Source organism: Athene noctua, chromosome 1 (genome assembly GCF_965140245.1).
Source record: "Athene noctua chromosome 1, bAthNoc1.hap1.1, whole genome shotgun sequence".
Lineage (NCBI taxonomy): Eukaryota > Metazoa > Chordata > Aves > Strigiformes > Strigidae > Athene > Athene noctua.
In genome coordinates this window covers 159,931,718-159,996,559 of record NC_134037.1, presented here as the reverse complement: position 1 = coordinate 159,996,559, position 64,842 = coordinate 159,931,718, and the positions used below count along the sequence as shown (strand labels likewise).

Here is a 64,842-nt window from a genome sequence, read left to right as displayed (position 1 = left end):
ACCAATAAAACACGGTGGATTTGAGAGGCAGCAAAGTGTTACCAATAGATTTCTGGGGGATAAAGATTTGAACAGCCTCCTGTTGCAGGCAAGCTTGATCTTGCTGATATGCATATTAAAAATGTCCCATAAAGTTAACAGAGGCTTTCAATTCTCAGGAGGGACAAAGCTGTCCCATGTTAAGAAGAGTGTTGCTACAGGTAGATTCTTGGATAGAAACTCACCCAAACCTGGGTCCAGTTCCCAGCTATAGGCCTGTGTTGATCACGAGTCTATCAAATGTTGTTTGCTTGATATTACTTTAGAACACGTTGGGCAGGCAATTTTCTTGGATTTGACTGGCTCTTCCTAAAATTTTACAGAAAACACTAGTATCTCCCATAGTAATTGCTATCACCCCTGTGCAATTACATAGAAATGTCAGACACTCCTAACGCCAGAACAATAAAAGCTGAACAGATTTTTTTTTTAATTTCCAAGAGGGAAGAATTAAGTTAATGGTGAAAGACAGGTGGTGTTGGGTAGGACATCTCTGCTAGGCCTTGACTACTACCAGGAGGCTGTAGACAGACATAGGACTGATTTGTTGACACCTTGGGTTCATGGCTTTCTACCCCTAGTAATGTGACGGAGAATTGAAGAAGAGGTGATATAAAACAGGGCCCTTATGTAAGACAGTTTGAAGGACATGTGGATAAAATGATCAGCAGCTTTGCCAGCATGTCCATGTCTCTCAAGCTATTCCTTCATATGCGTGCTTATAATGCTTAGAGCAATATTCCTTATGTGGCTAAAAGACTATATAATCAGGAATCCCCAGCTAATGAGGCTGTTACTGGAAGGATCATGAATGGTTTCATAGACAAACCCAGGGGGTGAAACACAACCTTAATGAAAGCAGTTTGCAGACTCAGGAGGACAGCGTCTTTTTACATCAGGGTGGAATTTGGTCCAAAGTGTACAAAACTTGTGTTGTGTCTTAAAAGTTAATTGGGGATTTGTGGTGCTTTATCTCTCAGTTGGGAAAGGTCAGCTTTGAGATTTCCAGGTCAGACTGTTTGACAAGGATTTAGTGTCATCCACAACTTGGGACATGCTAATAGGCTCTCTTGTTTAAAGGCAGTGCTGTAACAGTAGAGAGAGGCTAAGAGGGCAAAACCAGGAGCAAAAAGAAGATGATTCGTTTAAGTGATTTATCCTTACACTTCAGGACTCCCAGACTACAAGAGGGTTCCTCTTGTTGCATGAGGAATGACTGACCTGTCTTTCCATTATTGCACTGCTGAGTTATTACAGTTCTAAAATGTAAATAGGAAAGATTTCATAATCTGTGGGGTAATCTGCACAGGCTAATTTGTACCTTCCTGGAAAGCCTAGATCCTTGCTCAGTGAGACAGGGCATTGTGCAAGCTTAACCAACTTTTCCTGTCATTTGGGAAATCAAAGACAACAAGAGATAAGCAGTGAGACGCACCATTTAATTACCACTAGCCCTTCTAAGCATTCCTGTTTTTCCTAGACAATATGGCTGGACAGTTGGAATTATGCTGTAGCATGGGAGAACATTACACCGGCCTCTTGTGCACCATATGCCTTTTCATTGACAAACTAAAACTTTTTTAATGAGAGTTTCTGAGGTTGTTATCCAAACTACATTCCTTATCCCAGATCTCATCTTTAGCACCTCTCCCAGAGGTATCTGGGAGTTTGGACCCAGACTTATATGTGAATCCAGGGTTTGATCAGATCCCAGCGAAGTCAACAAAATATTGTCAGTGCTGAACAGTTATCTATTAGTCTCAAATGAAAAGTAAACGCCATCCAAGAAAAAGTGGGAGAAAAATTACAGGTTCTTTTTTTAATCGAGATATGCCACCGCCTTCTCTCTCCCTCCCTTTAAGATGTTTTCAACAGTCTTAACTTTATAACTAAAGTAACTGAGAAAATGTTTAAATTTTAAAATGTTGAATAATCCTGGACCAATGCCCAAAAAATGTCATGTGACCTTCCTGATACATAACTCTTAATTTTGGAACTTACTGACTCCAGTCAAGAATTTTTGGTGATGATAAAATACTGAAATGTAGAAAAAGAAATACCAGGAGGTTGAGAAATGAACTTTTGGTCACTGCTATCACCATTTCCAGAAAAATAGAAAAAGAAGAAAGAACACCTGCAAAACTTTGATGCATTAAATATTTCATAAACATAACCTCAGGGTTATGTTAATGTCGTAATTTACGTGGGAATACTAATTTTCAAAGTGTTTGTTGCAGTAGGTAACCTGTTCTTTACAGAAGTGTGAGACTCGAAGCAGCCTCTGGAAGCTACCGATCGGGTGCTGGTCTGCCATCCTCCAGGCATCCCACCACAACAGTCCCACTGCTGCTGCTGCTAAGCACCAGTGACACGCAGCCCATTCCTCACAGACAGCGCGGTTGGGCAAGAAACTGTTTGCGAGCTAGTACCAGACTGGAGAGCTGCATCCCTCTTGGAGACCCACAGCCAGGGAGCACCTGCTCCTGGCACCCTCTTGGGACCTGGAGAGGCAAGAGGACATAATAAGGACTCTCGTCTCCCACACGTTCGTGTGTGCCTCGGGGCAGAACGAGGCACCGAGTGATGCTGGGTCACGCACCTCGGCAGAAGGGCGGCCAGTGGGATCGGGCTCCTCTGGGGTCCCACTCCTCTCGCTTTCCTGGGGACCAGGCCGCCTTCCAGCCCTGGCTCTCTGCAGCGAGTGAGCCATTTGCCAACCTCCTCTCACTCTCCCGGCGGTGTTAAGGCAGGAAGGGCAGATGAAAAAGTAAATGCAGACATCTGTCCTTTGCGGTGTCCCCGTCGGAGCACCACGCGGGGGAAGGAAGACGAGGGGATCGGGTGAGTGGATGCGTGTGTCAGTCAGCGGGGGGATGATCTAAGTATCTGAAGTCATCCAAAAGGTCAAAGCAAGCATTAACTCTTCCCCACCCTCCCTCCTCCTCGGGGGCGCGGGGGAAATCACAGTCCGCCCAAACTAGATGACAGCTTGCCGGGACTTAATGACAGGCTGGGTGCAGACGAGCCGCGGCCGCCCAGACAAAGGGAGGAAGTTTGGTACTGCCGCCGACCCCAGAGAGGGGTTAAGGGCAGGGGCAGGGGCCGAGCCGGGACACGGCGGGCAGCGGCGGGGACGAAACCCCCCGCCCGGTGCAGCCGCTCCGCTCCCCGCGGCCGCCCCACGGGCGCTCCTCGCATCACCGGCGCTCCCCGCAAAGCCCCGGCCACTTCCCTCCCCTCCGAGAGCCAGGCGCCAACCTGCCTCCACCCTGCACATCGCAAACTGGACGGCAGCGGCAGGCAGGAGAGAGGGGGAAGCGGGCAGAACGTGAGGTAAGCGCAGCTTCACCGTCCCCGGCCAGGGTGACATCGCAAACCCCGGGTGACTCTGCGGCTTTAAGCGATTCGAGGGAAATCTTGCGTTTTTCACACAAACATTTTTTTTTCTCCCGGTCTCTCTCCCCTCCCCGGCTTCCTCCCGCTCTTCCCCTCTCCTGCCTTCCTCTCTCCCGCTCCCTCTCCCTCCTTTTCTCCTCCCCCCGCAGTTCCCCCCCCCCTTTTCCCCCTCCCCTCAAGTTTCTCCCTCTGTCTGATTAAATGAGAAGGAAGTGTGGGAGTGGTGGTTTTGAAGCTCTCCCTTTAAGAGGCAGCCTGCAGTGACGAATTGTTGAAATTGCCATTGCAGGATGGCATTCCGCTATAAATTCATTGTTCCACCTCCTCTCATCTTCACATTTCTCTCCCTTCTCCTCTTGTTCACATCGGCAGACTGGGGATAACAACAACAACAACAGAAAAGATACAGGGAGGGGGCTTTTACAAAAAATCCGGGACGTTTTCCGCTTCTTGGGCGCTTTTTTTTTTTCCCTTTTTTTTTTTTTCCCCCCTTTTTAACCATCTCACCGGAGACGATCGAGGCGGTTTTTGGTGCCTGAATTTCTTCTCTCTCCCTCTCCTCCTTCTCTTCAAAACAAAAGGGGGCAAAAGAAGGAAAGGGAGCCCACCGGAGCCCGAGAAAGTGGTGCCGAGTCGCAGCAGACCTGCCCCATGCCCCTGCCGCTGCTTCTGCTGCTGCTGCTGCTGCTGCTGGTGATGATCCGGTGACTACAGCAGCGAAGTGGAAGAGGAGTGGGAAGTGCTCAAACTTCTCTACTTGCTGGGTCCGAGCCTCCTTTCCTCCTTTTCCTCTCTCCCCCTTTTTGCCTCCTCAGCAGCAGAGATTTGGGATTTTTTTGCCTCTCTCTCTCCTTCCATGTGCTCCCGGCTCTTCCCTGCAGAGAAACACAAAGTTCACACGCGAGCGGCTTTTGTTGACATTTTTTTCTCTCCCACTCACACTTGACTCGAGTTTGGGAGGGAGAACTTTCCTTTTTTTCTTTTTTTTCTTTTTTTCCTTTCCCCTTCCCCTCCTTCCCCCTTCTCTCCTTCCCTTAACTACGTTGCTGCACTCCGCTGGCCGGCTCTTTCCGCCCCCCTCCCCAACTCTCGTTATTATTATTATTACTACTACTACTACTACTACTATTAATTATCACCACCACCGTGGCCGCTCCTGACGGCGAGGCAAGCATGCTCCTCAAGCTGCTCTCCCTGCTGCTGGCCGCCGAGCTGCACCTCGCCCTGGCCCAGCCGCCGGCACCTGCCGACCGCGGGGCGCCGCCGCCCCCCAGCGCCGCCGCCGCCGCCCCGCCGCCGCCCCGGCCCCGGCCCCGGCCCGGCCCTCCCCCCGGGCCGCCCCGCCGCCCCCTGCCGCCCCGCGGGGCCAGCGGCGTCGTGCGGCGCCTCGACCCGACCTACGCGGGGGGCGGCAAGGCGGGCTACGTCCTCTACGCCGGGGGCCAGCGCTTCCTCCTCGACCTGGAGCGGGACGCGGCCGTGGGGCCGCGGGCGCCGCGGGCCGGCGGGCCGCCGCGCTGCTACTACCGCGGCACGGTGGACGGCAGCCCGCGCTCGCTGGCCGTCTTCAACCTCTGCGGCGGCCTCGACGGCTTCTTCGCCGTGGGCCGCTCCCGCTACACCGTCAGGCCGGCGCGGCGCGGCGGGGAGGCGGCCGGCCCGCGGATCTACGGGGAGGGCCCGGCCCGCGCCCCGCACCTCTTCCGCAGGGAGCGCTTCAGCTTCGAGACCGTGCCGGCCCGCACCAGCTGCGAGACCCGCGACCCGGCGGCGGCGGCGGCGGCGGCGGCGGGAGGGGACGTCCGGCGGCGGCGGCGGCGTCGCTCCGTCTCCCGGGCCCGGCAGGTGGAGCTGCTGCTGGTGGCCGACGCCTCCATGGTCCGCAAGTACGGGAAGGGGCTGCAGCACTACCTGCTCACCTTGGCATCCATCGCCTCCCGGCTCTACGCGCACGCCAGCCTGGAGAACCACGTCCGCCTGGCCGTGGTGAAGGTGGTGGCCCTGGGGGAGAAGGAGAAGGGGCTGGAGGTCAACAGGAACGCCGCCACCACCCTCAAGAACTTCTGCAAGTGGCAGCACCAGCACAACCGCCTCGACGACGACCACGACGAGCACTACGACGCCGCCATCCTCTTCACCCGCGAGGTAGGCATCGCCCCGACCGACGGCGACTTGGTGTCCCTCAAACGACGCGTCGTGGGGTGGCCGGGCTGCAGCGAGGCCAGGCTGGCGGCCCTCGGCCACGCTGCCACGCCTCGCCCGGCAGCTGCCTCCCTGCTCGCGGCTTCGGCCTTTCCTCTGGGCCGTGGTGCAGCTCAGGGACTGGCACCCACATGTGCAACTGCCAGGGATGGAAGAGGGGTTGACAGCCCGACAGAGTGTGTACGTGTTTGTGTGCCCCCTCCCCTGCAAGGTCATCCCCACCACGGGTACACAGCCACTGGTACCAACGCAGTGCTGGGACGCCTGCCAGGGTGCGAGGTGGTAACTTGCCTGACTGGGGGACTCAATGGAGGCCACCTCACGTATCTCTGCTGGAGAGATGACGTCGTGCCATCTTTCCCAGCGAGACATTTCACATGCAGCCCCTCTCTCTCCAGAGAGGAGGTTCAGGCAAAAAGGGCCGGTGGCGCTCCCTAGCCTGTATCAGTCCCCAGACAAACCTGCTAGTGAAAATGGTGGAGAACACCTTAAAAGTACATGCGACTTCCTTGTTGAGCGCGTTGAGATGCTATTTCCAGCAAGAATAGCTCCGCCGCACTGGAAGGCGGCAGCGCTTGTGGTTCAAGGGTAGGACGTAAATGCAAACCGCAGGTAAACAGAGCTGCAGAAATTGAGTGAGTTGGGCTAGTGGTAAGGGGATGCAGTCTCTTTCTCGTTCCCCAAGTGAAAAATAGATGTCGTCATCAACTGTGGGTCGGATCCGGCCGGCATCACCCATGCAGAGTTGTGCCTTGCTCCCTGCCCGCTTGTTAATTAATTGCATTGCCAGAGGTCGTTAAGGGACATTGCTCTAGTAGACATGTGGCCGAGTTTATGCAATGAACTTCTTCTGTAAGAATATCCCTTCAGCGGTTTGGGTTTGGTGTTTTCTTTTTCTCCCTTCCTCAAGTATGAAAAAAATAACTGCATGACTTTCCGTTCGTTTGAGTTCTCCTGCTTTTCTACATCATAGGAGCCTGCCAAAAAGGATGCTTTGGATGGTTTGTGGAAGGAGTTGCTCCAGAAGGGGGAAAAAAAGCGCCTGGCTCGCTTTTATAGCTGTAAATAGTTGAAACATTAGGTTGTGTGTCAGTCAGGCATCACTTGTACAGAACGAGCTTTTTTTAGCAGTTTAAAGCCCATCGGTCCACTTTGCAGGCTTTCATTTTTTTATCATTATAATGTGAATGAAAGCAGGCTACCTAGGCAGGGTCAGAATGCTCTTGCTTTTTTGCTATAAACATCCTTTCTAAATGGCTTATTAATTAAGCCAGAGCCAGAATCCATCACTTTTCACTGAAAAGTGTTTTTCTCTGCCAGCGTTCCCATTTATTTCCCTGGGATTTATTACAATTCAGACACTCCTAGGGTGGCAGACTGTGAATCTTAACATCGATTATTAAATTAATTTGGATTAAGAGAGCATGTGAATTTAAAGTGCACTTACTTTACAGAAGCTTATCTGGAATTCTGTGCGTGGATGCCCTCCTGCCAGAGTAAGAGTGTGCTGCTAATCAGTAATCCATTTTCAAAGACTCCTGAGCAATGCATCTTCCATGTGTAGAGTTAGTTCTTTTGGATGTAAGTAGTACCTAAACTAAACAAAATGTCACAGTTCCTGTGGTCTCCTTCCACTCTTAAGATGCAAATATGGCTTTCACTGCTACTTAGTGTTGTAAATGCCTTGCAAGAAAAAAGCACAGGCTTCTGTTTTCTTGGTTTACATTTTAACAAGTTTAACTATGGGATTAGCTCCTCAGTGCAATTCAGTATAACTTAATCTGCTTTAATGATTTGCTGTGTGCACACGCACATTGTTTGGCATTACATTTCAGTATTTGACTCAGTAAGAACAAGGCTGTAGTTTCTTGCTACATGTGTTCGTGATGTTCTCTGCAGGGAGTGTGTGTGAGTCCACACGATTTTTATATGCTTACACTGGAAATGTCAACATGAATCTATTTGCTCCTCTTGGAATGTAAACACAAAAAGGGTTAAAGGATGAAAAAGTAGTAGAGATGTTTGCTGGAGAAAACAGCCCCACTTTGAACTAAAGAGAGATTTTTTCCAGTTTAGCTTTTCAATGAGAGTGGCAGCAATTGGCAGGAGGATCCAAGTTTTACAACTGTGTTTTGAATGTATGAAGTACGTTGCTTAGCTACTAGACGCTAAGCCATGGCTGCGTGTTTTGATGGGCCCTGAATACCGTCATGCTAATTTTTGAACATCCAGATGTCTTCCTCTAAATGGCTTGGGTTTTAGGCATGGGGTAAATGTGTGAGGTACATTTTCCGTCTTTGTTTACTAACTGAGGCCACCTTCAACTTTGTGTCTCTGTGTCAACAGAATAATATTTGCAAATCATTTGTCAGCTGAACGCATGTCCTCAGCTGTACGTAACTGTTTATGTGTAGTTAGAATCTCAATTCTGCATGCTTGTTGCCATACAAGTCTCTAATGTAATAATTATCTTCGTTCTGAAGTGACATTTACTTGGATGTTATTTTTGACACTGAAAAAGACTCTGAAAAGATAGTAGCTTTACTTGTGTTCCTTATAAAGGAAGAATCCCATCAGAATTCACTATCGCTTCCTCCTCTTCTGTTGTCATTACTTGTTTAAAGATAAATTAATAACCATTGATAGACTAAGAGTGTGCTGGCAGCTCTCCCCTATTATAAAATTAGTACTGGCAGTTCAAATTACGATCATCGTTCATACTAGGAAGTACGTCCCATGCAAAAGACTTTTAGAAGGAAATTTACTGTTTCTCGATTAAAACATCCACTCACTTTTGGTCATAATCTGTATTTGATTTGATAAGCGTTTTAAAGCAATCATGCTGCAGAGCATAGTAAATACTAAATAAATATGAACACGAGCTTAGTTTTGGGCAATACAGACAACATGTTAAAGCTATTTTACAGCTCTGTATTGCTTATCAGTGGTGTCAAGGACCATGCAACTATCCATTAGCTGCAGTGAAACCTACATTTACTTTGTAACTGCAAGGAAAACTACAGTAACATATCTGGTCATTATCAGTCTAGGAGATTGTGAAAACCTTCAGTAGCCACAGAAATTTTCTATCACAAAATATTGAAGAAATTTAGTTGGGTTCCACAGTGATCATTTAAATTCCCAGGATCTAATAAGAAGTATATTTTCCCAGTGGTCTCAGTCTCTCATTTTGACTCACAGTGGCCAGTGTCATGCCTGACAGAGGTCTGACTTGTCAGTACCAAAAGGTGATAATTTTCCAGTAAACCCTGAGAGAGCTCTCTTTACAGCGGCTTGGCTTTAGCAACCTTAGAGAATACACATCCCTGCTGTTCAACTACTTTGTGGTTGAATCCTTGACAGCAGCTGTAAATTTCTGGTCTCATGCATCCTCAGAGCATCCTAAATGAAATATGATGATGCATGGATTCAATCATCTGGTGGCCAGGTGAGTCCTCCGCCCCGTGCAGCGGTGGAGAAGCAGCTGTTTGGTGGAAAGGAGGAAGAAATTTGTAAAGCCCTCTTCCCCTGGAGATTAGCTTGCCTCGTTCTCAGTGGTAGTGAAGTCAACACAAAATTTAGAATTTAGTCCGTTTCAGGCTTTTTTATTCTGAAGAGTTCTCAGAAGCTGGAAACAGGTTATCTTCAGCTTTTTCTGGGTACAACAAAATACTTGCCAGATTATTTGTAACAGTAGAGAAACATATTAGACATGACTTGCAACCTGCACTTGAACTCAGTCTGTTCTTTTTTGAGGTCTAGCCTGCTCTGTAATTATCCTCTTGTATTCATCCAATCTATTTCATTAGTGACCCTTAGTTAAATTTCAAGTGAACTATTGAATGCATTTGGACAAAATCCAGTTCTCTTCCTTTCCTTTCCCCCCAATTCTGAATCATGTGAAAATTAAAATAGGTATTTCTCACAGTAGATACAGGCAGCAAGAGAAAAAAAAAATACTTTCCTAAGTGCTTGTTAGCATCATCTGTGATAGTACCATCATGCCTGGCTCTAACACAAAAGTTCATATTAGAGCCAAAGGCCGCTGGCCTGCCTTTTTCCACACAGTGATTATATGGGTCTTGTGTGTGAGATTTAGTTTAACTGTCAGTCTGATAGTGCTGTTGAAATTTAACAGCAAGTTTTGGATTATCTCAGCTCTATGGATGATAGTTTTGTTGCATGGAGCACATGCTTTCTTTGGCTCTAATTCCTTCTTCTTTTTTTTCTTTTCTATATTATCATCTTCGCACAATTATTATCCCATATTAGTAAAACAAGTCACTGCGCCAATGGTCAATAGAATATATTTCACTAATGTTTATTATTATTACTCTGAAGAAACTACAGTGTGATGTGTTTACCAGTTTTGTAGTGTTTTCACCAATTTTGCTCGAAATCTAATACATTTAGATAATGTCCCTGGGGAAAATAAAGTGTGATATAATTTGAACAGGAGAGGTAGTGGGATTCGCACTAATCTACAGAGATGGCATGGAGTTTCCCAACAGAGAAACTGGAGGTTAGGCAAGTTAAATCACACATTCTTCCTTGTTCACTGATCACTAGTTTCATGACTGAAACTTTGTTTGCCTTCCCTTCCCCATGCAGAGTCCAAAAGCTTGATGTGCGTTTTGTCAATATTTTAAAATAATCTGTGGTTTGCTTAATGCTACTTTTTATTTATGTGCTTTAGGAAGGAAAGTTTTGTTAGTATGTACTTTCAGAGCATAAAAGCTTAATCCAGTTTAGGTTCTATTTCTAATTATTGCAGTGCCCTGATGTGATGAGTGCCCAGGGTCCTCGTACCATGTAAGGGGAGAGGGTAAGAACATGCCTAAATATCCAGTCTCATGAGGAGGTAGTTTCTGAAGCCAGCAAATGTAACATGCATGTACTAAATTTAATTTAGACCAACAGGACATCACCCATACATTGGGTTTTCTCAAATTTCACCTTACTTAGAATTCAGAAAGACAGCTCTGTACATTTTGAGATTCAAATGCCCAAAACTCAGCTCTGAATTTAGCTTCCTTCTGAAAAGAAGATTACCTCAATTTTTAGGTTAAACTACTGGAGGAAAGTATGTGACTTTAATTTTGGTCAGTATGGAAGGTACCACCACTCCTGTTTTACCAGAAAAGTAACTATGCTTCAATCTTTTCTCTCAAAATATGGCCATGGGAGGACAAAGCAGTAACACATTGATGGGGGTCCTTCCTCTCTTCAGAGCGATGGACAGGCCCTCTCCCTGGTGCCCTAACCTGGACATCCACATGAGCAAGACCCACCAGTGTCTCAGGAAGAGGACTTTTCACAGCAGTCTTCCTCCAAGGCATTTTAGCTTGTAAAGTCTCTCTTTTTAAGTGTCATAGTGTCAGTTGAAGGGTAAAATAGATGATTCCTTAATTGCTTTGTTCACCACTTAGCCCTTATTTTCAATTCCTTTTGTGGTCTTTTGTCTTAGGTCTTGTGTTGCTTTTGACTTCCAGACATCATGAGCTCCTTGGGTAATACCTATAATACTCACTGTTTGGGTGAACCCCACTTTCCTCCACTTGTGCTGTTTTGCATTGCTGTGACGTTAACAAACTTTCATCCACTTTGCAGAGTGGGGTGCAGGAGGGTGGATGCGTGGGTCCTGCATACTGCCTGACCCCACCCTCCCTTCACAGGGCTGCGGTGGGAATGTTGCTGCAGGAAGTCGGAAAGTCGTATTTAATTCCTTCCTCTGCTTGAGGGATTTTAGGTCTGTATCGCCCACCTCCCAGGAGAGGTCCTTAACTGGTAGGTTGTAAGCTGTTCCAGGTGTTAAGGAAACTTTCCACCCCTCTGACCAAAGCTATGTCACTGTTTAGCAAGTAATTTAAGATTCATATGGTGAGAAGGAGAGAAATCGTGACCTGAAGCTGCTGACTGAAGCACGCTGCTTAGAGCAAGGCGGTCTGGGTTCCCAAAGCACGGAGAGAAGACTGTTTCTGTAATTTACCGACAGACTGCTAGTGTAAAATACAGAAGCAGGCTGAGGAATAAAAACCAAAAATTAGGTGCCTTCACCAAGCACTGTAAACACAAACTGCAGCCTGAGCTAGGGAAACCTTTGGCACGTGGGCTGCAACGGGAGGAGCCCCAACTCCTGTCACGCACGGACACGTGCAGGCCTTCATTGTAGACCATAGTCTGGTATAGACCATTGGGCGCTTCTAAGTATCCTCATCCCTGAAAGGAATTTGAATCTGGATCACCTTCTTATTGGGCAAAGTCTTTAACTGATGAGCCATTGTAAAGAAACCAGAAAAGCAAGCAAACAAACACACAGAGATGTAAAAGCTCTTAGCTGTGCTTTAAAAAAGAAGGTGATGTAGAGCTGTGCCTGATAAAAAGCCTAATCCTGTTAGTTTCTCTTACATCTGCTCTGAGAACATCTGTAGGTTTAGCTTCCCTCAGGGGCAAAGATGGAGAAACATTAAGCATCTCAACCCCAATCAAGATTTAGTATAAGTGCTAAGCTGCTCAGGACTGTAAAACTGTGGCACTTTGAGGCCCATAAGGTCAAAGACTGCAAGCCCTATGAAGGATAGATAACTCGAAGACCAGAGGATATATAAGCCAGTTTTGTTCTTCTGCCCTTACATTCCACCAAACTGTCCGCATTGGTGTTTAAATCCTGTTTTGGACCCGGTCCATGGGGTCTGGCCTAATATCAGGTTTCACTAAACAGTTTATTCTTGTTTTTAAGCCTACTGCTCAAATAAAAGAATTTCAGGTAATATAAATTAACTGTGCCAACAGGGTGCCATGACAGTATCTTCATTCACAACAATGCCACATATACATGGCAAACAGCCAGCTGCTCTTGATGTACTTACGAATGCCAAGAAAACTTGGCCTTTAATAAGCTGTCTAATTAACTACTAGTCTTATGATGTACAGCTCAGTTTTACTAAGTCATTCCTTTGCCGAAGTTTAAGGCTTAACATCTATTGCCTCCTGTGTAGCAAATGCATTTCCTAGTCATTCTTCTATTTTGGAACTACTGTAATGCAGATCAAGGGCCAGACTCTGCATTCCTTCTTTAGAAGTACCAAGAAACGCTTCTAAGCTTCTGCTTCTAAGTTTCTGCTGCTATTTGGAGGCAATTTTGTGAGTATGCAGATCTAAGTGATTAATTTTTTAAATAGAAGGCACACACCAGAGTAAAATAATCATTGGTAACTGATTTTAAGTGTCATGTGAGTCCTTGCTTGCTTAGTGCTTGAGTTGGAGTATGAAAAGTTGAAGAGACCCACACAGACTTTTTAGACTGCATCATTACATCAGAGCCTGTTTTTAACCCCAAAAAATTATTTTCAAGGGAAATAAAAAGTTTTAATGTACTCCCAGAAACTTTACTTCATAAAATCTGAGACTACTTTCCAGGACTGCCCAGAAAAACTAAAAATACTAAAAATACGGCTCTTGATGCTGGTAATAATCCATGGCCAGTACAGCTACAGGAGGTTTAAGTCAAAAGAAATTTTGCCATAAAGATTTAAATCAGTGGAAGTGTGAACAGGTGCGATTTTGAATATCATCAGTTGAAGCCATGCTGTTGAGAAGGACCATGTAGCTAGGGAATGGTGAGTTGACCTGACAGCAAACTTTTAAAAATACTTGTCTCAGAGATGCCACTTGATAGGCTTCAATTATGTGTATAATATATACTATGTGATGCTATGAATAGCAATATATTAAAGTTCAAATCATGCAAAGGCAAGAGAAATAAAGAATTAAATGACACCGTGAGTTGAGAACATAATGGAGCCAAGTCTTCAGTAATCTGCCTAAGCGATCATTGACAATTTCAGCATTGGCTTAAAAAAAAGCGTCTGCATGCAGTCACTGAGGAGTGAAGTCTGCAACGAAAACCAGAAGGTTCAGCACATGCTCTCTGTTCAAAGCGTAGCCAACGCAGCCCCGCTCTAGGAGCAGATGGGCAACCTGTAGACATCCCTCCTCAGTAACAGCTTCATACAAAGAATCTAACACCAGAAGATATTTCCTGTCCTTGTTTCCAAGATCCTTTACAAGCCTCCTGCACCGCTGCCCAGCTGGGATTATGGTTGATGTCTGCCAGGCTCCCCACACTGCCTTGCTCAGGCTGCTGGGGAGGCAGCGCGTATGTGGGCACGGGGCTGGCTGAAGGGAATGAGGCTTTACTGTATCACTGTCCACCTCTGTCTGACCACAGTGCTATCGCTCTGCTCTCTTCTCCTTTAGGAGAACATTGGTCGTACAGCATCTGAGGACAGCTGTTTTCCAGCTGTCTGTGGGGTGCTGGAGGAGCTAGGTAATTTTACAGATAAGAAATTTTCAGAATCACTTATTTTCTTCTGTGAAATTTCCTAGGAGCAGCCTTTAATACAGGGCTTCAAGAAATGAATTTTATGTGACATGAAGTTAAGGTATTTCATAAAGAAAGCGTAAAGCTTGCTTTGTTTTGTCTAGACAACTGTTATGCAAATGAGCACTTCCTTGAAAGTTACTAGTGGGATGCTGAGATGTGTGGATATGTGTCATACTCTGGGAGATGATGAAAACAGAAGAACAGCAGTTTGATTTGACTGGATTTCTGATGAAAACCTGGGCATGCAGTGTGGTGTGATGTCAGTAACATGTAACATATGCAAAGTAACCAAACATTGCTATGTCCTTTAGTGCTTGCATATGTACATAGCTATTTTTTTGATGTCTAATGAAGATGTCATAACGTAATCTTGTGCATAGTTTTGGAAATTTTGAGGATGGGATTACTAATCAGCCAAGAGTCAGAAGGCCTGCTTACGTTTAACATCCTTGTTGTCATTTTCCATACTCCACACATCCCATCAGAAGTAACTCTAAGGATGTTTATGAGATTGCCTGTTTAGAAGGATTGTATTCTTTTAATTATACATGTGTCATCAAATCCAGAGAAGCATTGTGAGGTCTGGTTGCGTCTGCTGGTATAGCCTCATAGCCATATTGCTGTCATAGCTTCTTCTTGCATGCCAATGGAATAAATTGCACCAGTTTAAGACATCTGTGTGCTGATATAGTTGTGCCCACACTGGGAGCAGTACTGATGTAAATATCTACGTAATAATGACACCCAAATACAAGAAAAGACCAAATGGCACAGAATCTGCATGCAGAGACAAGGCCTGAATTAATGCATTTTATACTATTATTGGCACTATCAACCTGAGAGTCATTTAGACCTCCTCCATTAAGCTGCCTTCTGTCTGATTTGTGTGCTTTTTGGTACTTGTATAACAATTTCAGTTCAACTGCTTGTATGGATTCAGTTCAGATTGCACTAGTATAAAGGTATCTTACTTCCTATACAGCTTACACTCATTTATTTAGACCAGTTATATCACCATGAAAAGGTATTTTTTGGCACTATGTGCATGAATTTTTTCTGAGTTTTGTTACTCAGGTTGCTGTAGGTAAACCATTTACAGTTATATTTATGTAGAGTTTACTCTATGTAAAATGTACCCTTATACTGAAAGGGCCAGATTCAGAAGTGATACATAAAGGGCTAAATGGATATGAAGCCAAGCAAAAGTAATAGGAGTTTAAGGATTGTACCTTCCTTGTTGAATATGCCCCAGATGTTTGACGCTATAATAACATGACCTCACTTAGGGCCTCTTCCAACATTGGTCCAGAGATGCTGAAAATGATATGAAGTTTATTTGTCTAAATAAAACTGGAAAAAAATTGCATTTATTTTAAAGTACGTGCAAATGGTCATCCTTATTCTGTACTTTCCCATAACCCATGCAGAGCCAGAAGCAAAGTCTTGGGAGCTTTTTGGATGTTGGGGTGGGAACCAGTGGGGTTAGAGAGAAAATTGTCTGCATATTATCTGCATTGCTGCGGAAGGGGAGTTTTTCTTAAACCATGGATTATACCTGTGAAAATCTGGGAACTGAAATACTTTTGAACTTCATCCCTTCACTTCTTGTGAGGCAGTTTTGTTCATTGGTACTGTCTCATTTAAATCTTGACATTAAGTAGCACCAAGAGTGCACTTAATCAAAAAGAGTTCCTAAACACCTGGAATCCAGAACTGATCCCAAAATTCTTGCTCCATTTATGTAATATTGCTAAGTAATTTTAACTTCAAATTTTCTTTATTTCATCTTGTGGAAAAAAAAAAAAAAAACAAACACAAACTAAAAATACACTGTTTTTGGTAAAGAGATGCTCTGTCACAGTACCTGTGAACTCAGTGTGGTTTTCTTTGACTTCAGTGGCATTTGAATCCTGGGCATTTTCAAGTTTGCCTAAATCTGAAACTATCATAATCAGTGAACATTGTTGATCTGAAACCTCATACAGGATATCTGTTATTCAGATGATTAATTATGAAAGGCTTCATAAAAGAAATTCATTATAAAATGAGATCTGAAGGGGAGAGTCTTAAAAGATAAGGGTAAAAAGGTACACTTTGATCATTTTGATAATAACATTTGATAATACTGTCATGACTTGGAAGTGACAATTTCATTCCACCACAATGAAATATTGAAGTATTCCAAATAGCATGGTACGTACTTTTCCTTTTCGTCCAAAAAAGCATGCACATGTACATTTGGACTAGTATTCTTTCCTCTGCTTCAGCAGAAGCACTGAAAAGTTACTGCTTATGTTAAAATACTGTGTCTGACCAAAGCTGCATTCATCATTATCATTATCATCCTGGAACAGAAATAAAAAAACTTAATGCTACCTGCGTGGTTTTTGGAGACACTCCGTATCTACAAGTAGGAAACATGATCAAATTGTTGCAGTAGTAAGACTGGGAATCGAGGGATTTTACACTCTGTCATATCACTGAGTCTTTAAGCAACCCCTAAGAATTGCTTAAATACTTGGTATATTGGGTAATACATTATTAATCATTGTACTACTTGACAGATGTGACATGAGGTTTAATATATAACAATCTCATTTCTTTACGTGCAAGTATAGGACTTGCCTTTGGAGAAGAAAGGTGATCTCTGGTTTAAGGACTGATTAGGAATCTGAAGCTTTCTCTCTGCACCTTGGTTCACCTTCTGTAAATAAAGGGAATATTCTATTTTTATTATCAATGAAAAAAATGCATCTACGGCATGTATTTTGAGTATCCAACTCAATGCAAGTTTGAGCCTCTGTATGCATTGCAGAAATAAAAATGTAACTAACAATAATTAATTACAGAACATATCCAAATCCTATTAAGTCAATTAAAATACTCTCACTGACTTTACCAGGGGTGGGATTGGGTGATCGTTCTTTTAAACTACATTGACATCGTTGGATGGAAGCTTATATTGATATTTTTATCCAGGTTCTGCTGTTTGCAAAGAGATGGTGACTTTAACCTGTTGTTACCTATGGGTGTAAAAATTTATTTTAATGATTTTTATTTTTTTTTTCCTTCCTGGACAGGATTTATGTGGGCATCATTCATGTGATACTCTGGGAATGGCAGACGTTGGGACCATATGCTCTCCTGAGCGCAGCTGTGCAGTGATTGAAGATGACGGCCTCCATGCAGCTTTTACAGTGGCTCACGAAATTGGTATGCAGTGCCTTTTCTGTTCGCTTGCCAAATCAAACACTTGTAACAGCTGCATTAGTAACCAAAATACTCCACAATTAATTCCAGATTTCCCCTGGTCCAGATACTCACTTGGGGATTAAGGCTGTATACATATGCACTTCAGGGTTAACTAATAAGGGATCAGAAGGCAAGTGAAGGCGCACAGTAGGTGTTTCCTTTCTGACAGTGTCATTTCTAAGCAGTAGTCGAAGTGAAAATTCAGAGGCTGCTGCTACTGTCCAGAGATGTCAATACGTGTCCTTCTTGAGAAAGTGTTTGGCCTATCTATTGTAATTCGCATGCATTTAGTGCATACACAGTGGAAAATAACTCACCTTTTTGAAATACTTCCATCCTCTACTGTTAATGAAACTTTTTCCTGGGACAGTGTATTGCCTGCAGAGGAAGGTTTTTGTGGAAAAAAAACCCAGAATTCTAATCTTTAAGTGTATGGAAATTCCACGTCTGTGGTAAAATACAGTACTAATGTGAATCCTGAAATAAGTGACATAGTATTTAGGTGATAATGGTTTGGTCAAAAAATTTGTTTCAGTTTAACTTTGTTTCAGTTTCCACATCAGTGGACAGCAGTTTAATGTAAGAGCCTTACATGTACCCCTCAGAAGGATTTAAGATAAATTTATTGACAGAAGAAAGTTCATGTTCTAGGATGTCGTGATATATTCCTTCAGAGAGACTACTGCCATCTTGATTTTTTAAAATTTACTGATGTTTTGTGAGCTGTATTCACTGGAAATACATACGGTATGAGGGCTATTCGCTTTGGTGAGTGAACAGTATTTTAAAAGTGGAGAACTTTTTTTTTTTTAACATTCTTGGAAGGAAAAAACAAGGAAAAGAGAACTTTCAGAGAGAGCCAATTGCTGAATTGCCTTGTACCTCATGCCAAACCAAAGTAAAGTTTGCTTTGGGAGTATCATTGCAGTAGTTCAATTTTCAAGTAGCTAGCAGGTAGAGCCTGTTGTGTGCCTTATATATACATCTGGCTCAGCAACCAGAGGTCACCAAGTATGAAAAAGCAGCTGGCGTGTCAGTGACCTGACCCTTCAACGATTAGCAAACTTAACCCTACCGCTCTTACGGTGCTACAAAGAAATGAAATGAGTAGCAGCTGGAGAGAGGTTCATGTGTTGCATAAAACCCTAAAATGTTGTGGCAGAGTAAGTCCCCCAAACAAATTTTATTTTCATAAGCAAGAATATAATTATACAAGAAAAAGCTCTCTGAAATCACTAATTCACAATATTTGGAGATAAATACAGCAATACATCGAATACAACTTCACATTAGATAAGTTTAGTGGCATCAGGCCTGGATGCTGTGAATCTAATGACCCATCATGAACCTGGTCTAGAACTGGGACAAGTAGATAGACTGGCAAACTTAGCCTGTCACTCAAATGCCAGCCTGCTAGAGGGACTGCTTGTATCGTCTTGCTTCCAGAAGTGATGCTTATTGCTGAAGGTTAGCAGACATTGGTAAGGTTGGTTGAGGCACTGCTGATATATATGGTGTGTGAAGAGGTGAGTAGCGTGTCTTGACTACCATTTTATCAGCAATAAATACATTTTTAGATAGATTAAAAATGAAAGAACATAGATCAATGAAGATGGGGATGAGCAGTAAATATACATATTATTCCTTTGAATTACACACAAAGAAAATGTAAACAAAAGTGAATTATTTTTAGTGATCTAAAGGCACATTTTTGAAAAAGAGCCATTTTCATACCTAGACATTTACAAGAATCTGTAAAAGCTATAATTTTCAATGTAAAAAAGGTATGAATTGAAACGAATAAATAAGTACCCTAATGGACAAAAAAACTCTAGTTTGAGGTTGTTTAAAATAACATCCTTTTTTTTTTTCTCCTCACCGTAAGATTTTAAGAAAGGAGGGGTGTCAAGTCACAGAATGATCTTTGTGTGTGTGGCCTGAAGTGGGAGAAGTTGAGAAGAAAACACAGCTGAAATTGCTTGAGTACTTAGATTAAATTAAAGGTCAAAAAAGGATGAAAAATAAGAGTGTGGCATGGATACCCTTTAGTTAAGCACTTTGGGGAAAACCTCGCTTTATTTTATTTGGAGACCGGATTTCTTCCTACAATTCAGAAGTCTTAAAGTTCCCCCTGTCCTGTGGGTAGGGTGTAGCTTTAATTTTACAGCAGCTTGGTTATTCGGTGGAATTTACCTGGCAACATAGGAGATGCCCTGCAAGACAGGGGGGATGCTAAGGGCTCTAAGCCTAAGATGCTCCTTTTTGTCAGTCAGAAGAGCAAGGTGAGCCTCTAAGTGAATCAGAGTCACCGTCTGCAGTTTTTTAAATAACCCTGCTGCATGTGCATGGGTAGCACATGCAGTGTCATTAACACAGTCTTGATCCAGAGGATGGCTGTGTGTCCTCACTTTGACTTCCAAGGGGATGTAAATGCTCTTGTTTTCTCTCTGAAGGATCCAAGAGCACTTCTGAGGAGCAGATTCTTTCTCTGGAAGGCAACCAAAGTAAATGGAACTGTAGCTCAACCAAACAGGACGATGCACAGCCCAGGGGCTCAGGTTGGATACATGCATAGGAAGCAAAAAAGCAGCCTCCTACAGAATAAAGCCTGCCACTTCTGTTGCCAGGGTTTCTACTGTTTTATGTGTTAGATGTTTTCTTTGTTTCAGGTAAAATAGATGGATTTTGAGGGGGAGAGTATGACTGAGTAGCAATAACAGGCAAAATCTCCAATGAGCTGTAAATGAGAGCACAGAAAGGAATAGATACAACCAAATTCTGAGTACAACTGATTAGCTGCCAATAAGAGGTGGAGATCCATACGTAAAGATTGGTGAGGTAGGACCTGATTCTTGTCCTACTTGAGTGTAGGAAAATCAGTAATAATTTGTCCCAATGTCAAATGCAGAAAATGAGGCAAATGCAACAAAAAACCAGGAGGAAACCTTGTAACTTGCAATGTGATAATCCAGTTTCTCCTCACAATAAAGGAAAGCAGTGTTAATAGCATAAATGTTATCTTTAAATCATAGCTTGTCAAGACATCCAGTCACGAATGGTAAATCCACATATGGTTATTTTCCAGCATGGGACATGGTGCTATCATTTTGGACAGCAGTAGCTTTGCTGTGACAAAAACAGTCTTCTGGATTTTTGCCTGAAATCATCAGTTCAGCTCCATGTTGTGACATATGGATGTCTTTCTTGACTTCAAGCAACTCCTTCAGCTGTGTCTCCACAGCTTTGCAGGGATACCTGAGCTAGCTTAGGCACAGCATGTAGACATTTTCTGAGTCTTTGTTATCATCAACCTATTGTAAAATTATGTTTCTTTATTTCATGCACTTCCCTGCTTCACAGAGACATCTAGAGAAAAGCATTAAAGAACCTATGATTGCTCACAATCTCAACATTTAATGTTTTTCATAGGTCAGCACTAGCATATTGCTTCTCCATATATCCCTTATTAAAATAGCCATCAGGAAACAAAAATAACTAGATTTTCACTCTAATACTCTGGACTTTTGGGTTGGAGATTTGTTGCTTTTACAGTGTTGAATTATAAAACCACCTGTTCATCCCATGAAGATAAACATAATCCAACATTACCAACAGACACAGCCAATCAGTTTGAAGTTACGTTTAACATCTCTTGCAATGGGATCTATCCAGTACATGACAATTCCTTGTTAGTAGCCTGGTGTTGCATTTTGTGATGCAGTCACAGTCAGAAGTTTCTGCTGAATTTGGCTCCTCCTATGGTGGAGTCCTGCATGCTTTGCTACAGAGAGCCCACCATCCTAAAGGGTTTGTTATCTACAAAAAACAAAATGAGAAGAGTTCAAGAGAAATAAGTGGAGCTACTGCTTGTTTTATCAATAGGTAATTTCCAAAAATCACAAAGGAAGTCTCAAGGAAGACCAAGGATTAGCTTGTAAGTTTCGATCTAGTCATTAAATACAAAAGCATCCTTCCTGTAGTCTTAAAGCAGGCAAAGCTCTGGTTTAGTTCAGTGAGAGTTAAATGGGTCTAATAACTTCAGTCATATGTACCTTTATTCTTTTCATCAATCTTGAAGAATTTTTTATAAGAGGAGATACAGAGAAAGCATTGCTTTTTTGCTCAGTGGTAATGTTCATTTGACCTTTTGCAAAGTTCCTATTTCTCTGTTATGCAACCACGCTGGCAAGCTATTACTCCTTCTATCCTCCTGAGTAGTATAGTTTACTGATGTTCTTTCCAAGTATTTTATTTTTAGAATATAGCTTTAAAATTTCTACGTGGAACTAATTAAACCTCTGTTCATTAGTTTTCTTTTATCTTTTACATGTGACTTTGGAGAAGGGAAGGCCAAAGAGGGGCATAAAAGCGGCCTTCAAATATATTTTAAAAATTGATGTGAAAATTTACATAATAAATCATTCTCCATGTCCATCTGGGACAGCACAAGGGGTAGTGGTCTTAAATTGCAGCAAGGGAGATTTACTTTAAGCGTTAGCCAAAATCATCTAACCAAAAGGACAGTTAAGGGCAGGAATGAATTGCTTGGGCAGGCTATGAAATCCCATTAATGGAGGTTTGCAGGAGCTGGCTGGCTAAAACAGCTGTGGCTTAGGGGACTCTGGTCTCCTATCAGCCTCATCTTCTATGGTTATGTGAAGTTATCACAACTTCCTCCACAGCTATACTGTGTAACACCTACAATCAAGGAACTGTACAGAAACTGAAACTTGAAAATAACGTGTTTAGTACAAAATCTTTTTCAGCATGCCATCATTCAGTGGCATCTGCTACCACTGAGGACAAAAGTATTGCAAGCGCTGTCATCAAAGTGTAGTGCTTTATTAGAGAGCATGATTTTATGTAAAGAAGCCATTTTAGAAGTGAGGTATCACTCCTGGGATCCCTACTGAGGTGGTTCACTGAAATACATCAGAATACCATTTTGCGGAATTCTGTGTGGATTGAAAGTATTTATTCAGAGCCCAAGCCTGTATGTGAATAGTAGGCCTCTTCAGAAAAAGGGCCATGTCTACTATGTCTAGCCTATAAAACCTTTATAGCAAACTGTACAATTTTGACCCTGCTTGAGAAAAAAAATGAAACCAAGAAGAATGCATATGACATTTAAATGGTAGTCTTGCTTTTGATGTCCATAGAAGAGTCAAAAATACTTATTCCATATTTTACCACATGTGCGCATTGTGTATGCACTCAAAAGTAACTAAATACAGTCATCTTTCCCACTGTTGAACATGTAGCCCTTTGATTTCAAGGCTGTCAAGATAAAGCAGATAAAGACAAGCTTCAGACTTGACAGGTACAAATCTTTTGTAGCCTTTCATTTCAAGGGGGTACATGGCCAAGGGCACATAATCTAATAGGCACATGAAAAAATGGTGAAGGTTGTCTGATTTTCGTATTATGTTTCCTTCATGACAGATGAAGTTCAGGCAAATATCCAGGTAATCATAATTAGGCAGATCTGCTTTCTTAAAACAACAAAAAAAGAGAAAGTACACTCATCCAAGTCTTCTCTGATGACATACATCAGGAAAATTGCTTGATTCCTTCTCTTTGAACCTTTGTGAAAGTTCTATCTAAACTTCTGCTTGCAAAATTGAGCCCTTACAAACATAGCCCCTTTGGTTAAGAGAAAAGATGCTCACTCAAAGCTAAGCCTTCACAAGAGGTGAAGAGTGGGGCAGAAAATTTAACTGATGCTTCAGAAAACAAATATCAACTGTATAAAAGGTTGATGATTAAAATTTTGGGTAAAAATTCTTGGCTTGCCCCAAAATATTTTTATTAACTTATAATGTTATATGTCATATATAATTGTTCCACCTGCGGCACAAATGGTGCTTAAAACAAGCCTTTTTTAGTGAAACTGAGTCAATTTGTGTGGAAGAGTGGAGAGGTGGAAGGGGGAAATTGATATGACGTAGAAAAATTGAATCCTCAGGTTCTAAATATGCTTGGACTTTATCTACCACGTACTTTTAAATCTGAGTAGATTGGGGATCTTTGCCTTCTTAACATCTGTGAAGCAATTCTGACAGAGAAGTGAGTGAGGAGATGGAAGGCCAAGTTCTCAACCAGACTTCAGGAAGTGACTCAGACACAGCACCAACATTGCCTGAGATTTTGGAGGTTTGCTGGAGTTGTGCTGATCTTTGTGTACATATAACCTCATAAAGAATTAGATTAAACAAGCGCTATGCTTCGAAAAGCTGCTGCAGATCCTGAAACATCATAACTTAAAGCCATATATAGAGTGAAATATCATCATCTTTGCAACCATAAGGGAATTGAGAATGAAATTGTGTTTTGCCTAATGTTTCAGAACAATTATTATCCACAATTATTTTAGGGACATGCTTTAGTGGTGGACTTGGCAGTGTTAGGTTTACAGTTGGACTCAATGATCTTAAGGCTGTTTTCTAACATAAATGATTCTATGACTCTAAAAGAAAACCACTTCAGCTGTGTGTACCTGAACCCCCAGTCTTCCAGACTGCAGGGGAAAGTAGGGATTGCTTTCTTCCTTGGCAGGTAAATACTACTGATACAATCACGTACGTTTTGTGTGGGAAGTACTTCCAGTACAGAGAGGAAGGCAGAATTACCTAGTAAACATGCAGCAGACAGGCAATTTTTACATTCTTGCACTATCTACTCTCTTAGAGTTCATTCATTTACCATGAGCTGCCATGAATTATATTCTTTGCGAGTTACTCTGAGTTGGACAGATGTGAAATGGGTGTCACCATCTCCTGCTTTTTCATTAAAATTAATATTTGTCTTCTACATGCCCCATTAATTAACATAGCAGATGTAGCGTGGACCTCCAAGACCACATCTTTTTAATGATTATTTGAGTATATGTGGACATAGTGGTTTCTGAGTGCCTAGTCCACATTGCCTGGACAGAATTTTGCCAGCAAATTGTCTGTCTGACAGGGGTGATGTATCTGTGATCTCCCACAGAAGTCTGTTATAACAGGCCATTTCAGCAAAAGTTGTTTTGTGTAAAGTCTGCAGAACCGGTGTATGAATGTCTGATTGTGGCTTTTTTTTATGTCTGCTCCTGAAAAGGAGCTGCACTTCAGACTATTGTTTCATTCAGTCTGAAGAACTCTTTTAAGCCAGAAATACTAAAAACTGCCTCTGGGCTGGAGATTTAGAAGAGAGAGTGATTTTTTTTTTTTTTCATAAGTGATGGGTAGCAGTCAAAAAAAAGAAAACTGGATGGAAAGTTCAAGTATAAAGAAAGGGAAATAGCCAATTTTATGTTCGAAGCATGTTTTTTGTAAGCTTGTGTAATTTAAAACACTTCTGTTTTATCAAAAAACTTTATTAATCAGTCTTGCTTAGGTCCATCATTTTTAATGCAAAATTCCCATGACTTCAAGAGGATTTCTGAGTGATAGTATGCATTTCTTAATGAAGAGTCAAGTACTTGCACAAGTTAGAAAAACAGTACATGCAGAAAGAATTGGTTTTGTTTTAAAAGAGTTACTGCATGCAATCTTTGTTTAGCAAAGGAGAGAGTGAGAGGCTTGTGCAGAAGGTACAGACTGGTGATTAGACCAAGGAATGTTGAGCCAGGAGCTTCCTGAGTCCTGATCCCGTGAGAGCCAGTGACTCACTGGGTAACCTTGGGCAAATCACTTGACCTTCTTTTGTACCCCAGTCATCCCCACTGAAAATTAGGTGAAAGGCATGACCTCACTGAAAAACACATGCTTTGTCGGAGCTGAGCTTTTCTGAGAAAACAAATTACAATGCCTGCAGCATTTTTAGCGTGCTGTGTCACTTTGCATGTGTCCTGTGGTCAAATTCAGTGCAAGAGCTGTACTTTAACATGCTGTTCAGCTCAAGCGCTGGAGATCTGTGTGTGTCCATAAGCAAGGTTGTTGGGGTTTTTTTCCAGAAAAGCCACCACAATTTGTGTTCTAGCAAAAGCTGTGTTTTAATTGCTGTACATTGGGAATGTTGTTTTCTTTATTCCTGTACTTGATATACCAGTGGAAAATAAATGAGATTAATTTTTGCATGCTCTTCACTCAGAGAACCTCTAAAGCTGGTCTGGCAATGTATTTTAAGAAAATTCAGAAATATTCAAATTTCTGTTTTGCTTCCCAGCACTCCTGAGAAGAAAATAGCTGCAGTGCAATGTGTGTCACCACACATCTAGCATACCTCTGTTATGCTCCTTATTTACCTGCAGAGCAGTTTGTCATAATTGCTTTGGAGTATTCCCACCTTATATTAGGAATTTACACCCCATTCCTACAAGGTGTAGGAATTCTTTCTGAACCCATTGTGGGTATTATTTCCTGTTGGGCAGTAACGGGTGTTGGCCTGCAGGAGTTGCTGGGGTAGGGAAGCTTGTGCAGTGCAAGGTCCACTATGAGGAATGCAGACAGTGCAGGTGAACTGGGATGCAGGGTCTGATGACTGCTGTTTATTCCTTCATTTCTTGCTTCAGGATTTAAACAGACTGAGCTGTGCTATGAGCCCCTTGCAGATGATGTTCCAAAATACACTAGGGTCCAAAGTCTGCAGGTTGCTTTCATACTGCTTTCAACAGCTTACTGATGTAGTCACACTTTGTCTCACCTCAAGGGGAGAAGGAAGGCTGTGAGGAAAGGCTGTCAGTCCATTTAGGTGGTTGGTCTTTTTGCTGTTTGGGAAGGAACCAATTTACAAGAAGGCTAGCTCCTCTTCATTTGCATGAGGGTAAACCCTGCCTTCTCGCCATCTGTTTCTTTTACCATTTTGTGCATTCCTACAGCATAACTTAACTAAACACCATCCTGCTGGTAAAATTATATTATGTCATTTTCGCTCAGTGGGAACTGTCAACACCAGTACGATGCTTCATTAAGTAGAAAACATCAGATGATCTACTAACCCATTCTCGATCAGTCATCATTTTATGCAGCTGCTGGGAGCCTTGTTTTTTTTTTTTCTTTCTTTCAATAGTCTTGTTTGAAGTTCATAGTAGTAGAAAATGGTATGGTGCTGAAATTTGCGTTGTTTTTAAAAGCCTTCTTTATAAGATTCATGTTCCTTAAGTCTTCGCTTTTGCCCAGTTTTCTCTGGAATTATGCTTACATAGAGGATCACTTGGAAGATCACCTGTAACCTTTTACTTTGGTTCTTATGAAAGGAAGCACCTCACTAGTAAATGCTAGAAACCACCCTAACGTTCTGAGCAGTGTGTGATAATAGAAGCACATTCATGCATGTGAGGGGGAGACTTTTCAAGTAGAAAGGGAAGTGTCCCTTCTTTAATTCTTGGATGCAAAAGGACAAAGGGCACAGGTGTAGAAGTACTTCATTGTTGTCGCTTCTGTCCTAGGAAGAGCATAGCACTTAGCTAGGCAGTATTTAGAGATTACACATTGCTGTGATATTTTGAATTTTGATTATTTTTAATTAAATGCAAAAACAATTTTAAGAGTCGTTGGAAGTTTGTCATATGCTTTAATCTGTTTTAAGTCTGGTCAATGTCTTAAAAGGGAAAGTTAGGGTGGAGAAAGATGTAGGTTGTGATAAGAACTAGAACTTTTAGTTCCATCAAATTCTTTGAAAATTGCGTTCACAGTGTTTGTAAGCATGCATGCAAAGTCAACTGGCATAGTATAACTGGCATATCAGTATGGAAAGCTAGAATCCATGTATTTAATGCTATAAACAGCTATTAAGGTCATGGGTGGCTAATTTAGAAGCTGAAATATTGACAATCAGAATTACATATTTTGGAAATTATTTGCTCCTTACTACTTTCCTGGTCATGATTTTTTTTAATATATTTTTTTTTTAATTTAAAATGACAAGAGATTCACAAATACTTTGGGAAGCTTCTCCTTAAAAAGCTGAAGTCTGCCCAGTAAGTGACTTAGTTCTCATCATGCATTAGAACAATGGCCTCATTTAATATGACAAAGTAGACACTGTTAATGAGGTATGTCCTCAGTTCACCCCATTTATCACTGTAAATTATAGAAGTTACGCTGCACTCTAATTAAAGGTGAAGCCAGAGGCTTGACACTTTCCAGAAGGTGATCCTCTTGCAGTTTCCTGTGCTTTTGCCAGCGCATTTGGGATAAAATGTTCTGTGCTGAACAGTCACCTGAGAAGCGTTTTGTTTTACTTATTTACTCTGACGTTCTCCACAGAGACTGTCCAGCCATTTCTGAGAGGGAGACTAATTTGCAATCATTTTATGAAAAAATTTTCAGTCTCTCTGTTCGAAGTGAAGAGCTTGAAGTTTGGTTGCAAGCTTTCTCATATCTGAAGGATTTTATTATTTTGCCCGTATGAAGGAGGAAAAAGAAAGGAAGAACAGCTTTAGTCCACAGTTCAGTGGTTACATTCCCTGCAGTGTCAGTGCATCTGTCAGCGTAGAGACAGAAGGAAACTGCACCATCTTCAGGCGGGGAAGCCAGGAGCAAGCTAAAGCACAATATACTCCTTGGCCAGCTCCAGGGACATTCACATTGCTTGGCTGTAGGATATCTCTAGTTTGATGTGGTGTGACCACATTACTCTGACAGGAGGTAGTTCTAAGCTGAGGTTGCTTACAAATTGCACTGCAGGAGGAGCTGGGGCTGAAAAACACACATAAGAAAGACAAAGAGGTCTTTCGAAAGCCAGGGCTGATGAAGTTGGTGCAAGGAGTAACTTATATAAAAACTGTGTTGAAAGGATGTCATAGGTAGCAGAGAAACTTAAAGGGATGTCCAAGTTGCATATTCAGAAGCATCAGCATTAACAGGGCCTGTGCGTATCTGCACTGTATTTTTATTATGTGCTCATGTGGGATGTCAGTCACGTAAGATGAACAAAGGTACGAAAGGTGAAGTACCGTTAAGCAAGAAAGAGATTTGTATAGAGAGCAAAGTTGTATCTTAAATGTGTGGAGTGTTGCAGAACAGTGTCAGAGGGTATTAAGGTTAAGAAACATGAATTCTGCCCTACAAGACTAAATCCTTCATATCACAGAGTTTTGGATAGTTCTGAATGGTGCTATAAAATGTTGAACAGTCTGAAAAATTAAGTTCTCAAATTGCTGGTTTGCACCCAGCTATTATTCATATCCTACACTGAATGTGCATTGTGTGCCGTGCAGTGTTATTCAGCTGAACTTTTTAGAATAATTCTCCAGCTTTTGTTATTCACCTAGAGCTGTTTAGTACCAAGTCCAGTGACTTAGAAATCAAATTCCTTTTCCACTGACAGAATCTCATTACCTTATTTCATAAGCATGCTGCAATGAAGTAATTTCTGCAAATATGAGCAGTCTTGGGACATTAAATACAAAAGCATTCTTCCTGCAACCTTTAAGCATACAAGTTGCCTCTGAGAAAATGGCTATAGTGAGGCTTAGGTCTAACTGGCATGATGTTTTCTTGGTTGCTGAGCTAAGTTTTTGTAAATATTCCAGTTTGATTGATTAGTAGTATATGCATATTCAAGTGCATGGATTCAAGCAAAATAGAAGAAACTGGCTGAAACTCCTGAACACCTCTGCAAAGCAGAGTGTGTGAGGTCCTGACTTAAATGGGGAGCTGTACCACATATTGAGGGGTCTGTCAACAAAAGCTAGAGGATAGGCCAAAGCCCTCTCCAGGAAATGCTTAAGTTAGCAAAACACTGGTGAAACCTGCTACAAGGCGTTAATTAATGTCAGCAGAAAATGGTTCTAGTTCTACTGCTACTAGGCCTGCATTGAGGTTCATTAACCTGTCAGCTCTGCTCATAGTTCTGACATGAGGTGTGACCTGGTGCCGTTGAGTGCATTAGCTTGAGTATAAGCTTAGCGATAGCATTGTATAGAATGGCAGCCAAAAATAACATCATCTTTGCATTTCCTGAAGACTGTCGTTGTTGACATCTAGGACTTTGGCAGAGTCAGGGGTAGTCCTCATTGGCACTGTAGCTGCTGATTCATTAAACACTTAGCCTGTGACATTTACACAGAATTTGCTCTATAGATTAAAAGTGATGCACTGATTACTTGGTTACTCTGTCAGAGAAATGTGTCTGTTTGAAATAATAATCTTGCTAGTGAATTATTTTGCTCAACACCATCATTTGGCTTAAATAAAACAAAGATGTCATGTCTTCAGAGCAAGTATTTATATAGTGCTATATCAGATTGAAACTTAACATGCACCTACTGATACTCAGTTGTGTCTCAGTGAAGAATAAAAATAAATAACATTATCTGGCCCATATATAAGTATTGCCAAAGGAAAATGGTTTTACATGTCAGAAAAAAATAAGTCCAAATCTTGCATATGAAACACACTACTAATTAGACTTGCCTTCAGTGTGAAAGTTTGATTCATTTTGTTTTTGCAGCGATGTACTTGTGATATAGCATTGCAGTAATAATTAGCAAAAGTAGTAACAGGGAAAGGAGTATTAACTCTCATCAGTGTTAACCCAGATTCCTTGAATAAAATCTTGCCAGCATTTATGTAACTACAAGGCCTTTTATTCAAATAGTAGCTGTATTTAAATGGTGTTGGTAGATGTGTGCACATCAGAGGAAGAAGGAAGAAAAAGAGAAATGCTCTCTTCACTCTCCTTCCCACCTCCCCTCCAGTGAGGATTCATTAGCTGCAGAAGACAGACTCAGTCTGTCTCAGTCATCTCTGGTACAAAAGGATGTCTTGTCACTTTTCCTGTGGCTCCATCCTTAGGTCAGGAACCCAGCATGGGAGTAAGGCTGCCAGATGATACATTAGCTTCTCTCTCAGGACAGAAACCCTGATTTCTGATCTCCTGTAGCCTTAATACAGATCTCTGGTAAGAGCTACTTTCCTAGCCTCGGATACAGCTCAGCAGTGAGTGCTGCCTCCATCTCTTTCCTCTTGGCTTCTCCCCCGAAGCAGATGAAAACAACATAACAGCAAGTTTATATAAAGCAAATAGGTAAAATTTATTGATTTTCTTCTTTTCCAGCCTGTATTATTGTTATTACTATTGTTGTTATTACTAATTGTCATGCCTATTTCTATGGATATCAGAATATGATATTCTGCCATCAGTGTCCTCACTTCTGTCACCTTACAGCTAGTCTACAGCAGTTACACCAAAACACAAAGCCGATAGTATATAGGTGGCTTTTAGTAATTGCAGAGTAATACAATGCGTGTCTTCAGCTGCTATTTGAGGTCATCAGGTTTATTTCTCTGCAGTGTCTTTGATGGATGGGCTTTGTCCTTATCAACGCCTGGCCTAGGTTGAAGACTATGAGTGTTAAATTCAGGCTTGAGCTCCCTGCAGCTTTGGTTCCCCTTTGGCCTTCTAACTCTTGGATAGTAAGTTGTCTGTGAAATAATCCAGTGTGAACCTGAAAATTAAAGCTAAACCTGATGTTTACAGAGGGAACAAAGTGTGTTGCCTGCAATCTATTATTGTTGCTCAGAGGCTAGAGAAGATGGGGATAGCTGATCTACAGAAAAGGTTGCTGTCGCACGTATGAGAACTTCTCTAGCACTGGACATTAAGGGTTTCTGCAAGTTCCACCATGGGTTGCTTTATATGCACATTATTATGTGTTCTGAAGTATAAATATCCAATGCCACATACATTTGAAAATAAAACCCAGCAAAACTAAAATCCTAACCAAAACAATACGAAAAAGCACCCTCTCACAAACCAAGACTATCTACATGGAAAAGACTATTTGAAAACACTATTCAGTTTGTCTGATATATTGTAGAAGGTGAGGAGCGCACTTTAAGAATTTATGTACAGTTTGTTTTGTTGCTCCATAAATACTAGCATTTTTGTCCATTTATAAAGATATTGTAGCACCTTTTTAGATAGTTGCAGAACATCTTTACAGAGTGAAGTATTAGTCTTTCTTGCCAAAGATGATTTAGAAAAATAGTAGTTCTTACTAATATAGTACAGTTCACTGTAGTCTTCATCAGGCTTCAGTTAGCACAGTTCAATGGCATGTCAGCTGATGGCATTACTTCCTTGCTATATGTAATGATGTAAATTGTCACAGCTTTTTTGTCTTCCAGCAGAGATACCACATTTCAAGTGGCCTGCTTTGTGCCGCTGTTCAAAATTTGAAAATTAATGATACAATTCATTTTACCTGGATTGTGAGCTCCAGCTGGTAAACTCTGTTATGGATAGTTATATAATTTTATTAATTTGTTTCATTTCTATAGGGCACCTGCTTGGGCTTTCCCATGATGACTCCAAATTTTGTGAGGAGAACTTTGGCTCCATGGAAGATAAGCGCCTGATGTCCTCCATTCTGACTAGCATAGATGCTTCGAAACCGTGGTCCAAATGCACTTCAGCAACTATAACAGAATTTTTCGATGATGGTCATGGTATGTATGTATGTCACACCTTGTGTCGGCTGCATGTTAATTTTCACTGTGATCCATTTTTTTAATAAGAACATTTTATATCAGCTTGTTCATTCATTGCTCATCTTCAGGACTATCTTGGAAATTCTTGCAGGACAAGGCAAAGGTCTAAAAGGCTATCAGAGTCTCACCTTTTTTTTGCATAGTTCAAATGCGAGAGAAAAGAAGGAGCTGATGGACTGACTGTGTGTTGGCAATAATTTGGTTTGGAACATGAAGGGGTTTTTTTAAAAGCACAAAATTACTCTTGTCTTCCCAAATGCCACAGATACGAGCTTAGAGAGTACTTTAAACAGAGGACACAAGGAAATGGCTTTTTGCTCGCAGAAATAAAAATGAGTGATACGGTCTACTTAGCATTAGACTACAGATGTGAGCATAGTGCATGTATTCTTGTTACCATTAATGACATTTATTATGTTTATAATGCCATTATATTTATTATGTTTGTGTACAGGGGCTGTAAGCAAGAATTAAGACTCCTCTGTGCTGTATATCATAAAAGATTACTTCTGCCCCAGGAGTTTACCTTCCAAGTCATGTAACTAATATGTGTTAAATGTGATTTACCTTTTGAAGAATAGGTGCAAAACTTTCATTTTCCAAAAGTAGTAATAAAAAATCATAGTCTTCAGTCTCTAATGAATTTTAAAGCCTTCATGGTGCTCCCAAAGCAACTGCAGTTCTTAAACAAACCATTCAAATTCCAGAATGCTGAGATAAAAATGACATAATTAAGTGAATGGATCAAGTTGTTATGGTAACTGAAATGCTTATGGTTAAAGAGTATAGTACATCTGCTGAATGTAAAGATTTTTTGCTCTTCAATATTTTGTCAACTAATTTCAGTGTGCTCTGAAATATTTTCTCCTGTTTTCCTCTATTGGAGAATGATTTATTTTCTCTCAATTTTATTAGATCCATTAATCTGTACTGTCCTGTTTTATGGTCCATATTGCTCTGGCATTGACTTAATGTTACCAAGTTAGTTTCCACATATGAAGAGAACTTTCCTTTTTGAGTTTAGTTACTGAGATACAGTACAGTTCACTGGGGTAAAAAAAAGGGGACCTCCTTCCCATCCATGTATGACCTCTTAGAGACCGCAAGGAGCTCTGAACTACATTGCCTCTTCTGTTCCTCTCCTGCTGCAGGCAGGTAGAAAAGCTGCTCTCATTTTTGGTTTTTTTGTGACCTAACTTCTTTTTACTATGCATCCAGCTAGCTACATTCTCCAACAATAAAGAAAGCAAAGAGAGCATTTCTCCCACCCCCCTCACCTTTGGCTTGTTTGTACCTGGGAATGCTTGAAATTTGGACTCATCCATGAACTGGATCCAGCCTCAGTGTGGAGGTTAGGGAGGAGGTGTAACAATCAGTCCTGCAGGTCTAAGAATATAACTCTGCCTGTTTTTTTCAGTAAAAGTAGGTAGGAGTTTCACATCCTTCAGAACTGCATTATGGTCTCCTTGTTCATCGTGCATGCTGACTGCCTGTACGAGAAGTTTGGCAGTCCTCAACTGCTGACACTTTTCACAAAGCCATATATTCTTTGCTGCATGTAAAGGGCTTAGGATCTGTCAGTCTGATAGCAGATGGGTTGGCGTACATTGCCCTTTCTGATACTCATGAGTAGTTATCACTCAGGCATGTAGTCTCAAAGAGTTATCGATGTGATGAAATCACTCATAGAAAATTTGAACCTGTCATCATAGAGGTCCATAGTCCTCTGGGCATTACTTTTATTACTGATGCTATTGGTGTGATTTCAAATACACAATGTTTAGGGAATCTTTTCTTGATAAATCGGTCCTTCAGAGACCTTTTCTAAGTAACAATCTTCCTTTTCTTTTTAAGTTTATAATTTTTTTAATTTTAAATCAATTATTTGTCTTAACAGAGCACAAACACTATCTATGAAGTAAAAATGGAAGTCAATAAATTACATTGCAGTTTCTTCAAATTATTATGCTGAAAAGACATATGTTATTTTAGGAAGGGAACTTCTGGTTTTATTTTCTTCTTCCAGACAGTGAATGAATCCATAGCTCTATAATTCCCATTTGTAACGTATGCTGAGCTTACCAGAAACCACAGGATCCTCGTAGAGCATGACACTGCCTTTCAGACTGATTTGGGCTGATAGTAGAACAGTGCAAATGTGCCATATTCCCTGTTTCCTTCAGAATAAGCATGTATCTGCTTTTTGGGTTGCTCATTTTTTTCCTTGGTGGGTGTAGATGTACTGTTGCAGTGTTTTCCCTCCCTTTTTGTTTTCAAGAAGGAGGTCCCCTCCAGTCTTCCCATAGAAAGAAGAAAAACCTATCTCTCTCAAGTGCTCCTAAAAAACTTAAGCATGTAATTTTGAGCTGTGCTGCAGGCATAATGTAGAAAAGGAAAGCACAAAATAGCAGTTGCAACAAAAGAATACAGGTATTCATTCACATACCAGGCTTTCTTCTAGGATGTTTGTGACCAGATTTTGCATAGTCACAGGAAGTTTATGGGGGAAACACTGGCAAAGAGGACTCTTCCATTCTCTGATAGGCAGCATAAGCAGTTTTCACTGGACATGAGTTTATGAACTGTGCTTTGTGACAAACAGGGCATGGCAGCATTGGTGTAAGGAAATAAATAAAGTGCTTTGTCTGCTGTTCCTTATGGGTACACATAATGAAATGTGAATGGAGTCCAGAAGTTTGGATCTGTGAGCAGTATTCCATTACAAAAGAACAGCCAAAGTCTTGTCAGAGCTCTAAGTAAGCTTCCCATATAGATTTAGATATTCACCCCATACTGCTGTAACAGAAAACATAACAGTCTTGACTCTCTAATCCGTTAATGTCACTTTGTCAAGTACTGATGTTCCTACTTTCTAAATTCGGAAAGTGATGTTAGAAAGTGGACTCATCTTATAAAATGTGGGGGTTTACTATGTAGGTAGCTACTCCTAAACCAGGCGTTCAGGTCCCCATCATAGTGCAGCGGGGTCTAATCAATGGCATCAGTGGTTTGACTGATCTCATCAGTTGCATTAGTGGTGCTGAATTACACCATAAACTCGTTTGCCTGAGTAGTGAAACATCTGACAGTTGACTGAATTGCAGACACCAGCATTACATACAGTTAAAGTCAGCTAAATAAATCCCAATATAAATGTCTCGTCCAAGGTCAACCAGGAGGTCTGGGGAGGATCAAGGTGCTGATTCCCTGTCTCCTGAGGCCCACTCTGAGAACTATAAGCATCATTGTCATGATACCACCATTTGTTTTACACCCATGAGATGACCCCAGACAGCAGTTTGACATTTAGGAAGAAAAGGCTGAGTTAGTGTCCAGAAGACAGTGACATTTATTTCCATCTGCTTTTAACCAGCCCCTTTCTTAAGGTACTAATTACCTTTAATGTCATGCCAACCATGAGGCTGTGGTATGATTGCTTGCGATTTATTGTGTTTAGTCAGAGTGCTCAGTGCTCTGTGCAACCTGAAACAAGGACTATTTCTGTTTTAATTAATTTATATCCTGGTTATCTGCTTCCTGCACAGATCTTATTCTGCTTTTTTTTTTTTTTTTCCCCAAGATGTATTACACATAACACTGAGGAGAGATAATGAGGTGGCTTAATTAACACTGTCATCAGCCAACAATGTTGCTCTGTTCCAGGGTACACAGATGTTCTTTGGTACTCAGGACAAAAAATGGGAATAGCAATATTACATGCTCTGTATGTTGCAGTGTAATGTAGGGAATTGAAGCCCTCTCTGCCCTCTCAGCCAGGGGGCCCAGGGCAAACCAATCTCTAACTTCTTAACTCTTTTCTGATCATTACAAGTGGGAATCTGGACCAGGTGGTGATAAAAGCACCTGCACTTCATTGTAAACTGTCTAAATGTAGACACTGCTACTATCTATAAATGTAAATAAATGTAAAGACTTTTTTTTTTTTTTTTTCCTGTGGGGTATCCTCAGGGCTCTTTGCTATCTTCAGTTTTGAATGTATCATGTGAGATCAGCTGGAACACCTGACTCTATAGAAATTATGCATGTTTCCTCAGAGCAGTATCAGTTAAGAAGTTTGGATCTCATTCCCCTGTGTTGTGGAGGGAAAAAATGCTATATTTGCTATGTAAACTTGTGAAATCTGTTTCTTATTCACATGTGAAAGGTATTCAAATGGGTAACTAAAATGATTGACAGATTTAGTATATGCAAGGATGTGGCTTTTTTTTTCTTTTTCTCTAATTTTTCTCTATATTTCCAATCATGTCAGTCATTCATGGTAGGTCTCAGTGATAGGCAGCAGTGTGTGTCGTGGCAAAATTAAGTATTATAACAGTGTTTTAGAATACTGAATAATGGTTCCACTCTGGAGTTTAATAAACTGCAGTATATATACAATAGTGGTGTATACTACTGAACGTTGACATGCCAGTGCCTTTCTGTCACTGCCCTAACACCACTGTACTAGCTTCCTCCCTCAACACAAGGTGTATAAAGTAGGACTTCTGCTGCTGTTTACGTGTATTTTTGACAGTAACTTTTGCCAGTTATGTCCTTTCCAGAAATTAAAAAAAAAAAAAAAAATCTGTGATTCCTCACTCTTCACCATATCTCTAGTATTTTACACTACAACAGGCTTTGAAATCTGAGGTACTTTTAATTATCTTTATCTCATGGCACTCAGCTCATCAATTAGCCTTGACACACCTTGTCTGCATTAAAAAAATCAGCATAATCCAGATTAAAGATAAGGCTAGGGTAAATCAGGGACAGCAAAGGACAAATGGAACAGGTTTAACAAGACATAGAGTTTTTTAGCAGTAAATGATGATGCAGGAAGAATTTTTGGTTGATTTGGCTAATTGGCCTTAGTCTTTAGAGGAAAAAAAGAACAGTTTCAGTATGTGTTCTGGAGGGAAAACCCAAGCTATTGAGAGATGGGGTATCGATTTGTTTAAATTTACTGACATAACTTGAAATTCTATTCCATTTTGTATAAATAGGTAGTGTTTTATGGATAGCCTTTTTTCACCCATGATCCAGCTGAATAATACTGGTGTAGGTTCCAAAGTGAGGTAAATTGTGGTAAGCTATTTTGGCCAAGGATAAGTGAAGCTTGCCCAGACCACATATCTCTTTCATGAAGTACAAAAGAGGCTACACTGAATAAATAGTTCTGCATGTCAAGAAGTGAGGTTTTCAGTAGTAAAAAAAACCCCACCCATGTCAGTAGATCCTCTAGAACCTAAATGTGAATTCTCATTTTTAGAGTGTGCCAGACAAATCTTGACCTCTGCAATATATCTCAAAACACATATACAATTCTTTATGTTACTGTTATTTTTTCTTTTCTTACTTTTATTTATGTACTTTTGTATAAAATGGATAGCCCTCTTCAAACTCATTCCAGAAGCAGCCAAGTATCATTCCTTACAAGGAAAGCCCAGACCAAATTTACCACCAACATTAGTTTTCATATGCAGTTTATATTTTTTCTTTGATCTGTTGGGGATTTTTCTGGCTTTTTGCTTTTTTTTTTTTAAAGTTCCTCATTGGCTAAAGGGCTGGTTTTTGTGATTTTTCTGGCATTCATTTAGAACCTGTATCATTTCTAACATTCTGTCTCAAACTTCAAATGACAACTTTGCTTACTTTGCTGTGAGTCTTGACCATTCCTTAAATCACAAACTGATAAATAGAGTGGAATGTGTTCAGAGTCAATTCAAATATAGGAAACCAGAATGAAAGGCCAAAGGGACCTGAGTAAAACTCATCATTTACACCCTCAGACTGGTAATAGGCACCTCAACACCTGGTGTGCTGCAGGGTGAGAACACAGTTGCAAAAGTACGACCTTGTCCAAAACCTGGTGACACCTCAGAGAGTCCTTCCATTCATGTCAGCATCCTCTGAATGAGGTTAACTGTCGTTATCAGTCTTCCTAACTTGAATGACAGATTTGCAGCACTGCAGAGGAAACTAGGAGTGAGTAATAATAATAGGTTGGTTTGTTCTTTAGGTAACTGTCTGCTGGACCAACCGAGAAAGCAGATCATGGGCCCTGAGGAACTTCCAGGACAAACCTACGATGCCATTCGTCAGTGCAAACTGGCGTTTGGACCTGAATACACAGTGTGTCCTGGTATGGATGTGTGCTCTCGCCTCTGGTGTGCAGTTGTCCGCCAAGGTCAGATGGTTTGTCTGACTAAGAAGCTGCCTGCTGTGGAGGGAACACCATGTGGAAAAGGGAGGATCTGCCTCCAGGGAAAATGTGTTGACAAAACCAAGAAGAAATACTACTCAGTAAGTTGCCAGCTGTGACCCTAGGAAATTTTAGAATGCATGATCCTCAAAGGTGCTGATTCTTGTGGGAGTGAAAAGGATTTTATGGAAGTAAGATTGAAAGATGCCGTATTTTCTAGCATGTAATTGCGTGTGTTATTGATGAGGGATATAGGAAAAATGCTGCTGAGTTTCAGGAAGTATGTTTTCTTCTTGAAGCATGAAAGCCTTCATTCCTGGAAAACTGGAAGCGTGCCTTCAGAGTAGAGGATTTGCCCATTCAGTAGATCAGGTCTCAGGACATACAGAAATATTTTGAAGGGCCTGTTCTAGCTTCCTCACTTATTGGCAATGGACTACAAGGTAAATTAAGTCTGTAAATTTAATTTACAGCCCTTATCTGAAAGGCCCCAGGGCCCTAACTCTAGTGAAGAGAAAGGTGGATGAAGTTCATCCAGAATATAATTTCTGGAGCAGAAAAGTTTGTACCTCCAGTGACAGAGGCCCCTCTGTCAACTTTATACATCTTAAGAGTCCCCAGGCTCATAAGAACTGTCAGCTGCACAGTTTAGCTTCTTCTGCATTTACTGGCTAGACAGCAGTGCCCCCTCTGTTATGCCCACAGAAGAGATATGGACTTGTAGAGCTTTGTGAAGACACTTGCAAACTAGAAAAGTCATTCAGATCAAGCTACAGCCCTTATAAGACTCTTTTTTATGGAACTATATACTTCCACATGCTGCGGCAATACTCTTTTTAGGTAGCAAATTTGAGCAGAATTGCAAACTATATCTGACAACTCTTATCTCTTGCCAGTAATTCAGAGAAATACCTGCACATCACAATAATTGCATTTAATTAATCATAGATTAGCCTTATGAACATATTCTGGGAGCGAGATCCCCTGGAGCTAGTTTAAGGGGCCCTGTTGGTCGGAACAGCAAAATGTAAGAGAGCAGCACGTGAGACTGTGGGTGCTATTTCTGGTACATGGGTGTCTTCCATGAAACAGGCTGAATGCATCAGTGCAGACCAAGGCCTAATATTGCCTTTGCATGCACAGTGCCAAATGAGATGACATCCCTGTGCAGATAGAAAAGAGAAATTAACTGTGCTGGGAGAAAGAAGGCTCCTAAGACCTGTTATCTCTGCTTAAAATGACGAAGGAATCACCTTCAATGGAGGACAACATTAGCAGTGTCTTTGAGATGTAACACCTTTATTCACACTTGGATGACATCCTTACCTCCCACTGTTCCATATATTTCAGGCTTCAAGCCATGGTAACTGGGGGTCCTGGGGACCTTGGGGACAGTGCTCCCGTACCTGTGGCGGAGGAGTTCAGTTTGCTTATCGTCACTGCAATAATCCAGCTCCTAGAAACAATGGCCGGTACTGCACCGGGAAGAGGGCCATCTACCGCTCCTGTAACGTCACGCCCTGCCCAGCAAATGGTAAGTGCCTTCACACCAAGGTGACTTTGTTCTCCAGCCTCTGTGTTCATAGATAGTAAATATTGAACATCTGCTGTGAAAGAAAACAACAAAGGTCACAAAGGTCCCTCGTAGTTTCTCCAAAGTGTAATTTACCAAGGCAAGACATTCATCATTAATACATTACCATAATTATTCCCCCATCCCCACCCTGATGCCATACAGAAGGGACACCTGAATGAAAATAAATTTCAGTCCTGGAAAATGAACTGTAATGCAGACTTTAGTCCTTTAATGCTTATTATTATGTCATGGGAAGATTTCCAAGCTATAACAGTTGAAGGATTTGAAGGCCAGTTCTAAGTAAAGAGGTGATGTAACTTAAAAATTATGTAAAACATAAATTTGAATAATAGATGGGCATAATGATATTTGCAGCATGGTCTGAAATACGCACTAATGATGTGCATAATTCTACAGCTAAATCTTTCCGACAAGAGCAGTGTGAAGCAAGGAATGGCTATCAGTCTGATGCAAAGGGTGTCAAGACATTTGTTGAATGGGTCCCCAAGTATGCTGGAGTACTTCCTGGAGATGTTTGCAAGCTCACCTGCCGAGCCAAAGGAACTGGCTATTACGTGGTATTTTCTCAGAAGGTAATGGCATCTCCAGTCATGATTTCATGCTCCAGTTTAGAAGTTTCCTGTATCTTAGAAATCTTTCCCTGCAAGGGAAAAGAAGATAATAATGTGATTCAAAGATTTAACTGTGTGATTAGCTTTAATGGTTTGATCCACTGGTTATACAATAGGATCAGAATTGGCCTCTAAAATGAGGTAAGCTTTTGCACATCTCAGTATGTGGATTCATGAAATATATGGACATTTTGGTGCACTCTGCACTGATTTGTTTTCAGTAGCAGATAAAGGGATTCTGCCGGCAGACTCATCTGTCATTCTGGGATTTTCTGGAGGAAAAAGAGTACTAAGAGTAAAAGAATGAGTTTTACCCTGAGTTATGTTAAGGGAGTCCAGAGTAAATCTTACAGAGCTAATTAATATAGAATAATTAGCCAGTTAGTGTAGGTGAGACTCATGGTCAGTTTATTATATCAGGCGCAATTCAAACTGAAAAGTCTCCTACTCTTATACTTGCAATATTCTGCCTCTAAATGTTATGAAGGTAACATTTAGATGTAGATAGCTAAAATGCAAGGCTATCTACATGAACTGTTATTCTGACTATTAATAAGCTGTCAGATCATTAAAGCCAGGGTCATCTTAGTGTCTTACAGTGGAGTTATCTATCACTGCTTCCAGCCCTTTGCTAAATTTCATCTGGTTTTGTGCTGGGAGCGTTAGAGAAACTGGTCTGTCAAGGTAGGCACTCTGTTCTGAGTAGGTCACGTAAGTAAGTAACTGGGTTTCGCCAGTCAGATTCACAAAAGCAAATCTTTTCCATGGTAGTTTTAACTAACAGTCATTTGATTGCCTAGGTAACTGATGGTACTGAATGTCGACCATACAGTAATTCAGTCTGTGTCCGGGGAAAATGCATCCGAACTGGTTGCGATGGCATCATCGGTTCAAAGCTCCAGTATGACAAATGCGGGGTGTGTGGAGGAGACAATTCCAGCTGCACAAAAGTCATGGGAACATTTACCAAAAAGAGGTATTGATCTTGAGTATCAGTAAATGTATGTTATTTTGCAAACAGTAACTCTGCTATGTGCTTGCTTTCTTCCTGCCTCTGAAGGCAATTTACTTTCATATGAAGAATGAGCAAAAAAGTACATTGCCTCTGCTTTACTGCACTTTCCAGATATTAACAGCTGGCCTCTTAACATTACCGCAAAACTGGCAAATAATCAACTGGCAAAACATTGTGCCTGGTTCATTTCTCACACAAAGTACCAGTGATAGAGGTGAGCACCCCATTAATAGGAGGTCTGCCTAGAATACAGCATAGAATCTTGTGCTATTTACTAATCTTGCTGTGTTGGATGGCATGTGGTTTCTAGAGGAGAGAGGAAAGGGAACAGAAATCAGAAAGTTGTTGGGGTCAGAATAATCTGGGTATCTCTCAAGGTCTGCATTTCCAAGATAATGCTGTGTTAGCAAGTTACATGCTGAGAATGTGTTTCATCTCATCTAACTTTGAATAACAATGAGGACATCGCACATGGTTTAGTGACACTGATTCCTGTGTAGTCAGTGGGGAGAAGCAGACAGCATTAGAGCACAGCTGTAGAAGTCTTCCTTAATAGCTGAGAGGGCTTATACCCTAAAAATACCTTTTCACACTGCTGAGTATATGTGGAGCTTAGAAGACTTGAGATGTCAGAATTAAAATCATGTCCATTGGCATAATATCAATCTCCAGATGGATTTTTTTAAAGTCAAAATATTTATAGCAGTTATCTATAAGGCATTTTTCTGTCAGAGTTCAGCTTTTAACTATAATAAAACTTAATACAAGTAAAATAAAAGGAACCACCCCCGTGTTTTTCCCTGACCATTTTGAGGGCAGCAGTAAGCTTTGTACTGAGACACCAATGTCAAGTAAATCTGCTTTCTGTTTGAACTCTTGTTTCTCTCCCTCTTCAAGTCTTAAGATTCATATTAAAATGAGGATTTTTAATTATCATTTATATAAATTCCAAGGTCTCAAAGCACCACTGTAGTGATTTAGTCTTAGGAACTTCCAGTTGACAATTTCTACTCAGTATCTGTGACTGCATTATTATACCATCTTTTAAAATGTACATAAATTTGATTCTGGTTTATATCTTCAAAATTCTTACATAGCATATTGAAAGCTGCCAGAAGTTGAAATCTGACATCTGAAATGACCTTTTATTTCTATACATTTCAACATCCTGATTAATAGCAGTCAAAAATGGCTTTGAGAGTGAATTTATTCTAAAAATAAACATAACTAATCTTCTTCCTGGTAAACCAATGATTACTCACCTAAGGATGCCAAAACACCTCTGCCAGGAAGAATGATTTTCCATCCAAATTAGTAATTATATAAACCAAATCTTTTCCGATTTGTAAATATTGAAATGTCTAGGATGTCTAAATGAAGAAGACAGCGTGAGATATACCTCATGTGATTCAGTAAAGATCCTTGTGCTGGAATCCAGGCTTCAGCAAAAATGTTAAAGGGACTCCATGAATTTCAGTGAGGCCAGATTTGTAGCCTAGATATACTTGGAAATTGAGAGTTTCTATTATAATTATTCCTATGAAGTTACCATCTTACTCCTCAAATCGTGCCTTTAACTGAAATTAGATTGGTCAGAGCGTAAAATACTAATTCAACCTCATTGCATTCAAAAAGTTGCCCCAGATAAGAAGTAATAGTCAACCTGTAAGTAACAACTACGTTCTAACTTGATTTTGATTGAATTTTGGAGTGACAAGGATTTACTTTGTACTGGAAATACTGTTTGAGACAAGTCCCTTATGTGAGTAACTGACTTCAAAATAAACCCCTTGTTAAAACAGTGAAATCTTAATTGTATGTAAACTGGTTTTACATATGAAAGGACTATGGCCTTTCATATGTAAATAGGCCTCACCTGAAAGTAAAATTATCTTTTCTCGACTGAAAAACAGCCACTCTTGTATTGCTGTCCGTTATAAACTAAACTGTAGCAATCTGTACATTAAATGTACAAGGAAACTATTAAATGTAGAAGGGGAAACCAGTATGTCCTGTCGCAGACAATTTCCATAACATTTGTTTGTACTTTTTCTTTTAAAGCACTCAAAACATAAACTTCTGGAAAACTTGTTTACTAAGAATAAAGCCAAATTGTCAAAAGTTGGGAAGGAGGAGAATTAAAGCTGCATATGCTTCTTTGTGCACATATAGTGTTCCAGTTCTTTGTGCAGATGGCTTGAATTCTCCAGCAGTGCTTTTAGGTTTTGTACAAATGATTTTGTAACTTTAGTTAACATGTTTTAACAGAGTTATTTTGGCAACTGTTATGTAAAAATATTTGTGCAGTGCTGTAGAGCGGAGTTCCCCCCCAGCCTGTTTTTTGCACCATATTCCTTTGGCTTTATGGAGGTGCTAAATCAATAGAGTTTTAGTCATTGTTCCATAACTGCTGGAAATAGCAGGAGAATAGCACAAGTGTTTAATCTGTAGTCTGTGCAGTCTCTACTTGTGCAGCCAAAAATTCTCGAAATTAGCAGTCTGTTCTTTAAACAATCCCAAAGGAGATCCCTTAACTTTTATAGATTTTTAGTATGTTTTCTCATTCCTTTTTTTTTCTAGAAGTTTCATCAGTAAACTTTTCAGATACGAAATGCTTGTAGAATGGTTTTGTCACAGGTTTAGAAATGAAAATACATGTCTCCAAACTCCACCTGGTAGCTTATAGCTATGTATAGTCTTTAGATTTTTTTCTACATATCAGTAAAGTTAAAATAAATAACATACTTTTAGGATAGTGATAAGTTCCAGCACACTTGCAGGTTTTGAATGCTTGTCACTTTCAGTAAAAGAGTTAAGTATCTTTTTCTGAATCTGACTTAAGATACTTCATAAGTAGCAACAGCGAGAACTCACTGATAGTACAAATTAAACATTTGGGTGCACCTCCTATTAGGCACTTGACAATTAATCTTCAGCTTTATGAATTTCAAAGTAAACAAATTTTTTCTCAGTGATCAAGATTATTTTTAAATGTTCCCAAGGTACCTCTACCCAGCTGTTACTCTGCTCATGCTTTCCTTAATCATCATTATAGCAAAGACAGCGCAAAACAGCTGTAACCAATGCATATCTCATTATCTTTTCCTTGGCAGGCAAAGCGTGCATCGTATTTCATATCTCCCACCCTTTACTGAAATATATAAGCTATCTGTTATTTTTCATTCCTCTTGTATCTGACTCACATAAAATCATTGCTAAAGCTAAAGATGAAGCAATCTGAAATAAGTGCAGTAGAAATTTCTTCAAGAACATAAAGAACAATACAATAGACAAACAGCGTAACCTGATTAAATTAATCTTAGATGAGCCTCAAGCCAGATGGATTCAGGGCCCGAACTAAAGCTAGGCAAGATGTGTCATGCCAGTGACTTCATTAGGCGTTGCAGTAAGACTTGAGGCTTATTTCACACTAGCTACTGAATACTCTTTTTTTTTTTTTTCCCTTCATTCAGCAAGGGCTACACAGATGTAGTGAAAATCCCAGAAGGGGCAACCCACATCAAAGTTCGGCAGTTCAAAACTAAAGACCAGAGCAGGTTCACTGCCTACCTGGCCTTGAAAAAGAAAAACGGTGAGTACCTTGTCAATGGAAAATATATGATCTCCACTTCAGAAACAATCATCGACATCAATGGGACTGTCATGAACTACAGCGGCTGGAGTCACAAAGATGATTTCTTGCACGCAATGGGTCACTCTGCCACAAAAGAGGTTCTTATTGTGCAGATACTTGCGACTGATCCAACTCAACCCGTGGATGTTCGCTATAGTTTCTTCGTGCCAAAGAAGCAAGGGCAAATTACTAACTCCGTCACCAGCAGTGGTAGCAGCAGCAGCAAAGTAACTCCACAGCTCACGCAACCCCGCTGGGTTACGGGGCCGTGGCTTTCTTGTTCTCGAACATGTGACACAGGATGGCACACCAGGACTGTCCAGTGCAAAGACGGACATGGAAAATTAGCTAAGGGATGTCTTCTCACTCAGCGACCATCAGCATTTAAACAGTGCTTGTTGAAAAAGTGTTAACCTGTGGTTGTGATCTTCTTTAAAAGAGGTTTGATTAAGCCATTGTTGACATACTGGTATTAGGTCTGCCCAGACAGAGAGAAGCAAAGGCTTCAAAGTACTTAGATACAGTCTCAAACTATGGGCAGAATCTGCCTATTTGGACCAAACGAAGATGTGCACTGCTTTAAATAATAGTAGGGTGATCTTAATATGTCAAAAAACTAAGCATTAAAGTTGTTATAAGCCCTCTGTGTCTGCAAAAATATATAATAAAATAATGCAAAAGAAGAAAAACTAGTGAATGGAGGATCCTGGGATATTTGAAGGTTACAGAATCATCTCCCCTTTTTCACCTACCTCTAACACAGTATGTCCTTAGAAAATGTCACATGTTCCTATGATACCACAGTAGCTTATTTTATACTGTTTTGTAAATATCTTTCATTTGGTATGTCACTTTATATCACTTGGTTCTATTAAAAAATCAAAAGACAAACTACGTAAGCAAAGGATTGACCAAAGTATATCTACAGCCCCGTGGACCTGTTCCATTCTTTAGAAAGGGCTGCAGACGTTTTACTGGAAAATGAAGAGCTTGCTGCTGGTTTTAAATAGTAATACCTTTTGGTTTTGACAAAAGGAAACACATTTTCGTGCTAGGAATTTCCTGAGAGCAGATCATTATTCTATGACAAATACCAAGATTCTCAGAAGGAGCATTGCAGCAGCTTGCAGACCAGGGATCCCCACATGTACATTGCTCAAATACCAGCACCATCAGCAACTCCTCACCATGTGTATGTCAGACACACACAGAAGGAGGACTTGGCTGCTATGAGGATTTTGTGTACACTTTGCTTGTAAACCTTCCACTAGTTCCAGCTGTGTCACATCTTGGGATCCTTGTTGTTGATGAACAATAGCTGCTAGCTGCTTCTTTCCATAAAACAAAGGCATATTGTATTTTGTAGAAACTAGTTAGAGAACCAAAAATTACAGGTAAGATAATCAAGTGTCTTCTAACTCAGATATTCTGAGGCTGTGTTCAGCTGCTTTCTCTGTTGTTTTCTCTGTGGCTTCCACCTTGAATCTAACAATGTGTAATGTACCCACATCTTCTGAAGAGGCTATAAAGGTCAAAAAAACACAGCAAGCAGTTAGTATTTTATCACTGTTTTGTCCATCGTGTCTAACTCTGGTATTCATCTTACCAGCAAACGTTTGTAACTATTTGTCTTTTTTGATTGTTTTGTGTGTGTTTTGGGGTTTTTTTTAAGCTGTAGAAGGCATTCATGTTTTGTATATCTACCACATTTGGGAGGAAGCGGGGTCACTAGGAAGTCAAACCACATCAGGATGTGGAGGACTTGCCCAATATCAATAAGACTGTTTCCACAGTACAGGCAGTAGCTGGTAATAGTTTTCACTGGCAGCAACTTCTGAATCCCACTATTGTCTGGTAGAAGTTCTGTGACCGAGGATGGGCATTTCACCTTATGCAGATAACAGGTGGAGGCCTGATAGCAACCCTGTTAAAATTGCTTCCTTTTATATCAGCAGGCTTTGAATTAAGCCCTAGAATAACAGGTACTGAAAAAAAATGGTTATAATACACTCATGAAAATAGAATACCACCTGTCTTTTATTCCTTTGTTCATCCACAGATGAGTATGAGACTGCAAGAGGATTTTCGGACAAGCTTCACAGCTGTGAGTCAGTGGTACTCGAGCACTGAAATACCCCAGGCTCTTCTGAAAATCCTGGTCATGAAATCAGTAGAGAAAACTTGTTGGCATCTGTAGCAAGAAGGGCAGGTCTCACTCCAGGCTGACACAAATATGTTTTTGCAACTGTGGCATGTTTGTATGAACTCTTAGAAAGCATGTGATGATTTCAAAACAGCATAGAATTGCTACATCTACAAGTATGAAACCTGGAGAAGTGTCTATTTTTGTACCCTGTTCTAAATAAATAGTAATAGGGGCAGGGCCGCCTTCTCTGTCAAAATGAATTACCAGTGAATGTTACTAGTCATTCAAAAATGGTGTGGCCTTCTTACTAGGAGTAGCCTCACGCAAAACCGTGACTCTTGAGGAAAATTCCCCATTTAATCTGTGATCCCACCATAGGAACTGAGATCAAGGCTCTGAATATTTGCAGAGTTCTAGAAAAGTAAGATTTATGTCTCCTCTACCTGTTAACATAAGGTCACTTTGAAGTGTCTTATTTTCCTTTAAAGTAATCTAATTTTTATACTTATGTGTCTATTACACATGTTCTAGAACCTCTCGAAAAAGTTCATAGCAAACAATCATGAGAGGAAAAATAAGGAGACAGTGTGTCTCAGCATGGACATTTGTCTCTGAATACAGCTGCTGTATTGTGGCATTTGTTTTTCCTGTGTTTTATCATAATAGAGACCGAATGTGCAACTATTTGCATCATGATAATAATTTATTACATATATTCAGCAAGATGAGTAAAGCTTTTGGCTGCTATTCAGGCTCCAGAAGAGTTATACCATACGCGGGTATAAATTTAAAGTTTCCTTAGATCAAGAGTATCTGTTTCGTAGAAAGTGTTTATTTATAAAAAATTAACTATGAGAACAAACCACTATAGTGATTTTTCCCTTTTCACTAGTGTAGTAATGAAGCAATTAACATGCGAAAAAAGCAGTTGCTGGTGAGAGGGCAAAGGGGACAGACCAAGGAAGCAACCCTGAAAGTGTAAGATAGTGACCTAGTTAGTGGTCAGCCTGCTCTAGTTAACACTTGCTTTTAGCTGTTCTTTGTAATCAGACTCCAGTTCCAAACCTTGCTTTTGTCAGTCGTAGCTGTTTCAAGTATCTGATGAATGAAAAGTTGGTGCAAGGTATGTGACTGTGTCATTTCAACTTGTCAACCAAATTCCTTGTCTCTCACACTGTTATGTCATTGTTTACATTACTACCGAGTGTTGCCAAACAGCATTCATAAAATGCTTCTAGGGGATAGAAACCTGGAGTATTGCTCTTTTCACAGAAATTAGCAGTCCTTAGTGTTAAATTCACTGCTGACTTTTTGGGATACAGCTCCATTGCCCTTAGGTGGAGTTGGACCCCTCAACATCAGTGTTTTATAGAGCATCTGCTTCTCAAGTAAGACATTCTCACTACTGTCATCTTTGTCATCTTTGGTTTGACAGTATGCAAGAAATTAAGTTTAGCTGCCCTCCTGTGGAAACAGTTTTATCACAAGGGGGAGAGGGAATAATCTTGTGGATTAATTACAATTGTAAAAAAAAAAAAGCAACACAGCACTGAAAAAATAAAATAATTTATTGTTTTTGAAACTGGTATGTGAACGGATGTAATGAATTTATTTATTCTTATTTAACAAAAATATCAATTGTGCAAATTCTATATTTAAAATGTTCGCTATCGTCTCTGTCTCTCTTTCTTTACTCTTTTAATTTATGCTTCAAATTTATGTTGAAAGTATGCCTTGTGAGTTTACATAATGTATGGCACTGGTTATTTTTTGTATGTTTTTATTTAGAAAGCTTTCTGCATGAAACAGGAGTATATGTGTATACATGTGTGCACATTGTATAGAAGTATGTTCTTTTTCTTCTACCATCTTTTTCTTAGAGAAGTTGTAGATTTTTAATTTTGTGACACCTCATGCTCCTTGTTACACTTCACTTCGAAAATCTCTCAACTAGTAAGTCTGTGGACCCAAAAAAACCCATATCGGCTCCTGAAGTCAGACAACAGGCTCGCTTTGCATGGATGCATGCAGTTCACGCTGCATGCCTCAGCGATTTACCACCGAAGCTGGTAGGTGTCTCACCCTTGGCTTCAGTGGGAGCAAGTTCAGGCTTCTAGTACCTGGGAGTCGTCTGTATGTGGATGAAGTTTCTCTGAGTTGTCAGGGCAGCAAGTGAGTCTTCTCTCACGCAGCTTCTTGCGTTTAAGTGAAAACACTACAGAGAAACTCTTGTGTGCCTCCTTACAAATATAGCTGAAACAATGTATGATCTGGTTTATGAAGACTGAACTATTAAAAAAGCTACTTTTTCAGTCTTTCCACCATTTATATACATATATAAATATGTATATATGGCTATAAAAAGTCAAAAGCCTGATTTGGAAGGCTTTGCAATGTTTTACTTCATTATATTCTAACTCTTTGCACCACATCAGACAAAGTTAGACACAAAAAAGCCAGCAAAGCATTTATTCCCTGTGTTTCCTCAAAAAATAACAGTATCTGTTTGCTTCCACTTTTCATCCCATCCAACAACTGCTGAACTCAAAGGAACTTGTATTTGGCCCAGTTTAAGGAAGAAAAATGCAATATAGACAAACCTACAGCTTTTCTACAGTCAGTTTTATTTAACAATACAGATGACTTCTGTAGCCACTTCACCATAAGGGCCGTACTACAGACTGCAAATACTCTTATTTCGAACTGTTGAAAGTTTTCTTGCTTATCAGTGCCCACATTCACACAAGTTAAATTCCAGTTCAGCCTCTCTGCCCAGTGTCTGCTGCCATTCAGGCACTGTTGAATACCTAGAGCCAGCCATAAGGCTTTGGATGAATTTGTGATGGCCAGTGGGTGATGCTTCGTCACTTAAGACCCCCTCCAAAATGCCAGGGATTGACTATAAGCCTTGACTCCGATGGTCTTTAGGGAAGGCTTTAAACAGTGTTTGTAAGGATGGAACATTAAATTGTGGGTTTTCAGCATTAAGTTTAGGTGAGTGTTTCTCTTTGTGCTAATGAATGCCATGCTGTTCTTTGTCACTGAGGAAGATGGATCCTATGGCAAGAGCCAAAAATAGATTCTCTGAGCATGGGCTGCAATTTTCAGAAAAAAAGGGTTGCTGTTTTGGAGGGGTTTGTTCCTTTTCAAGTGATTATTTTTAATAGAGTTGCCAGAGTGCATCATTACATTCATACTTGTCATGGGTAACATTTTCAAGAGGTTTTTTTTTATGGTGGGTACACTGCTAGTTCAACATTCCTGTTTCGAATAGCATTGCAAATGCAAATATTTCTGGTTTATCGTGTGTACCAGTAATGACTTAGCGTAAGAGACATTGTCAGGTTCTCAGCTGGCACCACAAAATGTAGCTTTGGGGTTTAGAAGATTTTATTACCAGTGTAAGTTTTCAGTGATAGTGTACAAAATTTGAAACGCCCCAAACATAGTCTTCCAGGTAAGCAGTGTAAGAACTTCTCTTCAGACACACCATACCAAACATCTCGATACTGTCTAACTGCTCTGCACACTGCAGAGCTGCAGGTCAAAAACAAAACTCAGGATGCTTTTTGTCCTGGAAGTTGACTGTAGAGGCTCACGGACACTACAAGGACACTAAAATAATTTCCATTTACATCAGCCTTGCACACTCCCTGTTGAAACACATACATGGGCACATGTAGAACTTAACTGTGGCTAAATGCAAATGCATATTTTTTGTGTGTGCATGTGTATACTTTGGTGTATATAAACACACACATGGATGTATATACACAAGTATTTGGGTCTCCATTACTCCCATCCACAGGGCAAAATCGTTATACTGGGTTTAGTTATACCTATGTAAATTCAGAGTAACTTCATTACATCATTTGGCTTTGCAGGAGCTGCTTCAGACTTATACTGCTTTAAGTGACAGCATAATTTGTCTTTTAATTTACAGGAACTGGTTTACACAATTTATCCTATGAACTGTGAAATTTTCGGGTAGTTTATTATTTGAAACATACTTATTGACAGTCAAGCATATATGTATTGTAAAATCCTGTCAGATAACAGGCAATGATATACTGAATTCAAGTTAAGTTTGGTATCAGCATAATACCCCTGTATAGCAATAAATCCATTTAATTTCTATTGCCAGGTCATCTTCCTAACATCAGATAAGATAAAACAAGAGAGGTATTGTAGGGAAGACTAACAGAAAAGCACAACATTTGGTTTTGCTTGTTTATTTCATGTGCCTCTTTATACACTCTATTGGCATCAGCATATTCTGCAAAGTGTCACTTTGTACATTATAGATAACTTGGCTGAAATACCAGTACCCTTTGAAAAACCAAGTTGTGTCACAAAACTTTTTCTTCATCCTAGTATGTGTCTAATCAAAGAGAGTTAACATTTTTAGAGCACTACTATGTCAGCCAGTTTACATCATAAATAATATGCGAAATATAAAATAATTTGAATTGTACAAGGTCTACACTGTACTATGTATGACACATTGAAGGCCAATATTTTGTTTTGTAAACTGTTACATATGTATAATTTACCAGTTGTAATCTTAAAACATTTGATTCTGTGATTTCAGTAAAAGTAATAAACTGTATTATAGGTCCAAAATACTTGTTCTATGTGGTATATTTGTGGGCTACTGTTTGCCATTTTTGCCCTACTAGAGACAGACAAGTGAAAACAGGTGGAGCTGATTCCTACATTAAGGCATCAGTAGTCTTTCTATATGTAAATACTGCACTTTGGTTTTGGTGGGGTGGAATTCTGTCAAAGTGTTTTTGGAGTCATGAAATATAACAGGAAAGTGCAGACAGGGGCATTCAGTGCCTCTCCAGAGCATTAGGCAAAGTTCCTATTTGCTGCAGTTCAGAAAGATGGGGACCTCCTGAGTCCCCCCAAAGCGCCCATGAACTCCACGGGTTATGTCCAAAGACAATGTCCTGCAGAGTCAGTGGATTAAGATATTCAGCATGAGAGTCACAATCAGCCATATAAACCAATCTCAGAGTAGTAAAAACCTGCCGGAGTGGGTAATGGCAGTGTACAAGGTGTGCAGAAGTGGTGGTACAGCCTGCGAGTCAAATGAAAGGTGAGAGCAGTAACGAGGGGATTCAGCTGGTGAGACAGTTGTATAAACAGTCCAGTTGAAGTGTGGCTCCTAAAATGAGCTATTACCAAAACTTACTTTTCTAATAGAACTCTATTATTATGCATTATAATTCAATTTTCATGCTGATTTCTTGCTTATCCTTTCTCATTCCACAACAGTAAGTTGGAGTTTTTCTTGTTCCCAGAAAAGATGCTTTCTTTCCAAAAGTGAACACAAACTCATCCTATCTAAATCTTACCCCACATGTGTGTCTAATCTACTGATGACTGGCATTTTAATGAATTTTGGATTTTGCCTTTTTTTTAATGTGGGGTTTTTGCTTTATTTTGTTTTGCAAATTGTAAATGAAATCGATTCTTATTTACAAAAACAATTTTTATATGCCTAGGAATAACTTTTCTCCCGAGGTTGTTCAAACAACGGCAGTGAAGCTTTACAAAGCTGGGAGTACTTGTAGAGAGGCCCAAGGTCTTTATAAAAATTTGCCTAATAATCTCTTGCATTACATATAAATGTGCTTGAACCACATTACAAGAGAGCTGTCCTGCTAGTGCTTGGTACAATGTATATACAATGTCTGTATATCTGCACAATATTACATATTTGTCATATTACTCTTACATAGTCTATACGTATATAAAGATGTTTCAGAAAATCTTGGCTATATTTTTACACTAGATGGTTATAAGACTGGTCGCTGCACATCAGAAGGAAATACACTGGCGAACATCATTGAAGGGTGCAGTGAAAAAGCAGTGCTACAATGCAGTTTTACCATTTACCCCGTCTAAAGGGTTTAGGGAGATGAGTTGTCTGCTACACTCTTCAGTAAAAAGTGACTATCAGGTTTTCATCCCTCCCTCCATCTTTCCTCAGCCAGAATGTTGGGGCAGAGCAAAACCTCCACCAACTCCTTGTCTCCTCCTGCCCATCTGCAGGTAGGAATAGCAGACATGCAAACTGTGCCACAACTTTGTCCATTACTTTTAGATATTTCTTGTCTCTTAAAGAACTCCACAAGTGTTACTACCCAGTACTTCCTCTGTATTTTTGTCTGCATTGCAAGCTGCAATGTCACCAAGTGATTATGACAGCTCCTATCTTCCCAAAATTCCATTTTTATTTCCCATTTTAGAGTTTGTGGTAGCTCAGAGAAAGCCATTACTGGGAACGGAAATCCATTCGTATACAAATCAAATACAGCAGAGACAGCGGTATAGACTTTTTCAAATGTTCGGTGCTGTCATAATCCCATTACTGTGCAGGGACTGTTCTGTATCAGGAAGATGAACTCATTCTCTCTTAATGTATTTTCCATCTCTTCACAGTGTGACATTTCACCTCTTCAGAAACTATACATAATTATGTATGAGGAGGGAGACTTCTGTTCCCGAGAGTCTGAACTTGTAGACCCAAATCTCATTTTTAGGTGGGGATGCAAGATGGATTTGATCCAATTTCAGTCCTCTAGCCAAACCGATCCTTTTAAAAAAACCCTAAGTTTTGGAAACCTCAAAATATATCAAATAATCAAACTAGAAAATGTTCAAGTCTTTCCACATTGCTTACACCGTTACCTCACTCTTCTTAAATTGTGCTCTGCAAAGTTTAAAGTAATAAATTCATCATACTTAGACGACTCAGCATTCTACATTGACCCAAGGATAGGGTTGAAGAGTAAATGCGTGGGAAAAATAACAAAAGCCAAGGAAAAATTATTATTTTCCATGCTTGGAGGACCAGGGCAGCAATATCTTTTATTTCTCTTGATTATTCTGGGAACAGTGTGTATAAGTGAAAGCACACGGACATTTTCTTAAGCAGCTGCTCAAGAAAGCTTTGGTGTAGCAATTGTTCAACCTAAGGATGATCTTATTAAAAAGGCCATTGTGGCCATTGCCACCATAGTCTCACTGCCCCAAGTGTTGCTAAACAAATACAGTAAGACGGGGTAGTCGAATGAAATTCTGGAGAATGTGTGTGCATTTAGGTACAGGAGAGAGATGGGTGCCTCAGAAGGCATAAGGGGTAAGAAGTGTTGCATTCTGTAATGCTTATTAGCTTTAATGCATTTTGCCACAGGAAGCTCATAAGCATGTATTTTGCCTACCTGTAATTTGGTTCACTGGTATGTCTTTATTTTAATTCTTCCATCTCTGTCTCGGACAGACTTTACCTAAAGGACCTGAATCTGCCAAACCCTCCCACACATCTCTGACTGCATAAGCCCGAGTTTCGCTAAACAGACTCCGGTTAGTAGCAATCAGTGCTTCCCAGTACACCATGACTGCTGCCAGATGGGCGCTAAAGGAACAGTGTCCCCTGCCCTTGCAGCTGCCAGAAGAAGAGGAGGCTTGGGGGTGAGCCCGACAGTGCCACGCAAGAGCTCTGCTGGCATCGGCTCTTGGACCATCTCCAGGGCTGAAGCCAGATGAATTTTCAGATCCTGTGTACATGCAAGGACACACATATCTCAAAGCTCATCTGAGTGTTTTGCACAGGTGTACATCAGAAATTAATTCTTTTTATAGCATCAACTCTGTCAGTCACCTTTTTTCCCCCTTACACATTTGTGGTGTTTTGAGAAAGCACAGTCAAAATGGATTTTATATATTTTGCTCTGGAGGCATTGAGGCCCTTCTTTTAAGCTTTAAATTGCTGATGGGAGCTGGCTGTTCTCATGGCCATTGATAATTTTGTTTTTCTGCTGTAACGATCAAATGCCATATGCCCCAGTGAGGTTTGCAGATGCAAATTCTGCCATGCCAGTAACCACATAAGGGCCATATGTATGTGTTAGTGCACATAAAGTGCATATCCTTGCAAAAAAAAAGTGCAAATTGCACTCAACTGGCAGTCCAGCAGAGAGGCCCATTGGAAACCAACCCCGTGCAGCCATAAAGCCATGAAGGTGCCACAGAGAAACATCTGCTGGGTAAGCAGGAAGGCACCAGCACAGTGAACATTGCTACGGTCCCATAGTGCCTGAGAGCATCAGGTAACTCACATCTTGAAACAGTTGAAAGCTGGCAGCAGGCCACCTAGGCAATTGCTTAGATGGCAGCTACCCAGTGGGTTGGCAAACAAGCGTAGTTACCTAGTAAAGGTGGTCTTTAACTAAAGGGTAATGAAAATTATACTGGAAACTTTCAGAGCACTTTAAAGCGGTCAATTTAAGACAGGGTCCTGCCCACTGGAAGTGGTCCTTTGCTGAAGGCCTCACTGTAATAGGGCTGGTTTTGTCCAGAAAAAACAGTGTTAGATACATTCTGTGTGGGCTGGAAGGAATGTTTTCACACTGATATTTATGTGGCATGCTAAGATCTGACAGCCATCCAGAGGGGTTTCGGCCAATATTTCATTTTAAATATAGGCTGCACACAAATGAATAAAAGCACGTGAAATGGCATTGCTTCTGAGGGGTAAACCGAATGGCAGAACGTCCGCAGATAGTGGAGACAGATTCCCTACGGTAAACCAGCGGCTACAGAGATATAGGTTCTCTTGACAGGAATTTGAGCTATGAAAGGATTTAAGGGGAAATTACCAAACAGTCTGGCACTCAAATGCCAAAATACACAGTCAGACTCTTGGCCATACAGGCACGCTGTAATGCTCTTCAGCTTCACTTCAAAGGGAGAAGGGAGGTTGCAGGACTTCTCTGTGTAAACCTCAGCCTCTCCATGTATGCAGGAAATCACCATCAAAACTCTAGCCCTTCATCAGGTTAAAATGAAACAGTGAACTGAAATAATATATATAAAGAACTTTTCCTTCAGAGGAGAGGAGAAAGAACCAAAGGATGTTTTGTTTCCCTCTCCATCAGAATAATTATTATTTTGCGATGAGTTCATTGTGTATTTTTGGCTTTTTTTCCCCAAAAAAATAGTTTCTTAAGGCAAGGCAGAGTCAGAGACAGAACCTAAGACAAGTTGTGAAGTTACTGTGGAACTGCTTTGCCTCCAAAAGTCTCTGCCTGCCTCAGCCTGCTGAAGACCAAGTATGGCTCCAATCTCGGGCTTCTTGTTCCCCAGAGCCTGCACCTTCTACCCCAGGAGCCATTTCCTTTGGCCACGTTCATAATGTTTATTTAAATCATCACCTGGCTTGTTTTCAGAGCTAGTCGCATTTCTAGAAATATGTAAAAGAGGATGTTAAAGACCTAGTAGATTAGGGGAAAAAAATGGAAAAAAAAAAAAAACAGGAGAAGTAGTTACTTCTCATTTGCAACTACAGAAGAAAACAGGGGGAAAGGCTAAGAAGGAATAGTATGTATGAACAATATCTCTTCTATCTTGATTCTGGATGTAAGCCATAATCAAACAGCATTCAAAGACTTTGGAAAACTCAGGGTGTTAATTTAGATCTTGTAGAAATCCATATATTGGAGTGAACTTTAAAATATAAAGCAGAACAGCTAAAAGAAGAGAATGGAGTAGCGAAGGATGAAAAAACACTTTTCAGTTAGATACAGAAAGGGACAAGACGTTACTAAGATGGGAGCTTGGACAGTTTAAGATAATTTAATACAAGATTAAATTTACCAGATAAATGTAAAGAACATTTTTTTATTCTATAAGGATGAATATGAATTTCCTTTAGAAGTAGTAGCTGAAGTCTTCATAACCTAATTATTTACGAGAATGTGGATATTGTTAATAAAAAACCTAAAGATTGCACCCAGATGGGTTCATCATTTTAAGCCTTTTTAAAGCTTGAAATAAAGTCTTATTTGATTTATGTAATTACACATGCCAGGAGGTTCCTATTCTTGCATGGAAGCAATTGTAGCTGTAATATACATTACAACTCACAAAGGGATGGGAGTGAATCAGTCACTCCTAATGTACTTCCTAATGTAACACTTGCTTTTAAAGCAAAGGGTTAGTGGGTAGACTAGAAAGTTTATTTGATACATGTGCTCAGGCCAGCAAGATGTACCACAGGAAAAGCACCTCACAGACAAGTGATTTAGACTTAAGCTTGATTAAAATACTCCAAGGGCTCTTGGTGTCCTTACACAAGAGAAAGCCACCAGGTGAACAAAACCGGAATGGGACCAGAGTAAGGGTCCTGGCTGAAGGCGCACCATGATCATGTGTTCGCAAAGGCTTGTTGATGGACAGTCTCATACGTGCTGACCCCAGAAATTTGTGAGAACGAGTGATAAAGCCTGCCTGGGAACCAGTGTTTAAACAGGGGTATGAGTCCAATTCACCTGACTAGTTCAGTAAAAGTCCTGTGGGTAAAGAAGTAGCTTGGTCATTTGTGACACATCTCAAAGCACTGCAGGAAGGTAGCTAGAAGACCACAAAAACTACGTTGGTATCCACATGGCAAGGGACAGAGGTTATTTTAGCCGTGTGAAATGTTTTCTGATTCCGACAACACACAAAAAGAGTGCCAAAGCAATTTGCCAGTGACAATAACGTGTAGTAATGTCGAGGATGAAAAACCTTCAGCTGGGTTTGACCCAGTATAAATCATCCTGGGGTCTGCTCCAGTAATATTCAGTGTTGACCAACTATATCTGGGCTTTTTATCTGAGTAGTATCTGTCACTTAAATACAGATAAATATTAAATTATATCTACATTTAATGCAGAGTCCTTAGTGTTGACTTAGAATGTAACTCATGTTTCTAAATCATTTCGGTGAATTTGTAAATCCTATCCTTAAAGATTTTGAAAAACATATATTATTATTTTTTTAGTCTGCTATTTAACACCGTAGTGTGATTCTAGCCAAGCCCTGAAATCCCACGCAAGGCAGATTATGTTCAGTTCTCTGGCTGTCTACATATTTTCCTCCCCTATGTACCTTACAAGCCAATGCCTGAATATAGCCCTTAAAAGCATATCCTTAGCATACACCCAAGAGACCACATTCAGATTCAGTATCCTGTCACCCATCATATTGAACTGGTTGATTCTGCCAGGATTGTTAATAAAAACATAATTTCAAAAATGTCTCTTTACTTAAAGCTTTTTTTTTTTTAATGGTATAGTAGTTATGGCAACTGCTTCCTGCCACCTCTGCTGCCAAAAGCCACAATCCATCCATGAAAAAGAGCTCCTCCATCCAAACACATTTTTCAGTGGACAGCAGCATTCCCTGGCTGAAGAACATTCTTCCCTTCCCTTCTGGCAAACTGGAAGCCAAACAAAATCTGTAACAAATGTGAGCTGAGAGTGAGGAATTAAGTGAACTTCTTGCAAATGACTTTGTATTTTTACACGTACCTGCAAGAAAAAAAGAAAAAAAATGCGGGGGGGGGGGGGCAGGGGGGGAGAAAAAGCCAGCCACCCCCAGGGCTGTTCAATGAAATAAAACGTTTTCAAAATGTTTTCCTTTCTTAGAATGCACATTTGGGATTCAAACTCTTTTAAAAGTCTTGGCATAATAGTAATTAAAAAACTGGTGAGTTATTTCCCCTTCTCTCTCAGTTTTATTCTACCATAGAGGTCAGTGGCAGGATTTCTTAAGTCTGGTGTATTTCCTGCATGATGATCAAATTTTTTTTTATGAATTTGAAAATAAAATGTTCCTATTCTTTGCTAGTACCAAAACTCTGCTTCTATGAGCAGGCCTTTCTGGTCTTGACACAAAATAATTCTTAAATTTTCTGTTTGACAACATGGTAAAGCTTTTAGAAAAGCTTTACAATTATTTTTATGGGCTGTATTTATAAATATTATTTTCCCTCTCTAGGCATAATTCCAACGCACAGTTATGTCGAGCTTGCTTGTCTTTCCCTTGCCCTGTTGACTGTGACCTTTTATCCACTCAGAAAATAATTAGTACATTTTCCAGCAGATAGTTGGATGATTTCATGTTCTCTTCTTATGAGAAAACATTGTAACAGACCACTTGAGCAAAGAGTTGAATGTGTTGTTCTTTCAAGCCCCTGTATAGTAAATGAATACAAATGTACAAGAATGTCAAAAAATTAAACTAATCAAGAACCATGATAACAATGAGATGAACTCACTTATAAAGCAGGAATTCTCTTACAGGCTGAATTTGGAAGTTTATTAAAATGCAACACAGCCATCATGATATGTCACTTCAAGATTTTTGGCTGTGTATGAGAAGAGAAAGCTTGAGTTCCAGTACTAATTAGGCATTGCACACATTGTGATCATTAATAATTTCCACCACACTAGCTTCAGCCTACAAGATATTTTGCAAACAAATTGCAGAAACATGGTGCAGACAGTGTAAGCACCCAAAAGCACATACAGTACTTAAGTTTAAAATTATGAAAAATAGAGGGGATGGAAAAGTAGCAGCAGAGACACAGGTCCAATTCAAAATTGTGAGGCCGATATTACTACAGTTTTTCTTCCAAGCTCAGCAATGGGATCACATTGCCTAGTATCCTGTGTTAATGCAGTTTGCACTGATTAAAATCCTTTTTCTCCCTATGAAGTACCTACCTTACTTAGATTTTTGCCTTCAAAATTACTTTCTCTGCCTCTGTGCAAGTGATATATTATATAGCTGCGTTAGGCATTTCAGCTTCTTTTATACAGTAAACATAGAGAGGTGTTGCAATAGGACTTCAGAGTATTTAAAAGTCTCTTCCCACAGGTTAGCTTAATGTCAGGAGTCATCAACAGACCACCTCACACATGTTCTCAGTATGCAAGTGAGTTGTGTGGCTAATGGTGGAGCCACACAAGCCCTCTATGCAGAGGAAGGCTGTGAACCAACAGGGATGTCTGCTCCCTGCTTTTGTCTCCAGTTCCTAAACTTGAGCTAGCATATATTGCAGCAACAGGAGAATGAAGTGAGAAGAAAAGGCAAAGCACATATATATATATATATATATATGATGCCACAAAATAAAATGAAGTTTGTATCTCTAAGGATTCACTGATTAATTCACTGCTTGGATTTTCTCCCAAACAAGCTATGCTGGGTTGACCCAGAACTAAGCTAGCTAAAAGAAAGTGTTGCCATTTGAAGCATAGTCCTAACCAGCTATCCCCCAGTTTCCCTTAACTGTGAAGTTGAGCTGCAAGATTTCAGAATTTGCCTATGCTTACACAGGTCAAATGAAGTGATGACAAAGAGGCATCAGAAGGTATTCTTACCCCTGTTTCCCAGCTGAAGCAACTGGAAGAAATAAAAGTCATAATTATGCTGTTTTAAGTCACACAGTGAGCAGAAGCACAGCCAGGAATGTACTGTAGGCTTCTAGGCTCCAAAATAGAGATATAAAACAACTGTTCCTCTTCACTAGGACTTTTTACAGCTGCTTTCAGCATCAGGTTAACATTCTGAGTTATTTTTTTCATTCAAGTCCCCTCTTGCAGCTTCATCCACACAAGCAGTTCCTCACTGCAGACAGGAACACTGTAGTGCCTATAGCAACTCTTGAAGCAGCTTTAATTAGTCAATCCAGGTACCTTTGCTAACTGACAGAGAAAAGTAGGCACCTGGAAGGTACAAGACTTGTGGCTTTTGCCATTGACCTTAGAAAAAGATGAACAGTGTTCCACAGGCTCTTGTTTCTCTCCATTGGTCTAGGCTATTAAATGTGGAGGCTTCCACCTTTGAGCAGACAAATCCATCCCTGGCCTCAGACTGCTGAAGAGACCGCTTTATGGTACAATGGTTGACTTCAATGCAAGCTCGTCTATGAAGACAAACACCGCCATCATAAATTATTCCGTGGCGTGTTGTCTGCCAAGAGTGTATTACACCGTTCCTCTCAATTTTTTTTAAGTCTAAATACATAAAAGAGTAGCAACTATTTCATAGTCATTCAAAAATTTAAAAAAATATTTTGACACTGGGGAGGGGTTTCCTCTCATGGACTTCCAAATCTGTATCTGAAACAGTCTTTATAGATGCCTTTTAGATTCAACAGAGAGAAAATGGGCACTTCACACATGCTATTCATTTCACCCTACAGCAGACATCCATAATGGGTTAGATGAATTGCACATTACAAATGTGTATTTCTTTCCAGTGACAAAGGGACATAGGGTTCAGATGTAGACAGCTACAGTGCAGATGTCTGAAGCTGAGTGAGATGAATCTCATTCCAGGTCTCAAAAGGGCTGAAAGTGCTTGGGAGCAGTATACTGTTTCCAAAGAGTTTTCAAGCAAAAACTCAGTTCCAAATGGCTATAACTCTTTCCAAAAATTGACTGGATGAAGGCAGGTTTGTTCTGCAGCATTTTCTTTCACTGAGCTACCATTGTGAGCATTAGTAATGTTCCAGTTCACTCTCCCTCCCTATTATCCCTCCCCCTTAGTTCCTCCAGCTCTTACTTAATTGCAAAGTTCTCTTTAAACGTGTAAAAAACTATACCTCCTCTATGGTTTAGAAAATATCTGCAGTGAATTCAAAACCCCTCAGAATGTTAAGGTTATACATATTGCAATGATTGTCAGAAAAATGCTTTGGTCCTCTCCTCCCTACCCAAAATATATTCCTGTGGAGTGATCTGATTTTTGTGCTCAGACTTACTTGCAGATCTTTTTACTGACATGAAGTTGTTTAAAATTAAATCGGGGGGTGTCATGGTTTGAGCCCAAAGGGCAACTGAGCACCACCCAGCCATTCACTCACCCCTTCCCCCACAGCACTGAGGAGAAATTAAAACAAAAGGCTCAGGAGTCGAGATAAGGACAGGGAGGGGTAGCTCATCCCTTACCATCATGGGCAAAAGACAGATCCCTTAGGGGAAGAAAAAGAACATCACTTTAATGCAGACACTAAGACCACCACCACTTAACAGACAGAGTGGGACAGCGCGAAGCATTACCGTGTCTTACAAAAACCTCTCCCTAACCCTCCCTTCTTCCCCGATTCAATTTTGTTCTTAGTATCTCTACTTCCTCCCCACCAGCAGTGCAGGGGCAAGGAATGGGGGGGGGGGGGGGGGGTGGGGGGGGGGTGGTGGTGGTGTGTGTTCGGTCAGTCTGCTGCTCCTTCCTTCTCAGGGGGAGTTACTCCTCTGTGTTCTTCCCTTGCTCCACGTGTCTCCCCTTTCACAGAAGACAGTCCTCCACAAACTCTCTCTGTTGTGAGTTCTTCCCACAGGCTGCAGTCCTTCCCAGGCTACTCAGGTGTTGGTCACCCCCACATGTTGTAGTCCTCTCAGTGCCAGACTACAACAGTGGGGGCTTCTTCTTCTTCCCACAGAGTCCTGGCATTCTTTGGGCAGAGCCATCTGCTCTGGTGTGGGGTCCTCCACAGGCTGCAGGCAGATCTCTGCTCCACCATAGATCTCCATGGGTGGCAGGGGGAGAGGGGGAGAGGCCCTGCTGTCTCCATGAGATACAGGGGGGCTCTCTGCTCCAGCACACTTCCCCCCCTTCCTCCTTCTTTCTGTTGGCCTCAGCCTTCACATAGGTGTTCTTCTCATAACTCCTCCTGACAAGTCCCAACATTCCCCTTCTTAAATATGTTATCTCAGAGGCATGGCCACCATCACTAATTGGCTTGGCCTTGCCCAGAAGCAGGTCCAACTTGGAGCAGGGGAGCTGTCAAGAAGCTTCTCACAGGGGCCATCACTGTAGCCCCCTCCCCCACTACCAAAAACCCCACCACACAAACCCAGCACAGAGGGAATCAAATCAAATCAGATCAGGGCCTGGAGCACCTCCCTTATGATGACAGGCTGAAAGAGTTGGAGCTGTTCAGCCTGGAGAAGAGAAGGCTCTGGGAAGACCTTATAGCACCTTCCAGTGCTTAAAGGGGGCTACAGGAAAGATGGGGAGGGACCCTTTATCAGGGAATGTAGTGATAGGACAAGGAGTAATGGTTTTAAACTGAAAGAGGGTAGATTTAGGTCAGATATAAGGAATAAATTCTTTCCTGTGAGGGTGGTGAGACACTGGCACAGGTTGCCCAGAGAAGCTGTGGCTGCCCCCTCCCTGGCAGTGTTCAAGGCCAGGTTGGACGGGGCTTGGAGCAACCTGGTCTGGTGGAAGGTGTCCCTGCCCATGGCAGGGGGGTTGGAACCAGATGATCTTTAAGGTCCTTTCCAAGCCAATACATTCTATGATTCTATGAAATTATGAAGGCCTTGGAGAGATGCAACAGTATTTTTTTTCACTTAGCCTTGATATACAATATTAAAATCATATTTTACTAGAGAGCTTTTAAAGTCAGTTATTGAATTATATATTAGTAATGGTTATTACAGCTCATCCCTATTACACATCTAATATTGGTAAGCCTTTAGCTTCAACAAGCTAAAGCAACCATGAAATACATGATAGTTTTGAATGCTAGCTGTTGTGAAGAATCTCTTATCAAGTAGATATTACTGCTGTGTTACAAGCACAAAGAGAAACCAGCTTCTCACCCATTCATTGTATGTATCCTTCCACTATCTCTTCTTTTTTGGCTTCTTTACCCCATGGTGAATAAGTGTAATCAAGCCAGCTGCTGCTTCCATGTCTGTGCACTGTTTTTCCACAGGTGCCACTAAATTCTCTTGACTATGCTCCAGCTCATTCCCTGAAGAAAACACTGACATCCAAGTTTCTTTTTTTATTATAAACAAATAGTGGTTATAATTTCACCATATTATAACCAAATTATTATATGAGCCAATGCCTTACCTGAGCTAAAAAAAAAAAAAAAAAAAATAGAAACGAGGAAAAAAATGCTCCCCAAATGTAAAACTCCCTTTTCTGAGCTGCTATAGTTGATTTAAATGCCTTTAATTTCATGAGTGCATAGGGCTGTGGAGAGCTCAGTACTCCATAAGCATCTGTACCAGCTGTCACAGTGAGCAGAAGTGTCACAAGGCAGAAGTGAGCAAAATACTAGGCTTGTCAAGGGGACAGTCTTTGGAGAAAGTGGTGAAAGAATTTTTTGTATCCAGGCAGACTTTACACTGCTCAATCTGCACTACATCTCTCCTGGTTCCTGGGAAGTTTCTTTTTATCCTTCTACTTCAGCTGTAGGTTTAGAGACATTCAAAAGAGAAGCCTCATAATACAAGGAAATCAAACATTTGTGGAAGGCATCAGATCTCTCAGCTCCTTTTGGTATCCAAATTATTTCTGCTGTAAGCAAAGGTGGCGTTCTTTCATTTGTATCATTTATTATTAACATGGTGTTTGATTAAAATAATGAAACTGAAGTCATAGTAAAAAATGACTCCTACAGGATGTGAGGATTCCTCCTCCAGCACTTTTTGTGAACGCTCTCATCCTTAGGGTTTATTATAAATTAGATCCCATTAATGAGTTTCCAGAGGTTATAAATATGAAAGGGATTTTTTTCCTCTTTCAACTATTCCATCATAAAATGGAAGATAACTAGTAGAAACATGTCTTGTTCTTCCCATCGCAGACAACAATCTAATTTATAAATCAAAATAATCAGCCCTACCTATTAAAAAAGGTAGTGGCAATAGGCTGGGACTTATCCTTGTTGACACTTAGCATTCCATATAGCTCTGTGGGCACCAGTGGAATGACTTAATCTTGCACTTTTGGCCCAATAACCACATATTTACAAAGGTCAATGCACAGCAATGGCATCGGTAGATTCTAAAGAAACTAGTATTTTAAGTGCAGTGTCGAACTCATGAGTAATTTTAACACATTCGCGCTGCTCACCAAATGTCACATTGTCATGTTTACAAAAATAAGAACGCTTTCATGTGGGTCTAGAAAAGTAATATTTACAGTACAAACTTTATCTATTTAGATAAAGTGTTTGTCTTCAATTTTCCTGTTGGTCTAACATAGAATTATCTAAGATTACTTCTACTTTTGCACACAAAATTAGAGAATTAAGCTAGTGAACTATTTTTTTGAGTACTGTTAGCAAATTTCAT

General features: G+C 40.6%; 1 protein-coding gene across 1 annotated transcript; it reads left to right on the top strand.

Moving 5' to 3' along the window:
• The first annotated feature begins 4,608 nt into the window (after positions 1-4,608).
• Positions 4,609-51,517, top strand: ADAMTS5 (ADAM metallopeptidase with thrombospondin type 1 motif 5). Its single transcript, XM_074902389.1, has 8 exons — positions 4,609-5,580; positions 17,104-17,236; positions 31,486-31,653; positions 37,715-37,998; positions 39,248-39,431; positions 39,891-40,066; positions 40,906-41,081; positions 44,594-51,517. Exons 1-8 carry the CDS (start codon positions 4,609-4,611, stop codon positions 45,165-45,167), a joined length of 2,667 nt encoding a protein of 888 aa, XP_074758490.1. The 3' UTR covers positions 45,168-51,517.
• The last annotated feature ends 13,325 nt before the right edge of the window (positions 51,518-64,842 follow it).

Bases quoted from the DNA above. Each gene is read 5' to 3' on its own strand.
- ADAMTS5 (XM_074902389.1), top strand. From the start codon at position 4,609: ATGCTCCTCAAGCTGCTCTCCCTGCTGCTGGCCGCCGAGCTGCACCTC. The intron at 5,581-17,103 runs GTAGGCATCGCC...CTTCCTGGACAG, and splicing joins CCATCCTCTTCACCCGCGAG to GATTTATGTGGGCATCATTC. The intron at 39,432-39,890 runs GTAAGTGCCTTC...ATAATTCTACAG, and splicing joins CACGCCCTGCCCAGCAAATG to CTAAATCTTTCCGACAAGAG.